Source organism: Anabrus simplex, chromosome 4, assembly GCF_040414725.1.
Source record: "Anabrus simplex isolate iqAnaSimp1 chromosome 4, ASM4041472v1, whole genome shotgun sequence".
NCBI lineage: Eukaryota > Metazoa > Arthropoda > Insecta > Orthoptera > Tettigoniidae > Anabrus > Anabrus simplex.
This window is the reverse complement of record NC_090268.1, coordinates 68,899,183-68,971,271: the sequence shown is the minus strand read 5'-3', so window position 1 is coordinate 68,971,271 and position 72,089 is coordinate 68,899,183. Positions and strand designations below refer to the sequence as shown.

General features: G+C 43.0%; 1 protein-coding gene across 1 annotated transcript; it reads left to right on the top strand.

The window, feature by feature from the left end:
• Positions 1-25,317: 25,317 nt before the first annotated feature.
• LOC136872166 (uncharacterized) lies at positions 25,318-64,765 on the top strand. The gene is made up of 5 exons (XM_067146004.2): positions 25,318-25,451; positions 25,542-25,619; positions 28,382-28,534; positions 50,637-50,729; positions 63,655-64,765. The coding sequence occupies exons 1-5, from the start codon at positions 25,355-25,357 to the stop codon at positions 63,906-63,908; spliced, it is 675 nt and encodes a 224-aa protein (XP_067002105.2). The 5' UTR covers positions 25,318-25,354; the 3' UTR covers positions 63,909-64,765.
• The last annotated feature ends 7,324 nt before the right edge of the window (positions 64,766-72,089 follow it).

Genomic DNA, 72,089 nt, shown 5'->3' with positions numbered 1-72,089 from the left:
TAAGATAGTCTACTATATCTCCTTCGTGTGTTAACAGAATCTGGATAGAGGGCGAGTGGCGAGTGGACATAGTTATAGTTATTCCTATTCTCAAGCCTGACAAAATCCTAAGTATGCAGTTACAGACCGATTTGTCTTACAAACTGCCTTTGTATGCTATTTGAGAGGATGGTAAATCGCCGACTTGTGTGGTGTCTGGAGAAACAAGGACTCTTGTCCGAGTACCAGTGTGGTTTTCGAGCTGCTCGCTCGACCACTGTCCATTTGGTACGCCTTAAGACCTCTGTCCAGGATGCGTTTCTCCTAAAACAGCACTATTTCCACAGGGATCAGTCCTTAGCGTCACTCTGTTCGCGATTGCCATAAACGGTATTGTCGCTGCTGCTGGTTCAGCAGTAGTACGTCGCTATATGTGAACGATTTTCCTCTGCACGATAGCTCGCGTAATTTGGCAGTCGCAGAGCGACAATATTATTACAGGAAAATTAGGAGAGTGGAGCAGTGGACCGTAGAACATGCCTTTCTGTATTCCACCACAAAGATTTCTGTTGTCCACTTTTGTGGGCAACGTACTCTTCACCCACATCCTGAGCTTTATTTAGGAAATGACGCTATTCCTGTAGTTGACACCGATTTCTTGGGCTCCTTCTCGATAATACATTATCGTGGGTGCACGGTGCTCCTACGCTTCAATAGGGCACATATTTTATCCAGGTTCCACGAACCTACTACGCTGGCGTAGCGGGGGGTGAGGTGATACTCCCACGTGGCGCGTCCCAGGTGGCAGATAGGGGGGTCCTAACCGGCTTGCTGGCGAACTTGATGTAAATAATATACCTCTCGCGCACCAAAAACACTACCACCCGCGGGTGGGGGACGCACATGTAGAATACACCCTCAGTATCCCCTGCCTGTCGTAAGAGGCGATCAAAAGGGGCGACCAAGGGATATAATCTTGGAACCATGGAAATACTTGTGATTAGTACCACTACGCGGAGAGCATCATGGGTCGCTTTTCCTTGCGGGTAGTACCACTCTGTTAGGTACTCAATAGTTTTGTGATTCGTAGCACTCAAGCGGGGTTCCGTGTAGGTTTCCAGTACTCGTGCGTCGTACCCAGGTGAGCAACACCACGGGTCTGGGCGTTGCCTGTGAGTTGAACCACAATATGAGCGACACCGTAAGTCTGCGTTGCCAGTGATTAGTACCCACTATGTGAGGAACACCACGGGAATGCCGGCGCCCGTGATTAGTACACCTAGGCGAGGAACCTCATCGGTATTCGTTGGCTATGAGCGGTGCCATTGTGTGAGAAACACCATAGGTCTGCGTTACCTTTACGACGTACAATACTTGTGAGTAGTACCTTAATGTTTGGAACACCGTGAGTTTACGCTACCTTTGATTAGTACCGCAGCTTGAGAAATATCATGTTTCTACTTTACTCGCCACATGTACCATACTGAGGGGCCTTAGACCTGGTTTTTGGACCCCTTTAAACATCAAGCATAATCGATTCAGGACTGTGCTTTATAAGTGGTTCCTTGGTCAGTAATACGATTATTTATGACCGTTTTTGAGTGGGATCCACTGTTTTTTGTTTGTTTCTTGTTTTTTGGTGTTCATGTTCAACCATTCATTTTTCATGACATTTTTATTTATTTTGGTCAGTGGATTTTTTGAACTTTTTGTTGTCATTTCATTTCGTACCATTAGGGGCCTGTGACCTCGATGTTAGCCCCCTCTAAACAACATGCATCATCATCATCATCATCATCATCATCATCATCATCAAATGTGATTGTAAATAAAGGGTAGAGATCTCTGCACATGGTTATGAAGGTGTTTAGGGGTTGTAGTAAGGGTGTAAAGGAGAGAGCATATAAGTCTCTGGTAAGACCCCAACTAGAGTATGGTTCTAACGTATGGGACCTTCACCAGGATTACTTGATTCATGAACCGGAAAAAATCCAACGAAAAGCAGCTCGATTTGTTCTGGGTGATTTCTGACAAAACAGTAGCGTTACAAAAATATTGCTAAGTTTGGGCTGAGAAGAACTAGGAGTAAGAAGACGAGCTGCTCGACTAAGTGGTATGTTCCGAGCTGTCAGCGGAGAAATGATGATGATGATGATGCTTGTTGTTTAGAGGGGCCTAACATCGAAGGTCATCGGCCCCTAATGGAATGAGATAAACGACATGAGAGATGATGTTAAAATTTTAAAAAACATATCCACTGACTAGAGTTTTAAAAAAAATGATGGAGAAAAATGAGGGTGAGATTAAAACAATCAGTGGATCTAATACGCAATGCCTTATTTTCGAATAAATTAAGAGAATCTACAGGAAACCAAAAGAATAAGGCATTGCCTGGTAGTACATAATTTACGAGAGACGTTAAAATAACACATTAAAATACGCAACACAAACTAAAATTAAGTCAATAGGATAAAAGCGAAAGTGACACAAAACACACTAGGACAAAGGACAGCATCACACACGAGAAAACAGTCCACTATCCCTCATAAAGCGGACGACGAGGTCTGCTGACTGCTCGTCATCACGCAAGATAAGGGAGATAGTACTCGGAAGGTTAAGACTACGGCGCAGATCGACCAGGTCCACACACTCCGTAAGGATGTGTACCACGGTAAGATGGTCGCCGCAGGTACACACCGGAGGGGGTTCTCCTTTCAAAAGATGCGAGTGAGTCAAGATACCATGGCCGATCCGAAGACGACATAATACCACGGCTTCCCTCCGCGAAGCCCGAAGGGAAGTCCTCCATACCTTCGTTGTTCCTTTTATCGCTCTCAGCTTATTGGGAAGTGGAATGGCCTGCCACTCCATCTCCCAATGGGACATAACAATATGTCGCAGCTGGGAGCGAATATCACTTACTGGAACCTGGAAAGGCAACGGGGGCAGTGTAACTGCCTCCTTGGCAGCCTGATCTACTAACTCGTTTCCCTCTATGCCCATGTGGCTTGGGAGCCACAGAAACGTGATTCTGGTGCCAGCATCCCAACACCCGGCCAGCAGGTCCTGGATTAGCTGCACCAGAGGGTGCCGAGGGAAACAGGTATCTATAGACTGGAGCGAACTCAAGGAGTCGGTACACAGAAGAAAGTGTCGGCGCTCATTGTACAGTGCGTACCGCAGAGCTTCATAGATAGCATAGAGCTCTGCTGTGTACACACTACAGGTTGCCGGAAGAGCAAAAAGGAACCTATCATTGTTAACAACGAACGCACAGCCCACCTTCGTATCTGTCCTTGAACCATCCGTGTAGACGACGACTGAACCTGGATAGCGGCCAACAACGGACAGGAAGAGCCTCCGATAAATCGAAGGGTCCGTGTTTTCCTTTGGGCCAGTGTGCAGATCCAGGATTACTTCAGGTCGTCGTACGACCCACGGAGGTACCCCACTTGGTTGTCTGACAAGGCAAGGAACCGAAGGTACGTCAAACAATTCGGAAATGCTATCCAAGCGTATCCCAACCGGCCGCGTCGCTCGAGGACGAGCAGCGTACAGCAAACGGTTGCCATTGTTCAACACGCAAGGATAGCTTGGATGAAGTGGCATCTGTCGCAAATTTGCAGCATATGTAAGTAGAAGTTGCTGGCGCCTCAGGTGTAAAGGCGGCATACCAGACTCAGCGAGCAGGCTAGCGATAGGGCTTGTACGAAAAGCTCCCGTCGCCAACCTAACCCCGCTGTGGTGGATACTGTTCAGCTTCGCAAGAACGCTTGGTCTTGCGGAGCCATATGCTGCACTGCCGTAGTCTAACCGGGATAAAATGTGTGCCCGATAGAATCGCAGGAGCACCGTGCGGTCAGCCCCCCAAGAAGTGCTGCTAAGAAACTTAAGGATATTAAGCTTCCTAGTGCATCGCACTTTTAACTGCCGCACGTGTGGCTCCCACGATAATTTACTGTCAAAAAGGAGCCCAAGAAATCGGTAAGTGTCAACAACTGGAAGAACGACGTTGTCTAAATAAAGCTCAGGATGGGGGTGAAGAGTACGTTGACGACAAAAGTGGACAACGGAGGTCTTTGCGGCAGAAAACCGAAAGCCATGTTCTAAGGTCCACTGCTCCACCCTCCTAATAGCGTGTTGTAATTGTCGCTCTGCGACTGCCATATTACGCGAGCTATAGTGCAGAGCAAAATCGTCCACATATAGCGACGGTATAACTGCTGGACCAGCAGCAGCAACAATACCGTTGATGGCAATTGCGAACAGAGTGACACTAAGGACCGATCCCTGTGGGACTCCATTTTCTTGTACGTGGTATTGCGAATATGTCCTCCCTACTCGGACACGGAATAGACGGAGGGACAAGAAATTCGCAATAAACGCTGGCAAGTTACCTCGGAATCTCCATTGATGCAGGGCTGAAAGGATACCATATCGCCATGTGGTGTCATAAGCCTTCTCTAAGTCAAAGAAAACAGCCACCAAATGCTGTTTGCGGAGAAACGCATCCTGGATAGAGCTTTCCAGCCGTACCAAGTGGTCAGTGGTGGATCGAGCGGCTCGAAATCCACATTGGTACTCGGACAAGAGTCCTTGTTTCTCCAGACACCACACAAGCCGGCGATTAACCATCCTCTCAAACAGCTTACACAGGCAGTTTGTAAGGCAAATCGGTCGGTAACTTCCTGCATATTTAGGATCTTTGTCAGGCTTGAGGACAGGAATAACTATGCCCTCTCGCCACTGAGACGGAAAATCACCCTCCATCCAGATTCGGTTGAACACACGAAGGAGATAGAGTAGACTATCATCACTAAGGTGTTTCAACATCTGGTTATGGATGTTGTCCGGTCCAGGAGACGTGTCCTTGCAAAGCGCTAGGGCGCTGCGGAGTTCCCACTCCGTAAAGGGCACGTTGTAGTCCTCTGAAGCTTGAGAGGCAAAACTAAGGTGAGAACGTTCCGCCTCCCGCTTCAGAGCGAGGAAATCAGGATGGTAATTCCCGGAGCCAGACACATCCGCGAAATGACTAGCGAGGTGGTCAGCAATCAGGAGGGGTTCAGTGACGATATTGCCTGCAATGGAAATTCCCGGTACAGAAGATGATCCTTGGATACCCGAAATACGTCGAAGCTTAGTCCACACCTGAGATGATGGAGTATGTGACGTCATAGACGACACATATCTCTCCCATGAAGCCTTCTTACTTTGGCGAATAAGAACTCGCGCCTTAGCGCGGAGTTTCTTAAATGTTACCAAGTTGGCCGCAGTGGGCTGTCTACGGTAACGTTTGTGAGCGCGACGGCGTTCTTTGATAGCTGCTGCGATGTCTTCGTTCCACCAAGGAACGAGCTTTCGGCGAGGAGTCCCCGAGTAGAACGGAATGGACTCCTCAGCAGCAGCAAGAATAACCTGGGTGATGTAAGTTATTTCCTCGCCTACGGTCCGCCTGATTTTGTCGTTAAAGACAGCTAGTGATGTGTACTTTGGCCAATCAGCATGTTTAAAAATCCATCGAGGGGGAGCCTCGACGGATTTGTGGTTCAGCAAAGTAAGAATTATGGGAAAATGGTCACTGTCACAAAGATCGTCATGTGTGTTCCACCGAAACAGCGGAACCAACGTTCGGCTGCACAGACTTACGTCTATGCGAGAATAAGTGCCGTAACGTAGACTGAAGTGTGTTGGTTCCCCTGTGTTCAAAATACATAAATCCAGCTCTGTTACTAATGTTTCCAGCTCTCTTCCCCGGGGGCAAGGTGACTCAGAGCCCCAGATGGGGTGATGGGCGTTGAAATCGCCCAACAAGAGGAAGGGAGGTGGAAGCTGATCTAGAAGATCAGTGACATCATTGATGTTAAGAGCCTCACCTGGTGGAAAATAAACATTACACACTGTAGTTATGACAGGCAGCGGTACGCGAACAGCTACTGCTTCCAGCGGGGTTCGTAGTGGAACCTCCTCGCTGTAGGTATCAGAACGGACAAAAATGCCAACGCCACCGGAAGCCCGGTGAGCATAATGTCGTTCTGTCGAGTATAGTCGAAAATTTCTCAGTACCGTATGATGACCAGGTCGGAAATTTGTTTCCTGGATACAGACTATACTCGCCGAATACTCGCTAATGAGCTGGCGCAACTCGGCAAGATGCCTATCATAACCGTTACAATTCCATTGTAACAGTGCCATAATGTAAGTGTGGACTATTGTGGTTTAGGTTAGGAGCAGCGTAATGCCACCTAACCTAACCTACACTCACCTCCCCATCCGAGGATGGAGATTCATGCTCCACGTGCATCTCCCCGTCACTAGACGAGGTGAAGCATGCCTTCAATTTCTTCGACGTTGTTTTGGGGTGGGGTTTCCTCTTACGAGTGGAGCGCGCAGGTCTTCTAGGAGGAAGACCCGCTGGCGTGGAATCAGGCCCTCCGGGTGGAGGGCGTGAAGCCCCATTCGTAGGAGAAGTGGAAGAACGCCTGCTAAGGTCGCTCTTCTTCCCCACAGTCGATTCTTGTTGAGACGGGCTGGGAGATGGTTTCCCAGCCCTGGTCGACGATGCCGCCTCCGCCGGCTTGGGCTCGGCTGTCGCCGACCGCGTGAGGGAAGGAGACGTTGTCTTCTTCCCCTGTTGTGCCGGCGTAGGTTTCCTAGCCGGCACAGGTATGTTGGTGGTCGAAGGCCGGGACGGACCCACCTTCGAGCTTGTTCTCTTTGGCTTGGGCGCAGCGATCTTCTGGGCAGGTGTTCCAGTTGAAAATGAGGAACCTGGCAGGGACTGTGCTATCAAGCTGAAGTCAAGTGTCTTGGCCGGTGCATTCAGAGAATTAAACTTACGGCGCGCTTCCTGGTAGGAAAGACCATCCAGGGTCTTGATCTCCTGGATCTTCTTCTCGCTCAGATAGGTCGGACAATTCCGATCCCGAGGAGAATGAAGACCAGAGCAGTTAGTGCACTTGAACGGAGGTGTACACTCCTCCGCGCCGTGAGCTACTTTCCCACATGTACCACACACTGACGGATTCGAACAACGAGATACCATGTGTCCGAATCTCTGGCATTGATAGCATCGCATAGGAGGCGGGATGTACGGCCTCACATCGCAACGATAGGTTGTTACCTTGACTTTTTCGGGCAACACTGACAATTTGAAGGAGACTATGAACGCACCCGTGGCAACGTCTTCACCGTTGACTTTGCGTGTGATACGCCGGACGTGGGTCACGCCACGGTGCTTCATGTCTTCCATCAATTCATCGTCAGTGTTCAGGACGAGATCACGGTGGAAAATAACTCCACGAACCAGATTCAATGTTTTGTGCTCTTCCACTTTGACGGGGATGTCGCCAAAATGGTCGCACTTAAGCAATTGATCGGCCTGGAGCGCAGTGCTCGTCTTCAGTAGCAAACCACCATTGCGCATTTTCTTCAGGTCCGCAAGTTCGCCATATACACCTTCGATGTATCTACTGAATAGAATGGATTTAACCAGCTTGAAGTCCTGCCCATCGGTTCTGGTAGCAACCAGGAACCTAGGGAAGCTGGATCCCAAATTCAATCGCTGCGCCTGTTCCCAAGGGGTTGCCCCCCTTAGAGAATCCAAAGTTAAAGACTTGGGTAGCGAACTACCCGAGGTTGCTGGCGGAAGTTGTTTCGACGCCATCCCGAAAGTATCCTCCCCGAATGCCACCCACTCCGATCAGGGGTCTCTGTAGCCGAACCAAGCAGCCAAGGCAATACCCACCTGGTCATAGCAGCTATTGCCCGGGGTCCGATGTTGAACGATGCCTAATACGGGATGACTGAGGCAATGAGCACTAGGACTCCCTTCCTCCAGTCACCCGCAATAGCATGTACCCCATAGCGTATACAGAGCACTAAATATAGAAAAAATAAATAAAAATAATTAATAATAATATGTCCTTCTGGCATTCGGCTGTGCGGGGACCTGCGTTGTCAGGCGGATACCACTGCCCGGGTACATGACACTCCCACCCGCCGCGTCCTGGGTGGTTGCTGGCACGGGCTTTTGAGCGTAGTCGCACACATAGGAGCTCCATCGCCGAGCAGCACGCACATCAAAATTTTGAGTGGTCTACATCTGACCCTCAGAAAAATAATAAAAAATAAAGAGGGGACCACGGCCACATAACCCTTTAAGTCGCCTTCTACGACAGGCAGGGATTACCTATGGATGTATTCAACCTCTCCCATCCACAGGAGGTCCAACACATTATACCAAACCACAATCCATGTCCGCGCCAAGGTCGCCCCTTTTTGTCGCCTCTTACGACAGGCAGGGGATACCGCGGGTGTATTCTACATGTGCGTCCCCCACCCGCAGGGGGTAGCGTGTTTGGTCCGCGAGAGGTATTTCATTTCCCTCAAGTCCGCCGGCAAGCCGGTTAGGACCCCCCTATCCGCCACCTGGGACGCGCCACGTGGGAGTATCACCTCTCCCCCTGCTACGCCCGCGTAGCAGGTTCGTGGGCGGAGAAATGGCGTGGAATGACATTAGTAGACGAATAAGTTTGAGTGGCGTCTTTAAACGTAGGAAAGATCACAATATGAAGGTAATGTTAGAATTCAAGAGAACAAATTGGGGCAAATATTCATTTATAGGAAGGGGAGTTAGGGATTGGAATAACTTACCAAGGGAGATGTTCAATAAATTTCGAATGTCTTTGAAATTATTTAAGAAAAGGCTACGAAAACAACAGAAACGGAATCTGCCACCTGGGCGACTGCCCTAAATACAGATCAGTATTGACTGAATGAACATGTGGCATGTCTCCTCGATGTACACCGTGTTTTATAGATTTGTTTCATATTGATTTAAGCTGAAATTTGTAAGCTACGTTCGTGTGACGATCTAAATTAATAAGCTGATTATGTTTATTCACAAGTCTAAGGGTAATGTTACTGATGTGTTTTACAGTCACTGGATGATAAAGCAAACTGAGGTTTCTCACGAATACCGTAACCACCTTCTTCTTTAATGATAAAGTCTTTTAGGACGTGCGAAATTTGTTGATTACTATACAAGTCTGTAATAATATTACAAGTAATTCTTACGTGATGGTCACCGAAAAGTGTTATAGGTTGATCAGACTCATGACGTACCGTACGTTTGGTGTTAGTTCTCTTGATGAAAATCCGAGCAACGGTCCAATCGAATCAGGTTGTGATTTGAAGTCAATCTTGAAAGAAGCTTAAATAACCCATTTATGTGCAATGCTGCTTACTGAAAGAGAGAACTTGTAATTATTGTTACTAAAACTCTCATCACAAAACTGTTCAATCAACACACTTTCAATGCATTCATGAATATCGTTTGCAGAATAAGTGGCTGACGGCAGGGTTAGGACATACTCATCGTAGTAGAAGTTGTTTATGCCATCTCGCACGTTATAGATTTTATTATAGCTTTCAAATGATACTAGCCCAAGACTATGTAGCCGATGATTGATTTCGACCGGTCGATAAAAGAAGGCAGTTGTTTCAGCTCCTTCTCCGGGTACAGTAAACGTACTTGCAAGGCTCATAATCACGTGCACAGTAATGCTTTTTGTCTGCAGTCTGGTTTTGATATAAGAACATTAGACGTAATCACCCAAATATGCGTGTATTGAATATTTGCACACGGTTTTTGTGTAAACAATGTCTGCACTGCTTCCGAAATATTATATGAGCTCAGATCGAGGGGGTAGGACTCCATAACTATCGAAATACCATACTTTAGAGTTAGGTTTTACGTAGGCAACGTAATTAGTTCCAGGTCCACGACTGCCGTCTAAGTTGACTACAGTACTCTCAAGTTTCCGTGGGCATGCTGGTAGGTGATCTCGTGTATACACACCGCGAATATCGTGAATTCCTAGTTGTTTAGCACACGTGGCAACTTCTTCATGGGTTAGAGCTCGATGTGGCAGTGCATTCAGTTGACGTTTTTTGGCGATATGTAGGTACCAAGCCCATTTTGTACGGCGCTAGCTTCATGTGCACACCTTGACCTCGCAATGCAATTGCTTCCATCATCTTATTATGACGCTCACTTTCTTTTAATTACTGCTTCGCCTCTTCTACAGCCTTAACAGTTCTTGCTACTGCACTGGCACCACCTAGCAGAGATCTTAAAGCCACTAGTCCTGCAAACAGCGCTGGAAGGAATCCGCCTCGTTTCGGTAAAGGAATATTTCCAGCACGATTGCTAAACATTGCTTTACTCTTAGCAGAAATTCTAGCTCTAGCTAGGATACCGCTGTTTCACAATTCTCCACAAACCTACTACGCTGGCGTAGCAGGGGGAGAGGTGATACTCCCACGTGACGCGTCCCAGGTGGCGGATAGGGGTGTCCTAACCGGCTTGCCGGCGGACTTGAGGGAAATAAAATACTTCTTGCGGACCAAACACACAACCCCCTGTGGGTGGGGGACGCAGACGAAGACTACACCCACGGTATACCCTGCCTGTCGCAAGAGGCGACTAAAAGGGGCGACCAAGGGATGATTGGATTAGAACCATGAAACTATTTGTGGTTAGTACCACCAAGCGGGGAACACCATGGGTCGTTATTACTTGCGCGTAGTACCACTATGTTAGGTACGCAATAGGTTTGTGATTAGTAGCGACAGTGTGTGAATCTGGATGGGGGTCCTGCAGTACCTGTAATTCGTACCCCTATATGAGCGACACCATGGGATGAGCGACACCATGGTTCTGCCTTACCTATGTTCAGTTCCCACTATGTGAGGAATTCCACGGGATAGTACGGGTCCCTGTGGTTGGTCCACTTATGTGAAGAACGCCATAGGTTTGCGTTGCCTTTATAGATTTGCGTTGCCTACAAATAGCGCCGCAATGTGCGAAACACCATAGGTCTGTGGTACATGTGTGCATTACACTATCTGTGATTAGTAACATAATATGTGGAATACCGCGAGTTTCCGCTACTTTTGATTAGTACCGCAACATTACACATAGCATGGTTCTACCTTCCTAGCGATGAATACCATTATAAGTGGCGGATGACCTAGATTTTGTACCCGTTTCGACTATACGCACAATCGATTCATTATCGTACTATAGAAGCAGTCCCTTGGTCGGTAATACGATTGTTTTGTGCCGGCTTCTGTGCATGTAAGGCACTGTGCGTCGGATCCACTGATCGTTTTAAATTCATCTCCATTCATTCATTGTCCTCATGATTTGAATTCTGGTCAGTGGAGGATTTTGGAATTTTAAGTTGTCATTTCATTTCGTCTCATTTCGTACCATTAGGGGCCGATGACCTCGATGTTAGGCCCCTTTAAAAAACAAACATCAATCATCAACCTCAATCGTGATGAAAACCATAGGTTCGCGTTGCCTGTAAATGGCGCCACTATGTGTGAAACACCAGAGGTCTGTATTACATGTGCGAATTTCATTACCTGTGAGTAGTACCATAACGTGTGGAATACCGCGAGTCTACGATACTTTTGCCACGAACCTATTACGCAGGCGTAGCAGGGGGAGAGGTGATACTCCCACGTGGTGCGTCCAGGTGGCGGATAGGGGGGGGGGGCCTAACCGGCTTGCCGGCGGACTTGAGGGAAATAAAATACCTCTCGCGGACCAAACACACAACCCCCTGTGGGTGGAGGACGCAGACGAAGAATACACCCACGGTATCCCCTGCCTGTCGAAAGAGGCGACTAAAAGGAGCGACCAAGGGATGATTGTCTTGGAACCATGAAACTACTTGTGATTAGTACCACCACGCAAAGAACATCATGGGTCGCTTTTACTTGCGGGTAGTACCACTATATTAGGTACCAAATAGGTTTGTGATTAGTAGCACACAGGAGCACCGTGCGGTCGGCTTTTGCAGTACCTGTGATTAGTACCACCGTATGAGGAGGACCATGGGATGATAGCTCATGGTTCCACGATCCTGCTACACAGGCGTAGCAAGCGGAGAGGTGATACTCCCTCGTGGCTCGTCCCAGGTGGCGGATAGGCGGGTCCTAACCGTCTTGCCGGCGGACTTGAGGGAAATAAAATTCCTCTCGCGGACCAAACACACAACCCCTGTGGGTGGGGGAGGCTGACGAATAATACACCCTCGGTATCCCCTGCCTGTCATGAGAGGCGGTTAAAAGGGGCAACCAAGGAATGATTGTATTAGAACCATGAAACTACTTTTGATTAGTACCATCACGCGCGGAACACCATCGGTCGCTTTTACTTGCGAGTAGTACCACTCTGTTAGGTACTCTATAGTTTTGTGATTCGTAGCACTCGAGTGGGGTTCAGTGTGGTTTTCCAGTACCCGTGAATCGTGGCCATGTGTGCAACACCACAGGTCTGGCGTTGCCTGTGAGTTGTACCCGTGTGAGCGACACAACGCGTCTGGGCGTAGCCTGTGAGTTGTACCACTATACGAGCGACACCTTAGGGTGCGTTGCCAGTGATTAGTACCCACTCTGTAGGAACACCACGGGAATACCGGCGCCCTTGATTAGTATACCTAGGTGAGGAACCTCATCGGTTTGCGTTGGCTATAGGCACCGTGCAGATAGATCGAAATGCTACTACTAGCGCTACATAGTGGCCCGTTCTGAAACAAGAGGTGAGGTGCAGTGCGAGAGTCTCAGTACAACGTGGGTTACATTCGAACAAGTTGCGGGTTTAAAGCGATTCAATTCGGGGATCTAAGTGAATCATCATGCAATAAAGGAAGAAACCTTGTTTTCAGTGGCCTCGTGAACGGCGATGAAGAGTTAATTTCGAATGGTTTCGGATACATCACAGGAAAAGTCACCCGATAAACGTCTGGCAATTTGCCGCCTTATATCGTGAAACATGAGGTAGGCAAGGTGTAGTTAGGTAAAAATTTATATAGTTTATTTAGTAAGGATTAATTGATGCATGTTTGCTAAGTTGTACGCATTTTTATTTTGTGTTCAGGTTGACCAGAGTCGTAATGTCTAGCAGTGAATGTTCCTGTCCTGCTGGCGCCAGAAGAACTTGCAAACGCGTAGCTGCGGTAGTGTATTATATAAATAATGAAAGTGTTGTCTCCAAAACAGAGCCCGAAAACAATTTCAACAGAAAAACATAGAAAAGTCAAACGCGTAGAAGAACTGTTCGGTAAAAAGACTTTGAGGACATCTCTTCCCCTCTTCGAATTAACTGAGGATGTTTTAAAACACATCCCTTGCAGTCTTCGTAAAAAGCATCGAGCAGAAGCAAGTACTGAAATCGAACAATCGTGCAGGGCCGTAGTCACCTTATTGATAGACAGGGTAGTGAATGATGTGGAGAGAGAAGAATGTGAGGAAATTGTGACACAGCTATTATATTTACAAGTCTCTAACGACGTGCGCTTGCCAGACAAATACACCTTTCGCACTGTGAGTGACGAAATGTTTTTTTACCAGCAAAGTGCAGGTTGATAAATATCGTATAATTAAAAGCTCCCTGGACACTCTATCTCAATCAGGAAGCCCTCGATGGTTTCAAGAAAAAAAAGATAAGAATATCTGCTAGCATGAAAGCAAATCGGATCCAAACTAGGCGACATAACTTTGATACATTAGCTCTCGCATTTGTAAATGAATCTCCAATTGGGGGAGCTGCTTTGAACATTCTTATGGAAGTGAAATGGAAAGTGAAGCAATAGAATGCTATGGAAGTTTATTTGTTGTTCGTGTTATTCGATGAGGTTGCAAATTCGTTCATACGCAACACGTAGACGATGTCATCCATGTGTGGAAAAAGTTCTGTTGGCAATTTCTGTAATATATTGTATATTTTGATTCTTTGAATACACCTTTCTACGTGAATTCTAACACTCGCAATATTGTAAGTACTCTCAACTTCCTCAGCTGTTAATCTCCCGTCATGTGAGAACGGTGGTGTCACGATTATGATACCGCGGCCAGATAAGTTAGTTCTGATGCCTAAATCCTTTATCAGCCATGACCTCATCGCCAGGTTGAAGGAAAGTAAACCACTGACGGTTGTTATGAATGAGTCGCTAGCTCTTCCACCGTAACATTTAGATTTAAAGCGATCATACCATTAGGCGTGATTGCAATTAAAACTTTTGCAGTGTAGCAACCCTTGTATTGAGAATATAAAATACAATCTCTTGATCTACTTGGGGAGGCTCTTCAACCCTAAATTCCTTGCAGTCAATAATGACTCGACAATTACCGTAATTTCTTTTAAATGCTGGAGACATTGTTTCTTGAACACTTTCCTTACTAGGCCAGAATATGAAATGTTTCGTAAGCAGTGCCAGTTGCATATGCACTGTCGTAAAAGTACGTGAAATTGTTGTCCTGTGAACACTCTCAAAGCAGAATAGGACAGTCCGATTTTCATTTTCATTAGGAAAATGAATAATCTGGTTTCTTTACATAATTTCGAAACATTACAGTTTGGTAATAACGCAAGGCAAAGACGTTGAAGTTCACACCTGTTAAATCATGCATTTCTGTATTTTTCGTTAAGGAACTGTAGCCTTGGAAACCTGGAACCTTGATGTCTGCATGATCGTCTTCCGTTCCACACATTTTATCATGTTTCGTAATGTCCCTTCCCAGACCGAAATTAAGTGGAATACATGCTTGTGTATTTACGTCGTTTTCATTTATTGAACAAGAAAACATGAAGTCTGAACAATGAAATTCAGATGCATCTGTTCCCACGGATACATCTTTAGTTATGTTGCTTGGGCAAACTGTACTTGAAAAATTTCCGTCTGATTCTTCCTTTTTTAATCGCTTGAGTTGTCAGTGAAAGCGCTGTAAGCTGGATCCCGGCGACATATTCCTCTTCTTGGATTCATCCGGAAATATTGTCGGAACATAGGATGGACTTAGTGGGTGTCCAGATCTTTTGTTTCCGATGAAATGTGCACTACATATCCTTGAGTAAGTCGTAGGTTGCCAAAGTGATCCATCAGTGCTAAAAATTAAATTAAATCGGATCAACTGAACTTATTTCAAACACTTGCAGTACGTATGTGTAGGCCTACTTACTTCGTTCGGTTAACTCCTTGTATTATCCATCGCCTACTTCGGTCCACATCTATCGCTCGTTTTGAAAAACAATAAATTTTTACTTCACTTCCCGTATTTGCGTAAGTATTGGAACATCTGACAACACAACAATTGTGTTTACTTGATCTCCTTTTCTCTGCCATTATCATCTGAGTGACTACACGCTCAGTCATAACAGAACAGCTACTGCGAGTCTGGAGTCTGCCTCACGTGTTGTTCTCCGCCCGGCCGCTAGAGCGACGCGCACGGTGCCTATGAGTGGCGCCATTGTGTGAGAAACACCATAGGCCTGCGTTACGTTTACGACGTACAATACTTGTGGGTAGTACCTTAATGGTTGGAACACCGTGAGTTTACGCTACCTTTGATTAGTACCGCAGCTTGAGAAATATCATGGTTCTCCTTTACTACCCATAAGTGCCATTAGCATCATTGTGCTTTATAAGTGGTCCCTTGGTCACTAATACTATTATTTACAATCTTTTTCGAGTCTGATCCACTGCTTTTTTGTTGTGTTCATGTCCATCCATTCATTCTTCATGACATTTTTTATTTTTTATTTTTTCATTTTTTATTTTGGTCAGTGGATGCTTTTCATTTTTTGTTGTTATCCCATTTCGTGCCATTAGGGGCCGATGACCTCGATGTTAGGCCCCTCTAAACAACAAGCATCATCAAGCATCATAGCTCATGGTTCTGCCTTGCCTATGATTAGTACCCACTATATGAGGAACACCACGGGATAGTGCTTGTCCTGTGGTTAGTACTCTTATGTGATGAGTACCATAGGGTTGCGTTTCCTGTAAATGGCGCCGCAATGTGAGAAAAACCATAGGTCTGTATAATATGTCGTATTTCATAACCTGTGAGTAGTACCATAATATGTGCAATACCGCGAGTTCCGCAACATGACAAATACCATGGTTCTACTTTCCTAGCGATAAGTACCGTTATGAGGAGCCGATAACTTGGATTTTGGACCCCCTTTAGACTGCAAGCATTAACGATTCAGTGCTATGCTATAGCAGCAGTCCCTTGGTCAGTAATGCTATTGTTTTATGACAGTTTCGGTGAATGTAAGGCATTGCGGGTCGCATCCACTGATTGTTTTTAATTCATGTCCATCCATTCATTCTTCGTCCTCACGTTTTGAATTCTGGTCAGTGGAGACTTTTGGACTTTTAATTTGTCATTCCATTTCGTCTCATTTCGTACCATCACGCGGGGAACACCATGGGTTGCCTGTACTTTTGTGTTGTACCACTATATTCGGTACGAAATGGGTTTTAGTAGCAGCCTGACCGGGGGGTTTCCAGTACCCGCGCGTCGTAGCCATGTGAGCAACACCGCGGGTCTGGGCGTTGCCTGTGAGTTGTACCACTGACGATGCTAAAGCTTTCACCTTCAATCTCTTCCGAAAATTCTGTTTTGACCTGTCCATATCACACGTAACTACTTCAGCGTATTATCCTCAACCATCTCTGGCTAGCGGGTCAATCGTAATCTGAGATCGGCTCTTATTACCTATCGATGTTAGGCCCCTTTAAACAACAAGCATCATCATCATCATCGATACTGGAGTGTGTTACTGGAATGAAAGATGACAGGAGAAACTGGAGCACCCCGAGAAAAACCTGTTCACCTCCGCTTTGTCCAGTACAAATGTCACATGGGGTGGCCAGGATTTGATCCACGAAATCCTGCGGTGAGAGGCCGGCGGGCTGCTGCCTGAGCCACGGAGGATTACGTGGTATTTCCTATTAGTCTTTATACTATTTGTTACCGTGTTTTGGTGGATCAGCATAGGTGAAAGAAGGTGCGGGCTGGAATGGGTCGAACTACAAGTCCGAAAGATGAATTTAAAATTTAAATAAAGGTTATATTTTCAACTGATAACAAGATTTAACAATTTTCACTAGGTGAAATAACAAAGAAAAATCAGGTACAATGCAACTTTACAAACGAAAGCACAAGTTAAGGGGTCTTTACAAATTCTGGGCTACGAGCCCCAAAGTTTAACAATTTCTGAGCTCTCAGGTCACAACCACATATTTTAGAAAAGGGCAGAAATACCCTCAATATAATGGAGCACTTGCTCCCAGCAATCAAATTGTCACGCCTCCCTGAGGCACCTTTCAAAATACCAGAAAGAGCTGACCCGCTCTCAATCTTTCAAGCCTATTCACGGCCATTCCATACATTACAATCGCTTGCCGTCACGGCACAACTTACAAGAATTAAACAGGGGTATCTTGTACCCAATCTACTGGGCCTTCTCAGGACGGAAAACAAAAACGGGTTAAATTAATGGCTCAAAATACAAGATTGAATGGGGGCGAGTACTTGCACTGCTACATGAAAGCTTGTTAAAACCTAAGTGGCGCTAAGCCGATACACAGGGGCTATTCCCACACTATATAGGTGACTTGTATAAGAAAATTGTAACACATTAGGGAAGATTAGAAAATCAGTTACGAAAACAGTCACCTCAAGTCAAAATGAAGGGAGCTCGAGAGGGTAAAGCACTCTCTATCTCCGATTTACATTTAAATATATATGAAGTTTTACAAAGATGGAAAAAGATTTACATGTTTTAAGTTAAAGGTTACATATTAAAGGTCTCGGACCTGCCCCGCGGGTTAAACTGCTGAGCTAGCAAGGAAAAATAAATATGTTAAACGGCCATTACCTTGTTGAAGAGCTGCTGCCCGAAGAAAGAGGCGCTACCCGCCCCCTGCTATACTTCCATACACTAAACTAGAGGTTGTTGAAGTGGCCGGGAGACAAGAAAATCAGCAGTTTTTATACCCTCGTGGAAGATTCGAGACCTTTCATGAATAATTAAGACACACCCACACACGTTTATTGGTCGGCTAAAAGTTACAAGTCAAAAATGAATAAGTAACCTGTGATTGGAGGGAAATTAATTACAGAAATTTCTGATTGGGTAAATTCAAAACAGGCGGAAAGAAAGGATTAATATCGCCAACCCACAAACGAAAGAATGAAATTTAGTAAAGACAACAACTTATGAATACAAAATATCTTCAAGAAAAGTTCCTTCACTTCGCACCAGGGTGCATGATCATAGTTTTCGGTAGAGACATCTGTGAGAGAATGTCCACACTTCTTGATAATTAGTAAACTAAAACAATTCGATGATGATTGATTGATGATTGTTGTTTAAAGGGGCCTAACATCTAGGTCATCGGCCCCTAATGGTACGAAATGAGACGAAATGGAATGACATATTAAAAGTCTAAAATTCTCCACTGACCAGAATTCAAAAACGTGAGAACGAAGAATGAATGGATGGACATGAATATAAAACAATCAGTGGTTGCGACCCGCAATGTCTCACATTCACATAAACAGACGTGACAATATAGTATTTCTGACCAAGGGTCTACTGCTATAGCATAACACGGAATCGATTATGCGTGCAGTCAAAAGGGGGTCCTAAATCGCAGTTATCCGCCCCTCACAACGGTACTGATCGCTATCAGAATAGAACCATGGTAGTTGTTCTGTTGCGGTACTAATCAAAAGTAGCAGACACTTGCGGCATTCCACACATTATTGTACTACTCAGAGCTTATGAAATTCGACATAATACAGACCTATGCTTTTCTCACTTTGCGGCGCCATTTACAGGCAACGCAAACCTATGGTGTTCATCACATAAGAGTACTAACCACAGGGACCTCTCCCTATCCCGTGGTGTTCCTCATATAGTGGGTACTAATCATAGGCAAGGCAGAACCATGGTAGCTATCATCCCATGGTCCTGCTCATATGGTGGTACTAATCACAGGTACTGCAAAAGCCGACCGCGCGGTGCTCCTGTGTGCTACTAATCACAAACCAATTTCGTACCTAATGTAGTGGTACTACGCACAAGTAAAAGCAACCCTTGGTGTTCTCCGCGTGGTGGTACTAATCACAAGTAGTTTCATGGTTCTAATACAATCAACCCTTGGTCGCCCCTTTTAGTCGCCTCTCACGACAGGCAGGGGATACCGTGGGTGTATTATTCGTCAGCCTCCCCCACCCACAGGGGGTGTGTGTTTGGTCCGCGAGAGGTATTTTATTTCCCTCAAGTCCGCCGGCAAGCCGGTTAGGACCCCCCTATCCGCCACCTGGGACGCGCCACGTGGGAGTATCACCTCTCCCCCTGCTACGCCTGCGTAGCAGGTTCGTGGAAAACAATTCGAAATTAACACAGTGACATCTTCAGATAAATGGTTGAATTAATTCAGTTTATAAGGTTCAGAGTTTCTCCAGTAGAGGAGTACTTTAAGGCGGAAAATTCAAATGTGCGGCATATGGGTGTACCAACCGGTACACTATTGTTTACTACGTTTTATTCTATTGACTCTGTTTTAGTTTGTGTTTGTACATTTTAAAGTGTTTTTTAAATATTCATTTGAATGACATATGTTACTGCATTTCAAGGCAATCCCTTATTCTACCGTAATCTATATTTTCTACCATTTTATCGGAAAATAATTCATTGCGAATTAGATCCACTGATTATTTTAAATTCATAATTATTTGTTTTAAATTCTTGTAATTGGACACATTAAAAAAATTTTATTATCATGTCATCTCATACCATTAGGGGCCGATGGCGTAGATATTAGGCCCCATTAAACAACAAGCATTATCATCATCATCATGAAACGTGACACTTTCTGAAGGACATGCACTGTTGACTTTATATGTGGTCTCAGACACTATACTTGTCTGCTGAGTCATTAAAGATGCTCTCAGCTCAACCGGAAGGATGTGGTTTTATTTTTTCTCGAAGGAAGTCGTTAAATTTTAAAACGGGGATTCCATTTTTGCAGCTATATGAGGAATAAGTATCCCGCCAGATGGCCATATTTCACCATCAGAATGTTGGTTGACAGGGGTGAGGAGAGGTCGTGGTGTACAATTTACAATCCCTTACTCCTTGTCCTATAAATGGATATTTGCCCCAATTTGTCCCCTTTAATTCCAAATTTATCTTCATGTTATGATCTTTCCTCATTTCTAATCTCCGCTCAAGCTTGTTCGTCCACTAACGTCATTTCACGCCAACATACCACTGACAACACGGAACATAGCACTTACTCCTAAGTTTGCAACATTTTTGTAACATAACTCTTGTCGGAAATCACAGAGAACAAATCCTGCTGTTTTCCTTTGGATCTTTTAGAGTTCTCGTATCAAGTAGACCTGGTGAGGGTTCCATACACTGAAACTGTACTCTAATTGGGATCTTACCAGAGACTTATTCCACGAACCTACTACGCTGGTGTAGCAGGGGGAGAGGTGATACTCCCACGTGGCGCGTTCCAGGTGGCGGATAGGGGGGTCCTAACCGGCTTGCCGGCGGACTTGAGGGAAATAAAATACCTCTCGCGGAACAAACACACTACCCCCTGTGGGTGGGGGAGGCTGACGAATAATACACCCAAGGTATCCCCTGCCTGTCGTGAGAGGCGACTAAAAGGGGCGACCAAGGGATGATTGAATTAGAACCATGAAACTACTTTTGATTCGTACCATCACGCGGGGAACACCATGGGTTGCCTGTACTTGCGAGTTGTACCACTATGTTCGGTACGAAATGGGTTTGTGTTTAGTAGTAGTCATGAGCGTGGCCTAGGGGTTTCCAGTACCCGTGCGTCGTACCCATGTGAGCACCACCGCGGGTCTGGGAGTAGCCTGTGAGTTGTACCACTATATGAGCGACACCGTGGGTCTGCGTTGCCTTTGATTAGTATCCACTCTGTGAGGAACACCACGGGGCCCGTGGGACCGGCATCCGTGCCTAGTACACCTAGGTGAGGAAACTCATTGGTTTGCGTTGGCTACGAGTGGCGCCATTGTGTGAGAAACACCATAGGTCTGTGTTACCTGTACGAAGTACAATACTTGTGAGTAGTACCCTCATGTGTGGAACACCGTGAGTTTCGCTACTTTTGATTAGTACCCCAACATGCCAATACCATGGTTCTGCTTTACTCGCGACATGTACCATTCTGTGAGGCTTTAGACATGGATTTTGCACCCCTTTCGACATCAAGCATCATCGTGCTTTATGAGTGGTCCCTTGGTCAGTAATCAATTATGTATGATCTTTGAGTCTGATCCACTGTATTTTGGTTGTTTGTTTCTATTTTTTTTTGTTGGGTTCATGTCCATCCATTCATTCTTCATGACGACATTATTATTTTTTTGGTCAGTGGATGAATTTCACATTTTTGTTCTTTCATTTCGTACCATTAGGGGCCGATGACCTCGATGTTAGGCCCCCTTAAACAACAAGCATCATCATCATTACTTGTGCCAGGCTCCTCACTTTCGTCTATCCTGTCCGACCTGCCTTGGTCAACTCTTGTTCTTTTCCGACCCCGACGGTATTAGAGCATTCGAGGCCTAGGGAGTCTTTCATTTTCACGCCCTTCGTGGCCCTTGCCTTTCTTCGTCCGTTACTTCATCCTTCGAAGCCCAAGGGGCTCTCAACTTGGGAGTGTGGATTGGCGACCACGGGGCCCTTAGCTCAGTCTTGGTATTGCTTCCCATTACTTGTGCCACCACGAACCTGCTACGCAGGCGTAGCAGGGGGAGAGGTGATACTCCCACGTGGCGCGTCCCAGGTGGCGGATAGGGGGGTCCTAATCGGCTTGCCGACGGACTTGAGGGAAATAAAATACCACTCGCGGACCAAACACACTACCCCCTGTGGGTGGGGGAGGCTGACGAATAATACACCCAAGGTATCCCCTGCCTGTCGTGAGAGGCGACTAAAAGGGGCGACCAAGGGATGATTGAATTAGAACCATGTAACTACTTTTGATTCGTACCATCACGCGGGGAACACCATGGGTTGCCTATACTTGCGAGTAGTACCACTATGTTAGTACGAAATAGGTTTGTGATTAGTAGCATCAATGGCCTGGTCGGGGGTATTCCAGTACTCGTGCGTCGTACCCATGTGAGCAACACCGCGGGTCTGGGCATTGCCTGTGCGTTGTACCACTATATGAGAGACACCGTGGGTCAGCGTTGCCTGTGATTGGTACCCACTATGTTGAGGAACACCACGGGATATGGCGCGGGATATGGCGCGTCCCTGTGGTTAGTACACTCGGTGAGGAGCCTTCTCGGTTTGCGTTGGCTCTGAGCGGCGCCGTGGGTCAGCGCTGCCTGTGATTGGTCCCCACTATGTTGAGGAACACCACGGGATATGGCGCGGGATATGGCGCGTCCCTGTGGTTAGTACACTCGGTGAGGAACCTTATCAGTTTTCGTTGGCTATGAGTGGCGCCATTGTGTTAGGAACAACATAGGTCTGCGTTACCTGTACGAAGTACAGTACTTGTGAGTAATACCATCTTGTGTGGAACACCGTGAATCTTCGCTACTTTTGACTAGTACCCCACAATGACAAATACCATGGTTCTACTTTACTCGGGACATGTACCATTCTGTGGGGCCTTAGCCATGGATTTTGGACCCCTTCAGACATCCAGCATCCTCGATTCAAGATTACGCTTTATATGTGGTCCCTTGGTCAGTAATGCTATTTTTTCTGATCCTTTTTGCGTTGGATCCACTGTTTTTTGTTTGTGTATTTATTGTTTTTTGGTTTTCCTTTTGGGTTCACGTCCATCCATTCATTCTCCATGCCATTTTCTTATTTTGGTCAGTGGATGATTTTTATTTTTTTATTTTTTGTTGCCATTTCATTTCGTGCCATTAGGGGCCGATGACCTCGATGTTAGGCCCCTTTAAACTACAAGCATCATCATCATCAGGGGGGTCCTAACCGGCTTGCCGGTGGACTTGAGGGAAATAAAATACCTCTCGCGGACCAAACACACTACCCCTGCGGGTGGGGGACGCACGTGTAGAATACACCCGCAGTATCCCCTGCCTGCCGTAAGAGGCGACTAAAAGGGGCGACCAAGGGCTGACTGAATTAGAACCATGAAACTAATTTTGAATCGTACCATCACACAGGGAACACCATCGGTTGCCTGTACTTGCGAGTAGTACCACTAAATTCGGTACGAAATAGGTTTGTGATTAGTAGCAGTAAAAGCCTGGCCTGGTGGATTCCAGTACCCGTGCGTCGTACCCATGTGAGCAACACCGTGGATCTGGGCGTAGCCTGTGAGTTGTACCACTATATGAGCAGCACCGTGGGTCTGCGTTGCCTGTGATTAGTACCCACTATGTGAGGAACACCACGGGAATACCGGCGCCCGTGTTTAGTACACCTAGGTGGGGAACCTTCTCGGTTTGCTTTGGCTATGAGTTGCGCCATTGTGTGAGACACAGCATAGGTCTGCGTTACTTGTACGTATTGCAATACTCGTGAGTAGTACCATCTTTTGTGGAACACCGTGAGTCTTCGCTACTTCTGATTAATACCCCAACATGACACATACCATGGTTCTATTTTACTCGCGACATGTACCATTCTGTGGGGCCTTACACGTGGATTTTGCACCCTTTTAGACACCAAGCATCATTGTGCTTTATAAGTGGTTCCTTGGTCGGTAATAATGTTATTTTCGATCTGTATTGTGTATGATCCAATGTTTTTTTTTGGGGTGGGGGGTCCTGTCCATCCATCCATTCATTCTTCATGACATATTTTATTTTTATTTTGGTCAGTGGATGCCTTTGAAATTTTTGTTATTTCATTTCGTACCATTAGGGGCCGATGACCTTCGATGTTAGGCCCCTTAAAACAACAAGCATCATCATCATTTAATTAGTACCGCAACATGACAAATACCAAGGTTCTACGTTGCTAGCGATAAGTAGCATTATGAGGGGCCGTTGACCTGGATGTTGGACCCCTATAGACATGTAGCTTCATCGTTTCAAAATGCGCTTTAGAAGTAGTCCCTTGGTTAGTAATACTCTTCTTTTCAGATAGTTTCTGGGAAGGTGGGGTATTGCGGGTCGGGTCCACTGGTTGTTTCAAATTCATATTATCCATGCATTCTTCATCATCACGTTCTGAATTCTCTTCAGTGGATGATTTTGGACTTTTAAATTGTCATTACATTTCGTCTCATTTCGTTCCATTCATCATCATCATCATCATCATCATCTGTTTACCCTCCAGGTTCGGTTTTTCGCTCGGACGTGGGGAGGGATCCCACCTCTACCGCCTCAAGGGCAGTGTCCTCGAGCTTCAGACTCTTGGTCGGGGGATACAACTGGGGAGTATGACCAGTACCTCGCCCAGGCGGCCTCACCTTCTATGCTGAACGGGGGCCTTGTGGAGGGATGGGAAGATTGGAAGGGATAGGCAAGGAAGAGGGAAGGAAGCGGCCGTGGCCTTAAGTTAGGTACCATCCCGGCATTCGCCTGGAGGAGAAGTGGGAAACCATGGAAAACCCACCTCTACTCAGTTGACCTCCCGAGGCTGAGTGGACCCCGTTCCAGCCCTCGTACCACTTTTCAAATTTCGTGGCAGAGCCGGGAATCGAACCCGGACCTACTGGGGGTGGCAGCTAATCACGCTAACCACTACACCATAGAGGCGGACCTCATTTCGTTCCATTAGGGGACGATATCCTAGATTTTAGGCCATTTAAACAACAAGCATCATCATCATCAGGATTTGATATTTTCTCATACACTATTGATTTTTCGTACAATCTGTAGACTATATGTGGAACGTCCTTTCATTTTAAGTAATATCTCTTATCTACAAGCCAACGGCCGTAGCCGTGTTGAAACATCGGATCCCGCGGGATCTCCGAAGTTAAGCAACATTGGGCGTGGTCAGGATTTGGATGGGTTGCCACGCGCTGTTGGTGGGGGGTAAGGGAATGGTGGAGCGGAAAGGAACTGGCCACCCTACCGTACGTAGACTCCGGCTCAGGAACACCTCTGCGGAGGTTCGGATCTGCCTTCCGGCAGAATAAACCTTACCTTACCTCTTATCTACATAATTTCGCTTACTTTTAAAATTTCTATTTTCTACGAGTATCTTGAAGTTTAATAAAATCTTACTACTCATTGCGTGAACAGTAATTTACGTAGACATCCGTATACAATGTAGAATATCGTAGCGAATCTCGGATACATGCACTGGACATATTTATGACCCTATGACTTTCCCATAAGGAAAATTAACATCAGTATTACTACCGACTCCATGGCCATTGGCTGCTATAAATACGTACTCCGCGGGAAGTGGTTTTTAGTTTGTATCTTAACCGGATACCGTCCTTCTAAATAAATGTCTCGTGTTACCATGAACTAGGCAGACGAACCTTTTTTTTTACTATAGAGTAACAAGATGAGGCAGTTTACGTATGTAGAAAATATTGTTGTAGTGGCTGTATTTTTTATTGTTATTGCTGCTAGAAATTTGCACGTTGAGGGGGCATGTTTAGGTAAGTTTTGAGGATGATTCTATTATCAGCACGATACCCCGGTACAGTTATTAGTTTTGAATGCTTGTCTACTTCGTTATTGTATTGCAGATCCTCTGTGCGCAACATTCACGAGAACTGAAGATAAGATTGAACATGATTCAGAGGAAATCGGCGAAGAAATAAGAGGTAGGCTGCCTACGTAGTGGTGAGTGCCGTTTATTTGACGCATTTCAAAATAAACTAGTTGTCTACATAGGTTTTTATAGTCTTCAAATGCATTTCTCCTTTAATAGTTAAAAGTATTTCTAATTAACGCTAACATACACATTAGATTTCTATGTCTGTTGGGTTGAGTGGCTCAAACAGTTGAGGAGCTGGCCCTCTGACCCCAACTTGGTAAGCTCGATCCTGTCTCAGTCCGGCGGTATTTCAAGGTGCTCAAATACGTCACCCTCGTGCGGGTAGAAAAACTCCTGCCACGAACCTACTACGCTGGCGTAGCAGGGGGAGAGGTGATACTCCCACGTGGCGCGTCCCAGGTGGCGGATAAGGGGGGGGGGGAGTCCTAACCGGCTTACCGGCGGAATTGAGCGAAGTAAAATACCTCTCGCGGATCTAACACACAACCCCCTGCGGGTGGGGGACGCAGATGAAGAATACACCCACTGTATCCCCTGCCTGTCGTGAGAGGCGACTAAAAGGGGCGACCAAGGGAAGATGATTAGTACCATCAATCGGGGAACACCATGGGTCGCCTTTACTTGCGAGTAGTACCACTATATTAGGTACACCAGAGGTTTGTGATAGTAGCAACAGAGAGTGGGTCACTGTGAGTTTCCAGTGGCCGTAATTAGTACCATTGTGAGAAACACTACGGGTTTGCGCGTTGCCTGTGATTAGTACCACTATATGAGTGACACCGTGGGTCTGCGTTGCCTGTGATTAGTACCCACTATGTGAGGAACACCACGGGAATATCGGCGCCCTAGTACACCTAGGTGAGGAACCCTATCGGTTTGCGTTGGCAATGAGTGGCGCCATTGTGTGAGAAACACCATAGGTCTTCGTTACCCGTACGAAGTACAATACTTGTGAGTAGTACCATCTTGTGTGGAACACGGTGAGTCTTCGCTACTTTTAATTAGTACCCCAACGTGACAAATACCATGGTCCTTTTTTACTAGCGTCAAGTACCATTATGAGGGATTTTGACCTGGATTTTGGACCCCTTTAGACAACAATCATCCTCGATTCAGGATTGTGCTTTAGAAGTGGACCCTTGGTCAATAATACTATTATTTACGATAGTTTTTGAGTCGGATCCACTGATTGTTTTGAGTTCATGTCCATCCATTCATTCTTCATGACATTTTTTATTTTGGTCAGTGGATGATTTTTAACTTTTGGCTTGTCATTTCATTTCGTACCATCAGGGGCTGATAACCTCGATGTTAGGCCCCTTTAAACAACAAGCATCATCATCATCACCATTGCTTCCACTTACTTGTGCCAGGCTCTTCACTTTCATCTATCCTCTCCGACCTCCCTTGGTCAACTCTTGTTCTTTTCCGACCCCGACGGTATTAGAGCAGTCGAGGCCTAGAGAGTCTTTCATATTCGCGTCCTTCGCGGCCCTTGCCTTTCTTCGTCCGTTACTTCATGTTTCGAAGTGACGTATACCTTCTTTTCCCCTCTCTCTACCCCTGTGGGTGGGGGACGCAGAAGGAATATACACCCACGGTATCCCCTGCCTGTAGTGAGAGTCGACTAAAAGGGGCGACCAAGGGAAGATTGTCTTAGAACCATGAAACTACTTTTGATTAGTACCATCACTCGGGGAACACCAGGGATCACCTTTACTTGCAAGTCCACGAACCTGCTACGCAGGTGTAGCAGGGGGAGAGGAGATACTCTCACGTGGCGCGTCCCAGGTGGCGGATAGGGGGGTCCTAACCGGCTTGCCGGCGGACTTGAGGGAAATAAAATACCTCTCGCGGACCAAACACACACCCCCTGTGGGCGAGGGAGGCAGACGAATAATACACCCACGGTATCCCCTGCCTGTCGTGAGAGGCGACTAAAAGGGGCAACCAAGGGATAATGAATTAGAACCATGAAACTGCTTTTGATTCTTAACACCGTGGGTTGCCTGTACTTGCGAGTAGTACCACTATATTAGGTACGAAATAGGTTTGTGATTGGTAGCAGCAAAGAGGCTGGTCTGTGGATTTCCAGTACTCGTGCATCGTACCCATGTGAGCAACAGCGCGGGTCTGGGCGTTGCCTGTGATTTGTACCACTGTATGAGTAACACTGTGGCTCTGCGTTGCCTGTGATTAGGCCACTATGTGAGGAGCACCACGGGAATACTGGCACCCGTGACTAGTACACCTAGGTGAGGAACCTCTTCGCTTTACGTTGGCTATGAATGACGCCATTGTGTGAGGAAACACCATAGGTCTGCGTTACTTGTATAACGTACAATACTTGTGAGTACTACCATCATGCGTGGAACACTGTGAGTCTTTGATACTTTTGATTAGTACCCCAACATGACAAATACCATGGTTCTACTTCACTTGAGGTAAGTACCACTCTGAGGGGCCTTGACCTGGATTTTGGACCCCTTGAGACATCAAGCATCCTCGATTCAGGATTATCTTTATAAGTGGTCCCTTGGTCAGTAAAAGTCCCTACTATTTTTAATGATCTTTTTTTTTTTTGAGTCGGTTCCACTGTTTCTTTGTTTGTCTATTATTTTATTTTTGGGTTCATGTCCATCCATTCTTCATGATATTTTCTTATTTTGGTCAGTGGATGATTTTGAATTTTTTGTTGCCATTTCATTTCGTACCATTAGGGGCCGATGACCTCGATGTTAGGCCTTTTTAAACTACAAGCATCATCATCATTCTTATGAGATTGTTAATTAAATTGTGTTCTTGCAGAAGCAGATGCAGTGTTGAAGAGAGGAGTAGAGGAACTATTCCTTCATTCTAAAAACCGCTTCAGAGAAAATAGTGGGAAGTGCGCATGCATACATTATAATTGTGGCTGTTGTGCCCACATAGAAGAATCATTCATTGATCTGAATAGTACAAGTGAGTACCTTATGTGACAGTACCAGCCATAGTTGATAATAACATTATATTTCACCAAATTATAATGCATGCAATTTGGTCGGTTATCCGTGTCTTTGTCAGAATGCAGAATGGGAGTGAGGATGTGGTGAATGAATGTAAAATTAGTGCTGTTTGTGGATGCACTGGTGGATGGTTGGCTGTTGAAGCTGCTCTCTCTTATCATAGTGATAATGTACTTAATACCTTCTAAAAGTTTGTTAGGGAAAACACGGACTCCTCCATTTATCAGAGACTCTTCCTCTCCGTTGTCGTCAGTATCCTGATTCGGGCATTGTATTCAAGGATGGTTCATGGGCAGAAGCAGGAATATGCTGTGCATTCATTGTTGACAATAACAGGTTTCTTTTTCCTCTACTAAAAATCTGTAGTGTGTACACAGAAGAGCTCTATGCCATCCGTGAAGCTCTGTTGTACACACTGTCTGAAGAGCGTTGGCAATTTCTGCTGTGTACCGACTCCTTGAGCTCACTACAAATAAATGTTTCCCTCGGCACCTTCTGGTGCAAAGGATTCAGGACCTGCTGGCCAGGTGTTCATATGCCAGCACCGGAATTAAGTTTATGTGTCTCCCAAGCCACATGGGTGCAGAGAGAAACGAGTTAGCTGATAAGGCTGCCAAGGAGGGTGTTACCTCGCCCTCGTTGCCTTATCGGGTTCCAGCCAGTGACATTCACTCTCAGCAGAGGCATCTGTTATGTCCCATTGTGAGATAGAATAGCAGGCCACCCCTCTCCCAAATAAGCTGAGAGTGGTTAAAGGAACTACGAAGGTATGGAAGACTTCACTTCGGGTTTTTCAGAGAGAAGAAGTGGTATTATGTCATCTTCGGATTGGCCGTGGAATAGTAATGCACTCCTACTTCCTGATGGGTGAACCCCCCCCCCCCAGTGTGTACTTGCAGCGGTCATCTAACTATGGTACGCATCCTTACGGAGTGTGTGGACGTGGCCAATGTGCGCCGTAGTCAAACTCCCCAGTGCGATTTCCCTCATCCTATGAGATGGCGAGTGGTCAGATGACCTCGTCATCCCTTTTATGAGTGATAGTGGCCTTTTTATCGTGTGTGAAGGTGTATTTTCTATTAGTGTATTTTTTTAAACTATGCTTTTATATCTTTGACTGTATTTTAGTTTATGTTTGTGTATTTTAAGGTGTTATTTAAACTTCCAACTTGAATGAAATATATCTCTGTACTTCAAGGCAATGCCTTATTCCATTGTAACCTATATTTTCTATAATTTTATTACTAAACTAGCTGTAGTACCCGGCGTTGCCCGGATATTTTTTTTTGAATGTTTACCTTAAAGATTTGTATTACCAGTTAGTTATGTGTGAAGTGAAATTTTACAGAATTCCTTTTTGAAATGTTGGTTGATACTTTATGATCTCTGATTTTATTGAAATGTGTTTGATTTTTAGTTTTAGATTATTTAATTTTTGAGTAAAATGTTATTGTTATGGAAGCTTGAATTGTCTGGGAAATATCTGACCCTGTCAGCAATATAATAAGTGATAATTATATGTATTTACCCGTCGCATTGTAGATACGATGTACACGATTTCACCTGTCATTTGGACTGCCACCAATCATCCTTGTGCCCCCAAAAGCAGTGGATTCATCACTAATTTCAGTTATTTTAGACTATTTACTTTTAAGCCCATCTCAGACCCCCGTCTCAATGGAGACTGAACGTAGACTTTTAACAGTATCTAGAGCATAACAATAATTTATCTCAGCAACACATAAACAATGGATTCACATTTATATAGGTTTTTCTACCACTTTTCCCACATCTGTGGTTTTGAGGGAATGAACTGCATCGTACTAGTGGATTTGGCCCTATTTTACGACCGGATGCTTTTCCTGACACCAATCCTATATGGAGGAATATAAGCACTATTGCATGTTCCTGTCATGGTTGTTATCCTGATTATGAAGAAGTGTTGGGACAAACACAAAATCCCAGTCCCTGAGCCAGAATAATTAATCACAACCGATTAAAACCCTGCTACCCAGCCAGGGATCAAGCCCAGGACCCACTGAACCGAAGACTGCTAGGCTAACCATTCAGCCAAATAGTCGGACGACATTAATATAGCTTATTTTCCATTATTTTTACATATCATCCCCTCCCATTCCCCAACCTAAGCATGGTTTGGAATGTTCCATTTGAACAGGTTTTCCTTTTCTCCTGATGGTCACATGTATACCAAGTTGCGGTGAGAGCTATTCTGGAACATTCATAATCTTAGTTATTTTTACATTAATTTTCACCCCTTCTCAACCTCCATTCTGATTGTGGCTGAAGTATGACTTAACCAGCATCCAGAGTGTCACAGTTAAACTCAGTGACCTCGTAAACAATGGATTCAATTTTGATACTGTATCAGTCGTTTTCGTTTATTTTATATTTCACCTACACCCCTAGGAGTGCTAGGGATGTTTTCCTCCAACAGTATTTATTTCAGTTAGTAAGTCATATGTGTAACAACACTGTATGAGGGCTATGCTGGAAGAATCATACATACATGCATAATTTCCGTAAGATTGGATATTTTCCTTCTCTCCCCTTCTCATCCTCATGCCAATGCTGGCCGAACATGGACTTCAAAGACATCCAGAGTGTCATTATTCACCTTAGGGACCCCAAAAACTATCGACTGCACATTAATATTTGTCGTTGTTTATTATTTTAATATTTCACCCCTCTTCCATATTTTTTTATAATTCAACTCTGCTGCTAGCGGTGCTAGCTGAATCGTACCTGTCTAGTAATTTCTTCTAGGTAATTCATATATGTACCATGTTTGGTTGAGAGGTATGCTAGAACATATACACATACGTCTGTAAACTCGGTCACTTTCGAAATTTTCTTTTCTTCAGTCGTTCTCACCCCCTCTGGTGACTGGGACTGAACTTTGTCTTAAACGATATCCAGAGTGTCACAATTCATCTCAGTGACCCCGTAAACTATGCATTTGAATCTATTATTGGTTGTTTTCGATTATTTTTACATTTCATCCCTACCTTAGGGGGCTAGGGGTCTGTTACCCCTACATTATTTTTTTCCAGATAGTAAGTGGAGAGACAGATAGAAGATAAGGGAGATCTAAATGCACAAGTTGGAATGGAAAGACATGGAAAGGAAGATGTTGTAGGGCCCTTTGGATATGGAAATGTAAATCCAGAAGGCGAGTTGTTGGTGGATTTTTGCATGAGGAATCAAATGATTGTTGGAAACACCTGGTTTAGGAAGAAGAACAGTCAGAAGATTACAAGGTATGGCTGGGGAGACAGACGAACAAAGACCATGATTGATTATATAATCATAGAGAAAGAACACCGGAAGAACCTTGTGGATGTAACAGCCATGCCTGAAGAAGCCTTTGGTGGAGATCATAGAGTTGTGATAGGAAAATTGAAAGTTGGAAAGATTGAAAAACCCCAATTAAGAAGAGAGAAAAGAATTAAAGTATGGAAGTTGAAGGAGAAAAGCATACAAGAAGAATTTCAAAGGGAAATAATACCCTTGGTACCCAGGACAGAGGTGGGGAATGTTGAAGAGGAATGGAAAAAGATTTAAGGAAGCACTGGTTGGGTGTGCAGAAAAGGTGTGTGGTAGAACATCAGGAAATGTGCGAGACAAAGAAACACACTGGTGGAATGATAGGGTAAAGATTAAAGTGAAGGAAAAGAAAATGGCAAGGAAAGCATGGAAAACATCTAAGACTGAAGAAAGTAGAAAAAAATATGTGGAGGCAAAGAATTTGGCCAAGAAAGTAGTGCAGGAAGAAGAGAGGAAAAGCTGGGCCTTATTTACACAGACATTGAGAGATGATACGCAGGGCAGCAAGAAATTACTGTATGGTATCTTAAGAAACAAAAAGAGAGATCAAGTAAACACCAGATTTGTGAAGGATGAAGGTGGCATAATTTTAACAAAGCCAGAAGAAATAAGAAATAGATGGAGAGAGTATTTTCAGAAGCTGCTGAACATAAGAACGGATGACAGTCATTCAATGGACGACCAGGAAAGGCAATTAGTTGACGAAGAAATGGATAAAGAAATTACAATGAATGAAATTGAAATGGCAGTAAGAAAGATGAAGAATGGAAAAACTGCTGGAATAGATGAAATTTCAGTGGAGATGATAAAGGCAGCTGGAGCTGTAGGCCTGCAGTGGACATATCGGGTTCTCAGGAGTGTATGGGAGAATAAGGAGGTCCCTGAGGATTGGCAAAAAGGAATAATCATCCCAACTTTCAAGAAAGGTGATAAGAAAGTTTTGAAGAACTACAGGAGAATTACTGTAATATCCCATGTTGCTAAGATAATGGAAAGGATACTGGAAAGTAGAATAAGGTTGAGGGTTGAGAAGCAGATACAGGAAAATCAGTTTGGTTTCAGAAGTGGAAGGTCAACAATAGAACCCATTTTCATTATGAGACAACTAATGGAAAAGCATTGGGAGTACGGGAATGATATGGTGATGACATTTATTGATATTGAAAAGGCATATGACAGTGTCCCTAGGACGAAAGTTTGGGACAGTCTGGTGCAAAAAGAAATTGGACAGGGATTAATAAAAATGATCATGGCATTGTATAAGGAATGTTGTAGTTGCGTGCAAACACAAGTTGGCAGGACAAGTTGGTTCAAAATAACTAGTGGGCTGAGACAGGGAAGTGTTCTATCACCAATCCTGTTTACAATAGTAATGGATGACATCATGAGAACAGCAAAAGCAGCATATGGAGAAAGAGAAATGAACATGATGTTATTTGCAGATGATATTGTGATTTGGGGAGAAGACAACAGAAAAGTTCAAGAACAGTTGAATGTGGTGAATGGGAAGATTGAAGAATGTGGATTGAAAATAAGTGTAGAAAAGAGTAAAACTCTTGTTATGACTAGAGGGGAGAAAGAAGGGAAAGGTCAGATTAGACTTGCAGACAAGCCCCTGGAAGTAGTGGAAACGTTTAAATACCTGGGGAGTGAATTAATGGAGAATGCTCGACTGGATGCTGAGATTAGTAAAAGGATTCAAGCTGGAAGTTGTTTCTATCATAGTGTAAGAAATATGTTAAGGGACAAAGACGTGCCAATGGAAGCAAAGGATACTATGTACAAGATGTATTACGTACCCATAACAACTTACGGAGCAGAAACTTGGACAATGACAAAGAAGGATGAGAGTCAAATACAGGCAGCCGAAATGAAATTTTTGAGGACTATGATACAGAAGAGTAGAAGAGACAAAATAAGGAATGAGAAAATCCGGGAAGAAATTGGAGTGGAAAAAATGAATGATAGAATAGAGAAGAGCCGACTAAGATGGTTTGGGTACATAAAATGAATGAGCGACGAAAGAATGCCAAAAAAGGTGATGGAAATGCAAATCCAAGGAAGGAGAGGCCGTGGACGACCACGATTGAGATGGAAGGATACCATCCAACGCAGCATTATAGAAAGAAACCTGGACTGGGACACAGTGTTGGAGGAGAAGTGGTGGAAAGACCGAAGAAAGTGGAGAGGAACCATATTTGCCCCTACCCGGCTACAGCTGGATAAAGGGAAATGATGATGATGAGTAAGTATCAGTATTGATAGAGAACTATGCTGGAACGTACACACATACGTTCATTATGGAAATATTCTTTTTCATCTTTACTCACCCACGATGCCAAAGGAGGTTGAACTTGGACTTTAAACATCTGGAGTTTCACTATTCACCTCAGAGACTCCAAAAACTATGGGTTTGACACTATTTTTGATTACTTTCATATCTCACTCGCCCCTCGCCTCCCACACGAAAAAAAGGGCAGAACTTGGACTTTTAAAAAAAATCTGGAGTGTTACTATTCATCTCATCAACCCCCAAAATTATGGATTTGACACTATTTTCAATAAATTACTTTTATACCTGACCCTCATAACCCCCCAACACAAAGGGGGCAGAACTTGGATTTTAAAAATTTGAAGCGTCACTATTCACTTCAGTGATCGCGAAAACTATGGATTCGACACTATTTTCGATTATTTTTATACCTGACCACTCTAACCACCACCCCTAAGGGGACTAAAGATCGCTTTACCCCCCCCCCACAGTGCTCATCTCCTGATAGCAAATAATAAATGTTCAAAATATGTTTGAAATTACTCGAGTGGTTTAGGAGGAGACTTGTCGTTTATGCACATACATACCTACATCAATTTTTGTGTTCAGTATAGTAAGACAAGGCATTGCAAATTAGATCCACTGATTGTTTTAATCTCGTAATCATTTTTCATCATCATTTATTTTAAATTCTAGTCAGTGGATACATTTTAAAATATTAATTATCATGTACTTTTGTTCCATCCCATACCATTATGGGCCAATGACCTAGCTGTTAGGCCCCTTTAAATAACAATCATCATCATCAACATCATGTGTCTGGGTTGGGAGCAAGAGAAAAACATATTACTTCCTTTTGTTGTTGTTGTTGTTGTTGTTGTTGTTGTTGTTGTTGTTGTTGTTGTTGTTGTTGTTGTTGTTGTTGTTGTTGTTGTTGTTGTTGTTGTTGTTGTTGTTGTTGTTGTTGTTGTTGTTGTTGTTGTTGTTGTTGTTGTTGTTGTTGTTGTTGTTGTTGTTGTTGCTGCTGTTGTTGTTGTTGTTGTTGCTGTTGCTGTTGTTGTTGTTGTTGTTGTTGTTGTTGTTGTTGTTGAAATGTCGGGTATATAATACTCATATAGACTGTTTAATACACGGAGTTGTAACTTCTGCAGTTTTTATATTCATGTAGGTCTAGGTACAACACAGTATTTTGTAAACAGTACCTAGAACTGTAAGATCTGTAGCACCTGTAATGAAGGTGATAGCTTTTTGATATAAATAATATTGATCATCATCATCATCATCATCATCATCATCATCATCAATGTCCCACTCCAATCACCTGGCTGTGATTAACAAGCCTCCTTCAGTCCTTTCTGTCCTTCCACTTTTCCTGCTCCATTACTTCTGCCACATCCAATTCAGCTTCTCTAATGCCCTTCCAAATAGCCTTGTAAATATTGTTAGTAAAAAGTTCAAGAGAATGTACAGTATTTCACTGACAAGATACTTAATGGTCCTTGTATTGTTGGTGATTATTGCTGCACTTCTCATCCTAATAAACCATTGCTAGCATATGACTGAGTAAAATAGTAATAATCCAGTTCTTATATCCTGATATCTCTCTGGCATAGTTAAGAGAGAAAAAAATTGAGAAATTGTTTTTAACATCCTCCTTTTTCCTTTCTTTCAGCATTTGACGGCAGTTTTAATTTCTGCCTCAAATAGTAGTAAAAGAAGTATTTAGTTTTAACCACATTTCTATTATATCCCTTAATTTGTTGAAGTTTAAATACTCTCAAAAGCCCTGGCAACTTCTTTTGGAGTTTTATTTTCTTAACTCACTGAATGCAAGATTACATTTTCCACGAACCTGCTACGCAGGCGTAGCAGGGGGAGAGGTGATACTCCCACATGGCGCGTCCCAGGTGGCAGATAGGGGGATCCTAACCGGCTGACTGGCGGACGTGAGGGAGATCAAATGCCTCTTGTGGACCAAACACACACCCCCTGTGGGTGGGGGAGGCAGACGAATAATACACTCACGGTATCCCCTGCCTGTCGTGAGAGCCGACTAAAAGGGACGACCAAGGGATGATTGTATTAGAACCTTGAAACTACTTGTGATTAGTACCACCACGTGGAGAACACATAGTGTCGCTTTTACTTGTGCGTAGTACCACTATATTAGGTACAAAATAGGTTGTGATTAGTAGCACACAGGAGCACCGTGCGGTCTGCTTTTGCAGTACCTGTGATTAATACTACCATATGAGCAGGACCATGGGATGATAGCTACCATGGTTCTGCCTTGCCTATGATTAGTACCCACTATATTAGGAACACCACAGGATAGTGGAAGGTCCCTGTGGTTAGTACTCTTATGCGATGAACACCATAGGTTTGCGTTGCCTGTAAATGGCGCCGCAAAGAGAGAAAAACGTAGGTCTGTATTATATGTCGAATTTCATAACCTGTGAGTAGTACCATAATGTGTGGAATACTGCAAGTCTCTGCTACTTTTGATTAGTACCGCAACATGACAAATAACCATGGTTCTACTTTCCTAGCACTCAGTACCATTATGAGGGGCCAATAAATTCGATTTTGGACCCCCTTTAGACTGCAAGCATCATCGTTTCAGTTTTATGCCATAGCAGCAGTCCCTTGGTCAGTAATCCTATTTTTTACGTCAGTTTGTATGAATGTAAAGCATTGCGGGTCGCATCCACGCTGATTGTTTTAAATTCATGTCATTCCCTTCATTCTTCGTTCTCACGCTTTGAATTCTGGTCAGTGGAGAATTTTAGACTTTTATTTTGTCATTCCATTTCGTCTCATTTCGTACCGTTATGGGGTCGTTGACCAAGATCTTAGGCCCCTTTAAACAACAATCATCATAATCATCAGATTACATTTTATTCAATGCGCTGAAAGCCCTATTGCATTATTTTATATTGTTCCGGAGATGTAAAGGTAGGAAACACGGAGATCAGCACTCAGTGTAATAGACAAGAAAAATGTTCCACCGATCAATACTATTTATTGTGAGTGAATTATTGCACTAGTACCGGTTTCCTCCTTTCTTGGCCATCATCAGCTAGCACACAATATTTACAGTCATTAGACAAAATTACAAAGATGTTACATTAGAGCATCCGGATGTCTAATGAAAAATGGAAGTAAAATATATTGCAATATGTTGCGTTAAAATATCTCTGATTAAAAGTGGTGATGGTTAGAATAAACTAAAACCTATTGAGTGAGCATGGACATGAGTACATAAACACATTAAAATATATAGGCCACATCATAAGACACTAAAAATATAGCACATTAAACACATTAAAACACGGTATATTTTAAAAACGTCTATTAAAATTTGAGTTCATGTTGCGTAGCATTCATTCTTCAATCCTCTTGTACGTCTAAAATCAAACCCTGTCTCACTATATATATATAAATCTTACCTGACCACATCAACAGTTGAATTTCACAGTACTCAATTTTCAAATTTTAATGACAAGAGTTCTTATAACATACCAATACAAAGTATATCAGCCATAGAACATTCTCGTTGATCACTTAATACAACTTAATCAACACAAGAACTACAAGAGGATTGAAGAATGAATGCTACGCAACATGAACTCAAATTTTAATAGACGTTTTTAAAATATACCGTGTTTTAATGTGTTTAATGTGCTATATTTTTAGTGTCTTATGATGTGGCCTATATATTTTAATGTGTTTATGTACTCATATCCATGCTCACTCAATAGGTTTTAGTTTATTCTAACCATCACCACTTTTCATCAGAGATATTTTAACGCAACATATTGCAATATATTTTACTTCCATTTTTCATTAGACATCCAGATGCTCTAACGTAACATCTTTGTAATTTTGTCTAATGACTGTAAATATTGTGTGCTAGCTGATGATGGCCAAGAAAGGCCGAAACCGGTACTAGTGCAATAATTCACTCACAATAAATAGTATTGATCGGTGGAACATTTTTCTTGTCTATTACATTGAATACAATCAATACGGAGTATGAAACTTATAAATAATAATGATCAGCACTCAGACAGCTTTTACTTGTGTTGGCCAAGAGTTAGCACCCCTTAAAGTTTTCTCTCCCTTATGTTGCCACTTCCTGTTGCCTCTGCACCCAATCATCGAACAGTCAGCTGTAATAAAAAAAATTCACAGTTTCCTGAGAAACATCTTCTTCTGATCATGAACAGATGTAGGTGCCAAAAAATCTGTAATATTTATGTAAATGAAACACAAGTGTGGACCCTCTTTTCCCTTTTTGACCTTTTGTTTTGTGACTTGCTCCCTGTGGGTGGCGGACGCAGATGAAGAATACACCCACGGTATCCCCTGCCTGTCAGAAGAGGCGACTAAAAAGGGCCCAAGGGGCTCACAACTTGGGAACGTGGGTTGGTGACCATGGGGCCCTTAGCTGAGTCCCAACATTCCTTGCACTTACTTGTGCCAGGCTCCTCACTTTCATCTATCCTGTCCACCCTACCTTGGTCAATTCTTGTTCTTTTCCCACCCCGACGGTGTTAGAGCATTCATGGTCTAGGGAGTCTTTCATTTTCATGCCCTTCGTGGCCCTTGCCTTTCTTCATCTGTTACTTCATTTTCCAAAGTGACAGATTGTTTCTTTTTCTTCTTTTCCTCTCTCTACCCCCTGTGGGTGAGGGTGCAGATGAATACACCCATGGTATCCCCTGCCTGTCGTAAGAGGTGACTAAAACGGACAAAGAAGGGACGATTGAATTAGAACCATGAAACTTGTGATTAGCACCATCACGTGGGAAAAGACATGGGTCACCTTAAGTTGGGAGTAGTACCACTATGTTGGGTACATAATAGGTTTCTGATTAGTAGCAGCAGAGAGCAGTTCATTGTGGGTTTCCAGTACCTGTGATTAGTACCACTATATGAGCAAAACTGTTGGTCTGCGTTGCCTGTGATTTGTATCCACTATGTGAGGAACACCATGGGATAGTACGAGTCCCTTTGATTAGTACACCTATGTGAAGAACACCATGGGTTTGCGTTGCCTTTGTGTCACCATTATGTGAGAAACACCATAGGTCTACGTTACCTGTACGACGTACAATACTTGTGAGTAGTACTATAATGTTTGGAACACCGTGAGTTTACGCTATCTTTGATTGGTACTGCAACTTGAGAAATACCACAGTTCTACTTTACTAGCGATAAGTGCCATTATGAGGGACCATTGACCTGGGTATTGAACACCTTTAGACCTCAAGCATCATCAATTTAGGACTGTGCTTTGGAAGCAGTCCCTTGGGCAGTAATATTGTTGCTGGGAAGGTATAGCATGCGGGTTGGATCCACTGATTGTTTTAAATTCATATTCATCCATTCATTCTTCATCATTACGTTTTGAATTCTGGTCAGTGGATGAATTTTGTACTTCCAAATTGTCATTGCATTTCGTCTCATTTCGTACCGTTAGGGGGTCATTGACCTAGTGGTTAGGCCCCTTTAAACAACAAACATCATCACCATCATCATCATCATCATCATCATCATCATCATCATCATCATCATCATCATCATCACCACCACCTTTTGTGACTGGAACATTTTTAAATTTAACCTTCTATTTTTAGCTGCAGTTTCCTCTTGTTTCCAGTGACTGAGTAGCAATGGGTTATTCCCTGCTTCTTTGGTTCTATTACCCCTTTAGGTCTTGTTGAAATGTTATGTTTGAGCAACCCTTTAATTTTTTTGTACTGCCCCTTTTCCTAAATTGATTCCTTTCTCTTTTTGGAATTTAGGTATGTCACCACCTGTCAGTAATATGAGCTTTGCTCCTGTTTGGCCTCAGGATTGTCGTCCCTTTGAATGTTCAGTTGCTCTTGCCTTTATTTTACTGTTAAATGGGCAGTAAGTGTTTTGGCTGTACTTACCCAATGTCTGAAGGCATCTAGGCCTTGTTTCACCTGAATAAAATAGGGATCCAAATTGTTCCTTATTATTAATTCAGCTCTGACTGTTAAGAAATTCTTATGCTTTATAAATGTTGTTATTAATAAGGTTGTGGATTGCAAAGTGAAACACGACGTGTTGTATGTCCTCCACTCTCTTCGCTCAGCGCCAGCCAGCCGCATGCACGCAAGCGTGGATCATTCGAGACTCGACGCGCAGTCTTCAGTGCGCGTGTCTGTTACGTCGTGTGCAGTATATAAGGAGCTCCCTGTCTGTCATTTATCAGGATTCTCCCCAGTGTCCTACTCCAGAATACACTGAACGTCGAACACGGAGGCTACTCCTCTTAAAAATGTGTCTCGACTAGGTGGACGGAATTCTGGTAGTATGAGGTTTCACCTCAGGTCACTACTCCACTTTCCCGTTCCTTCATCCATGTCGAGCCCCGATGTTGTATGCCGCACATCCCCAAGCTCACTAAAGCTCCGACACACACGTTAGATTCTCTAATTGTGAACATAGCTTTCATTTAGTACAAGCTTATGAACTCAGACACTTCAAGTTAGAAAGAACTCTCTTAGCTAATCCATGCTAGTGCAAATGATAGTTTTCAACTATCACGAACTATATCTTTCCCAAGAACTATCTTTTCAAGATAGCAGTGAGTGTAAATACATTCAGAGTGTACATAGTGTATAGAAACAGAAACTCTCTCAAGATTAATCATCTACTTTGCTTCAAGACAATTTTATGTTTTATTCCTGTACATACTGTAGAATTCTGTGTGAAGCAAATAAATAAGTTGTGTTGTTGTAAACCTTATCTTGTTTACAACATGACATCCGTTAATCTAAAGTGCAGGTTAATGGACACACAAGAAGAACAAGATCAACACAATGGATACATTTGAACAGTTCAAGTGACCAGCACGAAGTGAACTGTGTAAATATGGCTGCACATAGTCAAGTACAAAACACCAAATACTCGAACACCAGATGACAGCACTAGAGGGCAGCTCAGTTTGAATTTATTATTTTGTTCAGAAACCAAGAAAAATAAACCTAAGGTAAAGGGAAGAAAGAAAAGGTAAGATCTAAATCTAAAATACTAAATAAACTATTACAGACTCTTGTATTTCATTCATTCAGCCCTATGGCCCTGTCGTATTTTCCCTGCCCACTGTGGACCACTGTAACAAATCCACTGTGGTGTGTTCCTTAGGTTTGCAACATGTTCATGAAAGGGGAAAGAAATAACAAACCATCCACTTCATGGTCCATATCGATAAATTAATCTATAAATCAAGCAGAGAAATTGTTCCACCTAAGCGATACTTTTTATTTTGCCGTTGGCAAATTTGATTTACAAGTAGTACATGTTTCATTTAGACTGACTGAACATCATCAGCTACACTTTTCTTGGCTTAGGTACAAATTCATAAAAGTATAGAGACATATTATTCCATGTGAATCTTAAAATAATCACTAACATATTAAAAAATTAAGGTTCAACTTTTGAAAACGTGGGCGGGTGCAAGTGGGGGAGGGGAGGTTAAGAACATAGCTATGTCTATTATGGTTTAAACTTATGGCTAATAAACATTTCTAAAACCATGTTATAATGGATGACTAGAAATGTCTTTGTTCTTTTTGGGTTCATGTACACGGGATGTAGAAATGCAAACTGTCTTCTTATAACACCGTTTTTGAACAAGAAATTGCTAGTTGTGTCATGTTTGTTGAGGCTAATGATATTTGTGGTGGAATTTAATGTTACACCAAGAATAATTGACTTTTTCAACACCTGTTTGTGCATTGAATGGTTAGTTGGTTTGCGACATGACCCGGAATATAGGAGTGTTGACCCATGTTCCTACTACCTTGGGAGTACATCACAGCATGTACTTCAACATGCATTACAGAGTTTGAGGGAGGAGTTAGAGAGTTTGAGGGAGATAATTAGGATTCTCTCAGAGGAGAGGAAGGAAAGTAGGCCTCCCTCAAACAATGCACAGGATACAGTAGGTGTAATAGAAGGGTGGGAAGGAATGAGGGGAAGTGTAGAAGACAGGTGGTCTAATGTTTTAAGGGTAAGGAGATTGCAGGCTAAGGGCTCCATTCAGGATCAGAATTCAGGACAGGTGTCGGTGAGAAATTGGTACGAGTCACTGCAGGTAGAAAAACTGAGGGAAGATGAGGAACAGGGGACTGTTGCCGAGAAGTGTGGAAGTAGGAGAAAGGGAGGAGGTAGGAAAGGGAAATGTAGAGTAGTGGATAGGAAAAGGTAGAACAGGGTCATGGGATGGAGAAAAGGGAGGAGGAAGTAGCTTCTGCAGCTGTCAGGAAAGATAGGACTGATCAAGAGAGGAGGGGATCAAATGAGGTGGGTAGGGTTGAGGCTCTGGTCATGGGGGATTCCATCATTAGACATGTCGGGAAAGTGTGTGGAGGAAAGGGTACCAGGGTAGAGTGCTATCCAGGAATTAGGTTAAGGCAGATGTTGAGGAAAGTAGAAGAGGAGGATGGAAAGCAGAAGGTGATAGTGTTTCACGTTGGTACAAACAACATAAGACAAGCAGATATAAGTACCAACATAGTTGGGGATGTGTGGGACCTGGTAAACGCAGCACGGATAAAGTTTAAGGAACCGGAGATTGTTATCAGTGGAATACTGTCTAGGAGGGATACTGACTGGAAGGTGATTGGGGATTTAAATGAAAATATGGAGTGGGTATGTGGGAAACTGGGAGTGAGATTTCTAGATACTAATAGGTTGGTAGGAGATAAGGATCTGTGCTCAGATGGCCTTCACTTAAACCGCAGTGGTACATATAAATTAGGAAATTTGTTTAGAAGGGTTGTAAGGAGATACATTCAGAGAAATGGGGTGGCCTAGGGAGCGGTGTTAAGGGAACAGGGAACTGGAAATCAAGTAGGGATGACATAAAAATGTTAGTGCTCAACTGTACAAGTATTGTAAAGACAGGAATAGAATTAAGTAATTTTAGTAGATATTGTAATAGGAGTTGAATCATGGCTGAGAAATGATATAATGGATGCAGAAAATTTCTCACGGAACTGGAGGGTGTATTGTAGAGATAGGATAGGAATGGTAGGAGGGGGAGTATTCATTCTGGTGAAAGAAGAATTTGTAAGCTATGAAAAAGTTAAAGATGACAAACATGAAATTCTAGGGGTAAGGCTCATCTCTAAAGATAATAGGCAACTTGATGTGTTTGGAATGTACAGACCAGGAAAGGGTAGTGCAGATGTTGATTCAGAATTAATTGATAAGATAATCAGCTATGTGGGAAATGATAAGGAAAGGAACGTGATTGTAGCAGGTGATCTCAATTTACCAAATGTCAATTGGGAAGGTAATGCGAATGACAGGAAGCATGACCAACAAATGGCAAATTTAATATGGGAAGGTCACCTGATTCAGAAAGTGATGGAACCAACTAGAGGGAAGAATATTCTGAATGTGGTGCTGGTAAAACCAGACGAGCTCTATAGAGAAACTGAAGTAATAAATGGTATTAGTGATCACAAAGCTGTTTTTGTGGTAATTAAAAATAAATGTGAAAGAAAAGAAGATATAAAAATTAGGATAATTAGGCAGTACCATATGGCTGATAAAACAGGCATGAGGGAGTTTTTAATAAGTAACTATGCATGAACCTACGTGGCGCGTCCAATGTGGCGGGTAGGGAGGTCCTAACCGGCTTGCCGGCAGACTTGAGGGAAATAAAATACCTCTCGCAGACCAAACACACTACCTCCTGTGGGTGGAGGACACACATGTAGAATACACCCGCAGTATACCCTGCCTGTCGTAAGAGGCGACTAAAAGGGGCCCAAAGGGCTCTCAACTTGGGAGTGTGGATTGGCAACCACGGGGCCCTTAGCTGATTCTTTGCATTGCTTCCACTTACTTGTGCCAGGCTCCTCACTTTCATCTATCCTATCCGACCTCCCTTGGTCAACTTTTGTTCTTTTCTGACCCCGACGGTATTAGAGCATTTGAGGCCTAGGGAGTCTTTCATTTTCACGCCCTTCGTGGCCCTTGCCTTTCTTTATCCGTTACTTCATTTTTCGAAGTGACTGATCCCTTCTTCTTCTTTTTCCTCTCTCTCTCGCTCTCTCTCTCTCTCTACCCCCTGTGGGTGGATGATGCAGATGAAAAATACATCCACGGTGTCACCTGCCTGTCATGAGAGGCGAACAAGGGATGTTTGTCTTAGAACCATGAAACAACTTTTGATTAGTACCAACACATGGGGAACACCATGAGTTACCTTTACCTGCGAGTAGTACCACCATATTAGGTACGAAATAGGTTTGTGATTAGTATAAGCAGTGAGTAGGTTCTCTGTTGGGTTTCCAGTACCCGTGAGTCGTACCCATGTGAGCAACACCGTGAGTCTGGGCGTTGGCTGCGAGTTGTACCACTATATGAGCGACACCGTGGGTCTGTGTTGCCTGTGATTAGTACCCACTGTGTGGGGAACACCACGGAATAGTATGGGTCCCTGTGGTTAATACACCAAGGTGAGGAACCATATCGGTTTGCGTTGGCTATGAGTGGCGCCATTGTGCGAGAAACACCATAGGTCTGCGTTACCTGTACGATGTACAATACTTGTGAGTAGTACCATCATATGTGAAACACCGTGAGTCTTCGCTACTTTTGATTAGTACCCCAACATGACAAATACCATGGTTCTACTTTACTAGCGATAAGTACCACTCTGAGGGGCCTTGACCTAGATTTTGGACCCCTGTAGACATCAAGCATCCTCGATTCAGGATTGTCTTTATAAGTGGTCCCTCGGTCAATAATACTATTATTTATGATCTTTTTTTTTGAGTCGCATCCATTGTTTTTTGTTGTTTTTTGGGGTTCATGTCCATTCATTCAATCTTCATGACATTTTTTTAATATTTTATTTTTTAAATTATTTTATTTTATTTTGGTCAGTGGATGATTTTGAACCTTTTGTTGTCATTTCATTTTATACCATTAGGGGCCGATGACCTCAATGTTAGGCCCCTTTAAACAACAAGCATCACATCATCATCATCAATAAATAACTATGATCGGTGGAAAACTGTAAATAAAAATGTAAACAGACTCTCCGATGGGTTTAAAGCATTTGCTGAGGAATGTGAAAATAGGTTTGTACCTTTAAAGGTGGTAAGGAATGGTAAAGTTCCACTATATTATAACAGGGAATAAAGAGACTAAGAAGGAGGTGCAGGTTGGAAAGAAATAGAGTTAGAAATGGCTGTGGAAGTAAGGAGAAATTAAAGGAACTTACTAGGAAATTGAATCTAGCAAAGAAGTCAGCTAAGGATAACATGATGGCAAGCATAATTGGTGACCATACAAATTTTAGTGAAAAACAGAAGAGTATGTATAGGTAATTTAAGGCAGAAACAGGTTCCAAGAAGGACATCCCAGGAATCATTAATGAACAAGGGGAGTGTGTATGCGAGGATCTTCAAAAAGCAGAAGTATTCAGTCAGCAGTATGTAAAGATTGTTGGTTACAAGGACAATGTCCAGACAGAGGAGGTGACTAATACTAAAGAAGTATTAAAATTTACCTATGACAGCAATGACATTTACAGCAAGATACAAAAGTTGAAAACTAGAAAAGCAGCTGGAATTGATAAGGTTTCGGGGGATATACTAACGACAATGGGTTGGGATGTAGTACCATATCTGAAGTACTTGTTTGATTATTGTTTGTATGAAGGAACTTTACCAAATGAATGGAGAGTTGCTATAGTAGCCCCTGTATATAAAGGAAAGGGTGATAGACATAAAGCTGAAAATTACAGGCCAGTCAGTTTAACATGCTTTGTATGTAAGCTTTGGGAAAGCATTCTTTCTGATTATATAAGACATGTTTTCAAAATTAATAACTGCTTTGATATAAGGCAGTTTGGGTTTAGGAAAGGTTATTCCACTGAAGTCCAACTTGTAGGATTCCAGCAAGATATACCAGATATCCTGGATTCAGGAGGTCAATTGGACTATATCGCGATTGACCTGTCTAAGGCATTTGATAGGGTAGATCATGGGAGAAGACTGGCAAAAATGAGTACAATTGGACTTGACAAAAGAGTGACTGAATGGGTGGCTCTGTTTCTATAAAATAGAACTCAGAGAATTAGAGTAGGTGAAGTTTTATCTGTCCCTGTAATAATTAAGAGGGAAATTCCTCAAGGCAATATTATTGGACCTTTATGTTTTCTTACATATATCAGTGATGTGTGTAAAGAAGTGGGATCAGAGATAAGGCTTTTCTCAGATGATGTTATTCTGTACAGAGTAATAAATAAGTTATAATATATAATAATAATGTTGTGAGATGGACAGGCATTAGTATGTTGATAAACGGTGATAAAAGTCAGGTTGTGAGTTTGAGAAATAGGAAAAGTCCTCTCAGTTTTAATTACTGCATTGTTGGGGTTAAAGTTCCCTTTGGGGATCATTGTAAATACCTAGGTATTAATTTAACCCTCTTTGAGCCAAGAGCCGATCTGGTCGGCCGCTCCCCATCAGCTGGAAGAGGCCAGAGCTCCGCCTCCACTCTACTGCTGTAAAGTGCCAGGCCATTTTCTGTGGAAATACATGTATTTTAAAATTCGCGGATATCTGCCAGTGTATAGCAAATACCGGCATGAAATTTTCTACATATCGACTACGTAGAATAAGAAACTGGTTTGGAGAGATATAAAGAGTCAAAGACGTTTTATCGTTGATTTATAGTTGTCAATAACGTTTATTTTTATGAAGAGAAAAATATTTTCGCACTTTCTCTCTCAATATCTACTTTGGAAAAATAATTTACGATACAAAAGAATATACATAATTATGTATAATGTATTTCTAAATACAATTCTATAGAATAACTAATTTGAACGAGAAAAATAAAAATGTAAAAAATAAAAATTCAAACATGTCACTAGTAAAAACAAGACAATTTTACTCATCGATAAAATTCGCGTGTATGAATCGATGTTTGGCAAATACTGACAACAAATTTTCTACGTGCGGTCAACACAATATTAAAATAATTCTGCATTATTAAATAAGTAAAAAATAGTAGTTGATATTACAGTTTTTTGTTTTCAGAAAAGAAAGTTTCTCGTTTTCGGTTGTAGTATATATATGAAAAATAATTTTACAATACAACAGAATTTACAAAATTAAGAAATGTATGGCACTAAAGCCGTGATTTGCTTTGACCTACTAAGCGACCGCTTCTCAGTTCGGTACCTGCAGTTTACGAGGTGAATCATGGTCAGTGGACGGATCCTCTCAGTAATTATTCTTGGTTTTCCAGACTGGGGTCGCCCTCTCACCCTCAGATATCTCCTCAATTGCAATCACTTAGGGTCACTTAGATTGAGTGAACCTCGAACCAACCCTCAAGACCAGGCGAAAATTCCTGACCTGGGCAGGAATCGAACCCATGACCTCTGGGTGAGAGGCAGGCACGCTACACTTGGCCCGCGGAGGCCGGCATTTAGGTAATGATAGAGGACTATATGTGACTATAAGGTTTAGCAGAGAGTAAGTGAAAAGTAAACTGAAGTATGATTTGGGCGGAGAATCAGACTGTAGGACACGTTTAGGTCCAAGAACTTCCTTGAAGGAGACAGGAGGTTGAGGAAGGTTGTCGGGTTCATTGGGACAAATTTCCACAAAATGTTCTCCAGAGACATTATTATATTTGTTATCACTAGTTTCATCTACCACTATATTCAGAGTAGTGCTGTTAGACACAATTAAACGTCTCTTCTTTAGCTGCGGTGATTCCGCGGACGTGTCCGGTATAATTTCGTCACTACTCTCTGAACTAAATTCCCCATCGCTATCCGATAAATCATCCGCGTTAACTTTGCACTGTTCCAAATACTGCATTAATTTATTGTCATCAATACCTGCTGAAAAAATATCACGTGAACAACATGCCATTTTCCTGTCACAAATCCACTCACTGCAAGGAGCAATCTCTTACTGACTGGTTAGCGGTATTTGTAAACACAGGAAACGACTCTTGTGAAAGGTATAACACCCTCTTAGAACTGCCAAAGCAAGGCCAGGCACACAATAACATGTAGCCCCTTTAGTACAGGTTGTAAGAAAAGTATACGCGTCACTATAGGTTGCCTCAAAATTATGTATATCACAGAATTTTAAGCCGGCCGATGTAATCGGCTCTGGCAACTTCCAACTGGATTGTCAAAGGCCGACCCGATCAGCTCTGGCAATTTAAAGGGCAGATGCTCGCACTACCACCTGGCACCAAGATACTTAAGGAAAGATCTTCGTTGGGGTAATCACATAAATATGATTGTAAATAAAGGGTACAGATCTCTGCACATGGTTGTGAGGGTATTTAGGGGTTGTAGTAAGGATGTATAGGAGAGAGCATATTTGTCTCTGGTGAGACCCCAACTAGAGTATGGTTCCAGTGTATGGGACCCTCACCAGGATTACTTGATTCAGGAACTGGAAAAAATCCAAAGAAAAGCAGCTTGATTTGTTCTGGGCGATTTCCGACAAAAGAGTGCTCGACTAAGTGGTATGTGTGATACAAATTCTTATAATTTTGTTAATTACCACCTATTCAACTTACATATTTATTAAGTTGTTGATATGGTACATGTTTCACTCCTTTTTCGTGAGCATCATCAGCCAATTATTATTTACTTAAGGTTATATAAGATCATGAATCTATTCTTTTGGATTAAGATTATGCTTGTAAACCTGATTGACAAATCTTATAATATTTTACAAGTCATTTAACAAGAAAATTATGTCTTTAAGTTAAAACATATTTGTCTAAAATCTATTTAAGTCTAACATTTTATTGACAAAACTCTTCTGGTGAACATCCTTTAAAATTATTTTTAAAAACTTTTTGAGATCTGGCTAATTGTACTGATTCAATGTTGCTTGACTTGTATGATTGTCGTTGAAACTTCATTAACTATATTAACAATTTTCTACAGTTGATAATTGCCTATGTTATGAACATTTAACTTGTTCTCGATGTTGCTGGAGTAACATTTGTACAAAATATATTGGCATTAATTTTATGTTGTCAATATGAGAATATTGTTCATGAACAAACTTGTTGGTGAATAAACATTCTCTAATGTGATGTAGAATTTGAATTGTTCTCGTATATTCCAAATTAGGCTTGTTGGTATATTTTTCATTCTGCTGCATAATTGTCTAGTGTTACTCCCAGCCTCTTGAGACTGGAGCGATCTCAAAAGACAACATGTGCCCGCTTTTATAGCAGAGAGAAAGGTTACAGATTTCTCTGGGTTGAAACCCTGACACACCCACCATTACAATTGGTTAACTTAATAAATGTCAATTTATGATTGGTTACTTAAATAAATGTACAAATTTTTTAATTGGCCAACAAATTAAATTGGCACGAAGAGATAGAAGTGTTGATAACTTTTGAACACCAAAAACATCAATAAACAATTCAGTTTAGAAACCTTGGAACACAAAATTACTGCAAAATTTAATTGCTCATTCTCGCACCAGAGGGCGCATCTAAGTAGATAGTAGAGACAACTGTAGAGAAACGTTCCAATTATTTCCAAAATAGTTTCAGATTTCCTGATCTAGATGGCCTTCTACAAGGTGCTAGTTTTAAATGCACAGGGCGGATGTACCTCCGGTGCAAGTACCACCATGCGAGAAACACCATGAGTCTACGTTACCTGTGCTTAGTACCACTATAATATGAAGGCTATGGTTCTGCTTTACCAGAGATTAGTAGCATTATGAGGTGCCGGTGACCTGCATCTGTAGCGAACAAGCATCATCAATTTAGGATTTTGCTTTGTAAGCAGTCCCATGTTCAGTTCTTTTATGGGAAGTTGTGGTATTGTTGGTCGCATCCATTTCTTGTTTTACGTTCATAATCATTATTCATCTTCATATTTTTGAATTTGTCACTGGATGGATTTTGGAATTATTCTAACTTTCAATATTGTGAATTAGATCTGCTGATTATTTTAAATTCATATTCATTTCCATCATTTTTAAAAAATACCAGCCAACAGACAAATCTTGGAATTTTAGGTGATATTACATTTTGTTTCATCTTGTGCCATTAGGGGCCGATGACCTAGATGTTAGGCCCCTTTAAACAAAAATCATCATCATCATCATCATCATCATCATCATCATCATCATCATCATCATCATCATCTCTTCTAGAAATAATCATATTATGTATTTATATCAGTATTGTTCAATTGTGTTTGTACATATAAGGAAAAGGAACATTACAATCATCAGACTACTTCCTCATTAATGTGGGGTCAAAGAGGTAGTTCTCCAAAATTAGCAAAATCATGTTATTTATCATTGTTATAATGTATAACCCTTCATTATATCGCCATTTAAAGGTGTTTACTTTTTCTTCTTTTCAGTTTGTGCAAATGCAAGCTACCTTGTTAAAGATCGTGGATTTTCTCTGACTGTTACTGTCAATCACTACACCATATATAATGAAACTGTATCAGGTAAGTTAGTTTCCTTGTTGTAAATCATTATATTTTCTTGTTATAATACCAATATTTAATGAATTATTGGACCTTCATAAATTTCAAAATATCATCGAAGAAAGAATCATATTAATAAAATTTTTTGAGGATCACTCAGAAATTATATGTTCTAAACATGCTGGAGAATTTTGATGTAACAGTGTATGCATTAGAGAGAGAAGATGGATCCATAGTACATGACAAAAACAGTCTTCAGAAGGTGATGGCAAAGTATTTTGAAAAACTTTATAATGAGGATGACTGTACAGAGGAAGAAGGAAATAAGAAAATGGAAATAACAGATGAAGAAAAAGAAGAGAACCCAATAGTATGGTTGGCACTTGAAAGGGCAGTGAAAGCAATGGCCAAAGGTAAGCAGTGGAAAAGACAAATCCAATGCTGATATGATTAAGGCAGCATTGGACTACAGTGGCTATACCGAGCCCTCAATGCCATATGGATGAAAGGATACCTGAAGATTGGTAACACGGAAGCATTGTACCATTGTTCAAAAAAAAGAAATAGGAAGAAATGTGAAAATTATAGAGGTATAACCCTACTATCACATGGGCTAAAAATAATGGAGGAAGTCATAGACAAAAGACTGAGGGATATAATAGAAATAGATAAAAATGTTGTATCATGACAGCAGAAACAGTGTACAAGTGGGGAGTAGTGACTGAAATATTTTATATTAAAAAAAAAAAAAAAAAAAGCAAAAACGACTCAAGCAAGGAAGTGCACTGTCGCCATTATTGTTTATTATATTGATGGATGAAATCATAAAACATGTGAAACGGAGTATCAGTAGTGATGAAGTGAATGCCTTGGTATTTGCAGATGATATGGTGATTTGGGGAAAGGGAGAAAAGAAAGTACAAAGGAGACTTGACATTTGGAAAGAAAATCTGAAGGAGTTTGGACTGGTAATTAGTAAAAAGAAAACTGTAGTCATGCACTGTGAAAAAGAGAAAAAGAGAAGTAAAGTGAACATAGACTGAGCATGATTAGAGACTGTAGAACAGTTTACATATCTGGGTAGCATTATTGATGGAAGTAATGAAATCAACTCTGAAATTAATAACAGACTAAGTAATGGTACAACATTTTATCATCAAGTCAGAGAGCTTTTATGGGATGACAAAGTATCCAAGAGAACAAATTTAACTTTAAACACTGGACATTATAAGAGACAAGATAGTAAGATCCAAGCAGTAGAAATGAAATTTTTAAGAACATCAGTTAAAAAGACAAGAAAAGATAGAATCAGAGAAGAGCTAAATATAGAACCGTTAATACAGAAGATACAGAAAGCAAGACTGAGATGGTTCAGACATGAAAAAAAGAATAGGAAAGGAACGGGTAGCAAGAAGGAATTGGAAAGAGAAGTAAACGGAAAGAGACCAGTTGGAAGACCAAGAAGAAGGTGGATGGATCAGATTTGGAAAGACATTAGAGAAGCGGATTGGATGTGGCGGAAGTAATGGTGCAGAAAAGTGGGAGGACAGAAAGGAGTGGGAGGAGGCTTGTTAACCACACCCGGGCAACTGGAGTGGGACATTGATGATGATGATGATGATGGTAATGATGATGATGATGATGATGATGAGTGTATGCTGTATTGTGTTAGCCATTGGCATACCTGATGGAAGGAAGAAAGTGAGTACATATGTATGTTATTTAAAAAAGTGTGTATTCAAAAATATTGTTGTATTTTGTTTATCAATATAGTTCTTCAACTCTTCAATTTGGAAGAAGTAAGTATTCTTACATAAGATGAAAAGTGTGAATGTAAGTTTTTTTGAAATGAAAAATTGTCTTCCAGTCCGCACATTTAGAATTTTTGTTTTATACAGTAGAGGCCTGCAATCTTAGCCTAATGAGGACTTGAGAGGATGTTTATCTAGTTTCCAAAATGTCAAGTTTTACGGAACAAGGGGTGGATTATTCGCAAGCCCATCTGGTGGGGGATTTTTAAGGCTGGATACCGTTCCTGATGCCAAGTGATTTTTCAGATGAAAATTCTAACCTGGGATCAACCAGGAATCAAAATTACGCCATCCAGGTGGAAAGGCAGCAGATAAACCAATTTTCTGATCATAATCTTTTATTTTTGGACTGCACAAACACCCAGTCCTCAAGCCAGGGTTAAAATCACCAACCCAGACCTCTGAACCGAAGGTGACTATGCTGGCCATTCAGCCAAGGAGTACCCCTAGGGGCTCATAACTTGGGAGCATGAGTTGGTAACCACGGGCCTCTTAGCTTAGTTCTGGCATTTCTTCCACTTGCTTGTGCCAGGCTCCATACTTTTATCTGTCCTGTCCAACCTACTTTTGGTCAACTCTTGCTCTTTTTTAACCCCGACGGTATTAGAGCATTCAAGGCCTAGGGAGTCTTTCATTTTCATGCCCTCGGTGGCCTTGCCTTTTTTCATTTTTTTCTTCATTTTTCAAAGTGACGGATCCCTTCTTTTTTTTTATCTCTCTCTCTGTCTCTCACTCTACTCTCCCATGGGTGGGGGATGCAGACAACACACCCATGGTATCCTCTGCCTGTTGTAAGAAGCAACTAAAAGGGGCGACCAAGGGATGATTGAATTAGAACCATGAAACTACTTGTGATTAGTAGCATCACATGGGGAATACCATGGGTCACTTATACTTGTGAGTAGTACCACTATATTAGGTACACAATAGGTTTGTGATTAGTAGCAGCAGAGAGTGATACACTGTGAGTTTACAGTACCTGTGATAAGTACCACAATATGCAGGACAGCATGGGCTTATGTTGTCCGTGATTAGTACCATAATGTCTTAAACACCACGGGTCTAGGGGTTGCCTGTGATTAGTACCACTATATGAACGAAACCATTGGTTTGCGTTACCTGTGCAACGTACAATACTTGTGAGTAGTACCATAATGTGCGGAAAACTTTGAGTCTACGCTACTTTTGATTAGTACCAAACCATGAGAAATACCATGGTTCTACTTTACAAGCAATAATAATCCCTGCGGGTGGGGGATGCACATGTACAATACACCCGCAGTAGCCCCTGCCTGTCGTAAGAGGCGACTAAATGGGGCCCAAGGGGCTCTCAACTTGGGAGTGGATTGGCGACCACGGGGCCTTTAGCTGAGTCCTGGCATTGCTTCCACTTACTTGTACCAGGCTACTCACTTTCGTCTATCCTGTCTGACCTCCCTTGGTCAACTCTTGTTCTTTTCCGAACCCGACGGTATTAGAGCATTCGAGGCCTAGGGAGTCTTTCATTTTCACGCCCTTTGTGGTCCTTGCCTTTCTTCGTCGGTTACTTCATTTTTCGAAGTGATGGATCCCTTCTTTCTTCTTCTTTTTTCTCTCTCTCTCTACCCCCTGTTGTTCGGGGACGCAGATGGAAAATACACCCACGGTATCCCCTTCCTGTCGTGAGAGGCAACTAAAAGGGGGACCAAGGGATGAGTGGCTTAGAACCACGAAACTACTTTTGATTAGTATAATCACGCGGGGAACACCAAGGGTTGCCTTTACTTGCGGGGAGTACCACTATATTAGGTACATAATTGGTTTGTGCTTAGTAGCAGCAGAGAGGGGGTCACTGTGGGTTTCCAGTACCCGTGATTCATACCCATGTGAGAAACACCATGGGTCTGGGCGTTGCCTGTGATTAGTACTCACTATGTGAGGAACACCACGGAAATACCGGCACCCGTGATTAGTACACCTAGGTGAGGAACCCCATCGGTTTGCATTGGCAATGAGTGGCGCCATTGTGTAAGAAACGTCTTAAGTCTGCATTACCTGTACAACGTTCAATACTTATGAATAGTACCCCAACATGACAAATACCATGGTTCTACTTTACTAGCGATAGATACCATTCTGAGGGGCCTTTGACATGGATTTTGGACCCCTTTAGGCATTAAGCATCCTCAGTTCAGGATTGCACTTTAGAAGTGGTCCCTTGGTCAGTAATACTATTATTTATGATAGTTTTTGAGTTGGATCCACTGATTGTTTTAAATTCATATCCATCCATTCATTTTTCATGACATCTTTTATTTTGGTCAGTGGATGACTTTGAACTTTTAATTTTTATTTCATTTCATACCATTAGGGGACGATGACCTTGATGTTAGGCCACTTTAAACAACAAGCATCATCATCATTTACAAGCAATAAGTACCATTTTGAGAGGCCAATGACCTGAATTTTGGGCCCCTTTAGACAACAAGTTTCATTGATTCAGAATTGTGTTTTCGAAGCAATCCCTTCGTCAGTCATACTATTTTTAAGATAGTTTCTGGGAAGGTGGGGCATTGCCAGTTGGGTCCACTCATTGTTGTAAGTTCATAATCACTGTCCATCGTCATGTTTTTAAATTCCAGTCAGTGGATCGATTTTGGAATGATTTTAAATTTCATTAGTGTGAGTTGGGTCTGTTGATTATTAAATTCATTTTCATGAATTCATTCATCATAAACACGTTTTGAGTTTTGGTCTATGGATGAATTTTGGACTTTTAAATTGTCATTATATTTCGCCTCATTTTGTACCATTACTGGTTGATAACCTTGATGCTGGGCCGCTTTAAACAAGCATCATCATCATCATCAGCCAAGGAGCCAGACATGGTTCGATGAATCATATTATGTTCGGAGGTAAGGTTGCTAGGTTGTACTCTTTTCCCGTATTCTTATGTGTTTTAACTGTTAATTAAGCCTTACTTTTTTGTTTCCCCACACAACATTTTCTTCCATTTTTTAATATTTGGAGCTGGCTTATCATAGATCCCAACACAATACTGCCCCTTAATATGCATATAACAAAAATGCACATTAATTTGATTATATTTGTTATTATTACCGTTCGGAAATAGATTTTACTGTAGTCTATGTTCAGGTTGGTATTTCTGGAGGTCACTCAATCACACAATCGATAGTGTTCTCGATATGCTTCATTTCCGATTAACTGTTTTCATTTTCACGCCCGTCGTGCCCCTTGTCTTTCTTCGTCCGTTGCTTCATTTTTCGAAGTGACGGATCCCTACTTCCTTCTTCTTTTTTCTCTTTGTCTAGCCCCTGTGGGTGGGGGACGCAGTGAAGAATTCACCCACTGTAATCTCTGCCTGTCGTAAGAGACGACTAAAAGGGGCGACCAAGGGATGATCAAATTACAACCATGAAACTACTTGTGATCAGTACCACCATGTGGGGAACACCATGGGTCGCTTTTACTTCCGCATAGTACCACTATGTTGGGTACCAAATGGGTTTGTGATTAGTAGCAAATGAAGGCTCGACAGCTTTTACAGTACCTGTGATTAGTAGCACTATATGAGCGACACCGTGGGATGAAGGAACTCATGGTTCTGGCTTGCCTATGATTAGTACCCACTATATGAGGAACACCACAGGATAGTACGAGTCCCTGTGGTTACTACACTTAGGTGATGAACATCAAAGTACTGCGTTGCCTGTCAATGGCACCGCAATGTGCAAAACAGAGTAGGTCTGTAATACATGTGTAAATTTCATTACCTGTGAGTAGTACCATAATATGTGGAATACTGCGAGCCTACGCTACTCTTGATTAGTACCGCAACATGACAAATACCGTACCATGGTTCTACTTTTCTAGCGATTATTGGACCCGTTTCGACAACAAGCATGTTCGATTCAGCACCGTGCCACAGAAGCAGTCGCTTGGTCTGTAATAATATTGTTTGTGCCAGCTTCTGTGCATGTGATGCATTGTGAGTCAGATCCCCTGATCGTTTTAAATTCATATTCATCCATTCATTCATTCTTCGTCCTCGCACTTTGAATTCTGGTCAGTGGAGGATTTGGGATTTTTAAGTTTTCATCTCATTTCATTTCATTTCGGACCATTAGGGGCTGATGACCTCGATGTTAGGCCTCTTTAAACAACAAACATCAAACAATCAGGACCACTATGTTAGGTACCAAATAGGTTTATGATTTGTAGCAAGCAGGAGCACTGTGCGGTCAGCCCCTACTTAAGAGTGCACGGTCAGCTTTTACAGTACCTGTGATTAGTACCACTATATGAGCGACTATGATTAGTACCCACTACATGAGAAACACCATGGGATATTACGGGTCCCTGTGGTGAGTACACTAACGTGATGAACACCATAGGTTTACATAGCCTGTAAATTGTGCTGCAATGTGCAAAAGACCATAGGTCTGCACTATATGTTAGTTGTTAGTTGTACCATAATGTGTGGAATACCGTGAGTCTACGCTACATTTGATTAGTACTGCACCATGACAAATACCATGATTCTACTTTCCTAGCCATGAGTACCATTATGAGGGAATGATGACTTGGATTTTGGACCCCTTTAGATTGCAAGCATCATGGATTCAGAATTGTGCTTTAATGATGATGATGATGCTTGTTGTTTAAAGGGGCCTAACATCAAGGTCATCGGCCCCTAATGGTACGAAATGAAACGACAAAGTAAAAGTTCAAAATCATCCACCGACCAAAATAAAAAATGTCATGAAGAACGAATGAATGAACATGAATTTAAAACAATCAGTGGATCCTTCTCAAAAAACTACCATAGTTAATAGTATTACTGACCAAGGGACCACTTCCAAAGCACAATCCTGAATCAAGGATGCTTGGTGTCTAAATGGGTCCAAAATACAGATCAAAGGCCCCTCAGAATGATACTTATCACTTGTAATGTAGAACCATGGTATCCGCCCTGTTGCGGTACTAATCAAAAGTAGCAGAGACTTGCGGTATTCCACGCATTATGGTACTACTCAGAGGTTATGAAATTTGACGTATAATACAGACCTATGTTTTTCTCACTTTGCGGCGCCATCTACAGGCAAATTCACAATGAAGTATTTATTTATTTTCCACCTAGTCGATACAATGATTGCCTAAGGCAATTTTTATTGGTCAAAAGTGGTACATGTTTCGTATATTATCAACATCTTCAGCCACATAACACAGTTTAGATGAAAAATATAAAATTGACAAAGTAATGCTTTAGAGGAAGTGTCCTTGAATTGAATTTCAAGGACACTTCCTCTAAAGCATTACTTTGTCAATTTTATATTTTTCATCTAAACTGTGTTATGTGGCTGAAGATGTTGATAATATACGAAACATGTACCACTTTTGACCAATAAAAATTGCCTTAGGCAATCATTGTATCGACTAGGTGGAAAATAAATAAATACTTCATTGTGAATCTATTGAAGTGCGATACGGACCATGAAGCCGATTTTATGTAATCTACAGGCAACGCAAACCTATGGTGTTCATCACATAAGAGTACTAACCACAGAGACCTTCCCCTATTCCGTGGTGTACCTCATGTAGTGGGTACTAATCACAGGCAAGGCAGAACCACGGTAGCTATCATCCCATGGTCCCATTCATATAGTGGTACTAATCACAGGTACTGCAAAAGCCGACCGCGTGGTGTTCCGGTGTGCTACTAATCATAAACCTATTTCGTACCTAATATAGTGGTACAACGCACAAGTAAAAGCGACTCTTGGTGTTCTCCGCGTGGTGGTACTAATCACATGTAGTTTCATGGTTCGAATACAATCATCCCTTGGTCGCCCCTTTTAGTCGCCTCTCACTACAGGTAAGGGATACCATGGGTGTATTATTCGTCTACCTCCCCCACCCACCGGGGGGTGTGCATAAGGTATGTAAGAGGTATTCAATTCCTTCAAGTCCGCTGGCAAGCCGGTTAGGCCCCCCCATCTGCACCTGGGACGCGCCACGTGGGAGTATCACCTCTCCCCCTGCTACGTCTGCGTAGCAGGTTCGTGGGGATTGTGCTTTAGAAGCAGTCCCTTGGTCAGTAATCCTATTGCTTTACGTCAGTTTCTGTGAGTGTGAGGCATTGTGGGTCAGATCCACTGATTGTTTTAAATTCATACCCATCCATTCATTCTTCGTCCTCATGTTTTGAATTCTGGTCAGTGGAAGATTTTGGACTTTTGTCATTTAATTTTGTCTCATGCCTTACCCGCTGGCGTAGTAGGAGGAGACGTGATACTCCCCATGTGGTGCGACCCAGGTGGCAGATGGGGGGAGGCCTAACCGGCTTGCCGGCGGACTTGAAGGAATTGAATACCTCTTACGTACCAAACGCACACCCCCTGTGGGTGGGGGAGGCAGATGAAGAATTCACCCATAGTATATCGTGCCTGTCGTAAGAGGCGACTAAAAGGGGCGACCAAGAGATGATCCAATTAGAACCATGAAACTACTTGTAATTAGTACCATCATGCAGGGAACCCCATGGGTCGGATTTACTTGCGCGTAGTACCACTATGTTAGGTAAGCAATAGGTTTGTGATTAGTAGCGACAGTGTGTGAATCAGGATGTGCGTCCTACAGTACCTGTGATTCGTATCCCTATATGAGCGACACCATGGGATGAGCGACACCATGATTCTGCCTTGCCTATGCTCAGTTCCCACTGTGTGAGAAATTTCACGGGATAGTATGAGTCCCTGTGGTTAGTCCACTTATGTGAGGAACATCATAGGTTTGAGTTGCCTTTATAGGTTTGTGTTGCTTGCAAATAGCGCCGCAATGTGAAGAAACAACATATGTCTGTGTTACACATGCACATTACACTACCTGTGACTAGTACCATGTTATGTGGAATACCGCGAGTCTCCGGCACTTTTGATTAGTACCGCAACATTACACATAGCATGGTTCTACTTTCCTAGCCATAAATACCATTATGAGGGGCTGTTGACCTGGATTTTGGAACCATTTTGACTATAAGCATAATCAGTTCAGCATCGTGCTATAGAAGCAGTCCCTAGGTCAGTAATACTATTGTTTTGTTACATCTTCTGTGCACGTGAGGCACTGTGGGTCGGATCTACTGATTGTTCATGATTCATTCTTCGTACTCGCGTTTTGAATTCTGGTCAGTGGAGGATTTTGGACTTTTAAGTTGTCATATCATTTCCTCTTCTTTCGTACCATTAGGGGCCGATGACCTAGATGTTAGGCCCCTTTAAACAACAAACATCAATCATCATCAATCATTTCTTACCATTAGGGGTTGTAGATGTTGAAACACCTTAGTGATGATAGTCTACTCTGTCTCCTTCGTGTGTTCAACCGTATCTGGATGGAGGGTGATTTTCCGTCTCAGTGGCGAGAGGGCATAGTCATTCCTGTCCTCAAGCCTGATAAGGATCCTAAGTATGCAGGAAGCTACAGACCGATTTGTCTTACAAACTGCCTGTGTAAGCTATTTGAGAGGATGGTAAATCGCCGACTCGTGTGGTGGCTGGAGAAACAAGGACTCTTGTCCGAGTACCAATGTGGTTTTCGAGCCGCTCGATCCACCACTGACCACTTGGTACACCTGGAGAGCTCTATCCAGGATGCGTTTCTCCGCAAACAGCACTTGGTAGTTGTTTTCTTTGACTTTGAGAAGGCCTACGACACCACATGGCAATATGGTATCCTTTCAGTCCTGCATCAATGGAGATTCCGAGGTCACTTGCCGGTATTTATTGCGAAGTTTTTGTCTCTCTGTTTGCGATTGCCATAAACGGTATTGTTTCTGCTGCTGGTCCAGCAGTAATACCGTTCCTATATGTGGATGACTTCACTCTGCACTATAGCTCGTGCAGTATGGCAGTCGCAGAGCGACAGTTACAACAGGCTATTAGGAGGGTTGAGCAGTGGACCTTAAAACATGGCTTTCGGTTTTCTGCCACAAAGACCTCTGTTGTCCACTTTTGTCGTCAACGTACTCTTCACCCTCATCCCGAGCTCTATTTAGGAAATGTCATTCTGCCAGTTGTTAACACTTACCAATTTCTTGGGCTCCTTTTCGATAGTAAATTATCGTGGGTGCCACATGTGCGGTAGATGAAAGTGCAATGTGCTAAGAAGCTTAATATCAAGAAGTTTCTTAGCAGTACTTCCTGGGGGGCTGACCGCACGGTGCTCCTACGATTCTATAGGGCACATATTTTATCTCGGCTAGACTACGGCAGTGCAGCATATGGCTCAGCAAGACCAAGCGTTCTTGCGAAGCTAAACAGCATTCACCACAGCGGGGTTCGGTTTGCGACGGGAGCCTTTTGTACAAGCCCCATAGCCAGCCTGCTCGCTGAGTCTGGTGTGCAGCCTTTATACCTGAGGCGCCAGCAACTACTTCTTACCTATGCTGCTAATTTGCGACAGATGCCACTTCATCCGAGCTATCCTAGCGTTTTCAACAATGGCTACCGTTTGCTGTACGCCGCTCATCCCCGAGCAACGCGGCCGGTTGGAATACGTTTAGATAGCAGTTACAGATTGTTTGACATACCTTCGGTTCCTTGCCTTGTCAGACAACCAAGTGGGGTACCTCCGTGGGTAGTACGACGACCTGAAATAATCCTATACCTACACACTGGCCCGAAGGAGAACACGGACCCTTCGATTTTTTCGGAGGATCTTCCTGTCCGTTGTTGTTGATGATGATGATGATGATGATGATGATGATGATGATGATGATGCTTGTTGTTTTAAGGGGCCTAACATCGAGGTCATCGGCCCCTAATGGTACAAAATGAAATAACAAAAAGTTCAAGAAATCCACTGGACAAAATAAATAAAAATGTCATGAAAAATGAATGGATGGACATGAACCCAAAAAATAACAAAAAAAAAAACAAGAAACAAACAAAATAACAGTGGATCCGACTCAAAAACAGTCATAAATAATAGTATTACTGACCAAGGGACCATTTATAAAGCATAGTCCTGAATCGATAATGCTTGATGTCTGAAGGGGTCCAAAAACCCGGTCTACGGCCCCTCAGTATGGTACAAGTCGTGAGAAGTAGAACCATGATATTTCTCGAGCTACGGTACTAATCAAAGGTAGCGTAAACTCACGGTGTTCCAAGCAGTAAGGCACTACTCACAAGTATTGTACGTCGTAAAGGTAACGCAGACCTATGGTGTTTCTCACACAATGGCGCCACTCATAGCCAACGCAAACCGATGAGGTTCCTCACCTAGGTGTACTAAGCACGAGCGCCGGCATTCCCGTGGTGTTCCTCACATAGTGGATACTAATCACTGGCAACGCAGACCCACGGTGTCGCTCATATAGTGGTACAACTCACAGGCTACGCCCAGACGCGTGGTGTCGCTCACACAGGTACAACTCACAGGCAACTCCCAGACCTGTGGTGTTGCACACACGGGCACGACTCACGGGTACTGGAAACCCACACTGAACCCCCCTCGAATGCTACGAATCACAAAAATATTGTGTACCTAACAGAGTGGTACTACTCGCAAGTAAAAGCGACCGATGGTGTTCCGCGCGTGATGGTACTAATCAAAAGTAGTTTCATGGTTCTAATCCAAGCATCCCTTGGTCGCCCCTTTTTGTCGCCTCTCACGACAGGCAGGGGATACCGTGGGTGTATTATTCGTCAGCCTCCCCCACCCACAGGGGGTGTGTGTTTGGTCCGCGAGAGGTATTTTATTTCCCTCAAGTCTGCCGGCAAGCCAGTTAGGACCCCCCTATCCGCCACCTGGGACGTGCCACGTGGGAGTATCACCTCTCCCCCTGCTATGCTTGCGTAGAAGGTTCGTGGCCTGTCCGTTGTTGGCCGCTATCCAGGTTCAGTCGTCGTCTACACGGGTGGTTCAAGGACGGACACGAATATGGGCCTTGCGTTCGTTGTCGACAATAATAGGTTTCTTTTTACGGTCTCCCGGAAACCTGTAGTGTGTACATAGCAGAGCTCTATGCTATCTGTAGAGCTTTGCGGTACGCACTGTACAATGAACGCCGACACTTTCTTGTGTGTACTGACTCCTTGAGTTCATTCCAGTCTATTGATACCTGTTTTCCTCGGCACCCTGTGGTGCAGCGGATCCAGGACCTGCTGGCCGGGTGTTCGGATGCCGGCACCAGAATTACGTTTCTGTGGCTCCCAAGCCACATGGGCATCGAGGGAAACGAGTTAGCAGATCAGGCTGCCAAGGAGGCAGTTACACTGCCCCCGTTGCCTTTCATGGTTCCAGCAAGTGATATTCGCTCTCAGCTGAGACATCTGGTCATGTCTGATTGGGAGATGGACTGACAGGCTATTTCCACTTCCCAATAAGCTGAGAGCGAAAAAAGGAACAACGAAGGTATGGAGGACAATCCTTCAGGCTTCGCGAAGGGAAGCCTTGGTATTATGTCGTCTTCGGATCGGCCATGGTATCGTAACGCACTCGCATCTTTTGAAAGGAGAACCCCCTCCGGTGTGTACCTGCGGCGACCATCTTACCGTGGTACACATCCTTACGGAGTGTATGGACCTGGTCGATCTTCGCCGTAGTCTTAACCTTCCGGGTACCATCTCCCTTATCTCGCGCGATGACGAACAGTCAGCCGACCTCATCATCCGCTTTATGAGGGATAGTGGTCAGTTTTATCGTGTCTAGTGATATCCTTTGTCTTCGTGTATTTGTTTCAATTGCGCTTTTATCCCATTGACTTCATTTTAGTTTGCGTTGCATATTTTAATGTGTTATTTTAACATCTAATGTAAATGAAGTATATATATGCTCCACCAGGCAATGCCTTATTCCTCTTCTCCCTGTATTTTCTCTTATTAGAATGTAAGGCATTGCGAATTAGATCCACTGCTGTTTTAATCTCATACTCATTTTTCATCACCATATTTTTTAACTCTTGTGAGTGGATACGTTTTAAAAATTTTAAATATCATGTATCATGTCGTCCATCACGTTCCATTAGGGGCCGATGACCTTTGATGTTAGGCCGCTTAAAACAACAAGCATCATCATCATCAATCTTTCCTTTGATAAGTATAAAATATGTGTTGACATTTTCTTTCCAGTACGAAATCCACCACCTGTGTGTCTTGGATGGCCTTTTTTGAAGTCATTGGCTGCAGCCTGTGTACATTTGTATGATATTCAAAGAAGAGGAGGTCATCTTCATGCTTGTGTGGCTGTGGAGGCCAGGATGAAGGGAATTGTTGTATTCAAGCATGAAATTGGTTGTTTTGACCTAGTAGGTCTTCCTGAGCCTATCAGCAATGACCTTTATGACAATGCTCAAAAGATATATGCCTCTGTCATAATGGTCTAGAATTAAGTCTGAATTCATTAACACAAAGTATTTGCTGGGATCAATCATGAGGTGTGCTGTGCAGACTCTGTACTACTTTTATTGTTTATTCTCTGCTGTGTTTAGATGTAACATCTTTTCATTTCTGTTGACTGATCCCTGTTAGCATTTATAGATTTTATTTTGGAAAATATGAATAAATGAGTAGAAAGTACTACTTGCACACCTTTTAGTGATCGATTTTTGTCCGGGGTTGAGGAGTAAGGAGAGAGCTCTCCCAGTTATGGTAATACTGCCAACTTAATGGAAATGAAATCTGAATTGAATTGATGATAATGATCGATCCATATGAATTTTCTAAACCTTTATTATCTTAAGCCAACAACTTTATCACACACACATTATATAATATTATATAACATTTGTCGATGCAAATATTGTTTCTGGCATGAATTCTGTAGTTTGGCTTTGCTGTGTAGACAACTTCAGTACCAGTTCGTAAATAGTACGCCAGATGTCTCACGGCGATGCATAATCGATTCAAAGTTTGTGTTCAAAGGTTGCCAATATGAATCTCGAAGTTTGCCTAGGTTTAACGATACAACACGAGGGGCCATCTATCACTAAAAGGTGTGCGAGTAGTAATTTACCATGGCATGAACATTCCAGCAATACACGTGAAAGAAGGACATTTCAAAAGAAGAAAATAATGTCAAATCTTCATCAGTTTCATCAGGAGACTAGAGTGATATAGAATCTGTTTCCAGGCTTCCTGTTAAGCAATGTGTATGTCCTCGCTTTGGCAAATAACTTGGTGGTCTAAAACCATGTTGTTCCATTTACTTCATTTTACAGTAGAAGCAATCAGTAGCGGCGATTGGGAGTTAGAAGTGGGGGGTTGGGTGGGATGGGGCACAAAAATATATAGACACCAAAATGTACCCGGGTTTAAGGGCTGGAGCAGAGAAGGGGAGCGAGGTGTATGGAATAAAAATTTTTAAAAATCATAGCCTTTATAATACTCTCTGGGCGAATTTTGATAGAGACATAAAGGTTGGATCTACAACGATGCTGCACTGTATGAATCGGTTATCCGCAACGACATTGTATTTCCGCTAAGTATTTGTCTTAATAATTAAAGAGATTAAGGGAAGGAATTAGCGGAAACAACAATGGGGATTATACAAACTGCTTTTTTTATAATTTTTAGTTTCAGCTGATTTTTTAAAATAACCCTTAATTTCTTCAGTCTGTAGAAACATTAAAAATAGTCAGGTGGCTAAAATTGAATTTGAATATTTTTTTTTAAATCTCCACAAAGTGGAGGGGTGAACACCCCCCCCCCCCCCCCCACCTAATCACCATTACTGGAAGGAATTTAATTTTAGGGCAGTCAGTTTATACCTGATTAATTACCCTAGGCTGACATTGTGATTTTGTTACCGTAGATTCCTATGTAATTATAATGTATTAATGAACACACCATTCAAAATATTGGAAATTAGTAGGTGACAGGGATGTGGTTGTGATGGACATAGGACAAAATGGCTAACAGAAATAGATTTTTAATATTACCATTGATGCTTTCACAGCCTGTACTTAATAGACAAGATAAGCCTCTATCATGTCTAGAAATAAATTTATTTGAGAGATGAAGAACATAGAACATTATGATTCATATTAGTTATATTCATTTTAACAAATAATTGTAATACACTGTCATTTTCACTTTTTTTTCTGACATCATTGAACAGGTTTCACTTCAGGAAACAGTTCCATACCTCTTTGTCTGATATTGAGAAATACTTGTAAAGTGACTTTATGTTCTTCATGTCTTTTTGTTTTTTTTATTTTTTGCATTAACTTTACAGCTTGTAGTGCTAATTACTTTTGGATTGAATTAGACTTGGTCCTAACTGTGCACCAGTATGTTCACTTCCTTAAAATCACTATCTCAAAATGGGCATTTGTATTTCACTAAAGTACTGTACTAACAATTTTTTATATTGTATAGGCTTTAATTTTGAGTATGGCACTTTGTTTAGATTTGATTTAAGAGCAACTGATTTAAAATAAAATCGTTTGTTACAATTTGGCTAACTTTGAATTTCTTATTTGACCTACAGTTTTATAGCTGCACACATTGAATTAACATCTTGAACAGCACTATGATGAAGTTCTTGGTATTTATGTTCTATAATGTTTACGTTATAGTTCTAACGCTCCAAACAATTAAGGCAATAAGTATGTGAACCCATTTGGGTGGGGGACGCAGATGAAGAATACACCCATAGTCCACGAACCTACTACACTGGCGTAGCAGGGGAAAGGTGATACTCCCACGTTGCACGTACCAGGGTGCGGATAGGGGGGGTACTAACTGGCTTGCCGGAGGACTTGAGGGAAATAAAATACCCCTCGCGGACCAAACACACAATCCCCTGTGGGTGGAGGACGCAGACGAAGAATACACCCACGGTATCCCCTGCCTGTCGTAACAGGCGACTAAAAGGGGCGACCAAGGGATGATTGTCTTGGGACCATGAAACTACTTGTGATTAGTACCACCACGCAGAGAAGACCATGGGTCGCATTTAGTTGCGTGCAGTACCACCATATTAGGTACCAAATAGGTTTGTGATTAGTAGCACACAGGAGCACCGTGTGGTCGGCTTTTGCAGTACCTGTGATTAGCACCACCATATAAGCGGGACCATGGGATGATAGCTACCATGGTCCTGCCTTGCCTATGATTAGTACCCACTATATGAGGAACACTATGGGATAGTGCAGGTCTCTGTGGTTAGTACTCTTATGTGATGAACACCATAGGCTTGCGTTGCCTGTAAATGGTGCTGCAATGTGAGAAAAACCATAGGTTTTTATAATATGTCCAATTTCATAACCTGTGAGTAGTACCATAATGTGTGGAATACCACGAGTCCCTGCTACTTTTGATTAGTACCACAATATGACAAATACCATGGTACTACATTCCTAGCGATAAATACCATTATGAGGGGCTGATGACCTGGATTTTGGACCCGTTTCAACTATACACGCAATCGATTCAGCATCGTACTATAGAAGCAGTCCCTTGGTCGGTAATACGATTATTTTGTGCCAGCTTCTGTGTACGTGAGGCACTGTGGGTCGGATCCACTGATCATTATAAATTCATCTCCGTCCATCCATTCATTCTTCATCCTCGTGCTTTGAATTCTGGTCAGTAGAGGAATTTGGAATTTTAAGTTGTAATTTCATTTCGTCTCATTTCGTACCATTAGGGGCCGATGACCTCGATGTTAGGCTCCTTTAAACAACAAACATCATCATCATCCATCTGCATGATAGCACAGTCTCTCCCAGGTTCCTCATTTTCAACCGGAACACCTTCCCAGAAGATCGCTGCGCCCAAGGCGGCAATTGCTCCTGTGAGCAACGCCGCAAAGAGAACGAGCTCGAAGGCGGGTCCATCCCGGCCTTCGACCACCACGAAGCGTGTGCCGGCTAAGAAACCTACGTCGGCACAGAAGGGGAAGAAGAAGTGTATTTCTTCCACGAGGTCGGCGAAAGCCGCTCCTAAGCCGGCGGAGGCTGCATCGTCGACCGGGGCTGGGAAATTTTCTCCCAGCCCGTCTAAACATGAATCGATGACGAGGAAGAAGACCTCTCTTACCAGGCGTTCTTCCACTTCTCTTACAAGTGGGGCCTCACGCCCTCAACATGGAGGGCCTGATTCTGCACCAGCAGGCCTTCCTGCAGGAAAACCTGCGCGCTCCCCTCGTAGGAAGAAACACCGCCCACGGACTACGTCGAAGAAATTCAAGTCATGCATCACCTCGTCTGGTGAAGGGGTGATGCACATGGAGCATTTATCTCCATCTTCGGATGGGGATGTGAGTGTAGATTAGGTTAGGTATCATAACGCTGCTCCCAATTTAAACTTTCAGAAGTCCACACCAACAATATGGCACTGTTACAATGAAATTGTAACGGTTATGATACGCATCTTTCTGAGCTGCGCCAGCTCATTAGCGAGTGTCAGGCGAGTATAGTCTGTATTCAGGAAACAAATTTCGGACCAGATCATCATACGGTCTTGAAAAATTTTCGACTATACTCGACAGAATGACATTATGCTCAACGGGCTTCTGGTGGCGTTGGCTTTTTGTCCGTTCTGAAACCTACAGCGAGGAGGTTCCAATAAGAACCCCGCTGGAGGCTGTAGCTGTTCGCGTTCCACTGCTTGTCATAACAACAGTGTGTAATGTTTATTTTCCACCAGGCAAGCCACTTAATGTCAATGATGTCACTGATCTTCTAGTCAGCTTCCACCTCCCTTCCTCTTGTTGGCTGATTTTAACACCCATCATCCCATCTGGGGCTCTGAGACGCCTTGCCCCCGAGGAAGAGAGCTGGAAACATTAGTAACAGAGCTGGATTTATGTATTTTGAACAGAGGGGAACCAACTTACTTTCGTGTACTTTACGGCACATATTCTCGCATAGACGTATGTCTATGCAACCGAACGTTGGTTTCGCTGTTTCGGTGGAACACACACGACGATCTTTGTGACAGTGACAATTTTCCCATCGCCCTTACTTTGATGAAACAAAAATCCGTCGAGGCTTTTCCTCGATGGATTCTTAATCATGCTGATTGGCCAAAGTACACATCCCTAGCTGTCTTTAACACCGATACCACGTGGACCGTAGACGGCGAAGTAACTTACATAACGCAAGTTATCCTTGCTTCTGCTGAGAAGTCCATTCCTTCCTTCTCAGAACCTCCTCGCTGAAAACTCATTCCTTGCTGGAACGAAGAAATAGCAGCAGCTATCAGAGAACGTTGTCGCGCTCACAAACGTTACCATAGACAGCCTACTGTGGCCAACTTGGTAACATTTAAACAACTCCGCGCTAAGGCGCGTGTCCTTATTCGCCAAAGTAACAAGGCATCATTGGAGAGATGTGTGTCGTTTAAAACGTCACATACTTCTTCATCTCAAGTGTGGACTAAGCTTCGACGTATTTCGGGTATCCAAGGATCATCTTCGTTACCGAGAATCTCCATTGCAAGCAATATCGTCACTGACACACTCTCGATTGCTAACCACCTAGCTAGTCATTTCCCAGATATATCTGGCTCCGGGAAATACCATCGTGATTTCCTCGCTCTGAAGCGGGAGGCAGAACGCAATCACCTTAGTTTTGCCACTCAAGCTTCAGAGGACTATAACGTGGCCTTTACGGAGTGGGAACTCCGCAACGCCTTAGCATTTTGCAAAGACACGTCTCCTGGACCAGACAACATCCATAACCAGATGTTGCCACACCTTCGTGAGAACAGTCTTCTATATCTCCCTCGTGTGTTCAACCGAATCTGGATTGAGGGTGATTTTCCGTCCCAGTGGCGAGAGGGCATAGTCATTTCTGTCCTCAAACCTGACAAAGATCCTAAATATGCAGGAAGTTACAGACCGATTTGTCTTACAAACTGCCTGTGTAAGCTATTTGAGAGGATGGTGAATCGCCGACTTGTGTGGTGTCTGGAGAAACAAGGACTTTTGTCCGAGTACCAGTGTGGTTTTCGAGCCGCTCGTTCGACCACTGACCACCTGGTACGCCTGAAGAGCTCTATCCAGGATGCGCTTCTCCGCAAACAGCATTTGGTAGGTATTTTCTTTGAGTTAGTGAAGGCATACGACACTACATGGCGACATGATATCCTCTCAGTCCTGCATCAATGGAGATTCCAAGGTTACTTGCGGTATTTATTGCGAATTTTTTGTCCCTCCGTCTATTCCGTGTCCGAGTAGGGTGCACACATTCGCAATACCACGTTCAAGAATATGGAATCCCACAGGTATCGGTTCTTAGTGTCACTCTGTTCGCGATTGCCATAAACGGTATTTTCGCTGCTGCTGGTTCAGTAATAATACCATCGCTATATGTGGACGATTTTGTTCTGCACTATAGCTCGCGTAATATGGCAGTCGCAGAGTGACAATTACAGCAAGCTATTAGGAGAGTGGAACAGTGGGCCTTAGAACATGGCTTTCGGTTTTTCACCGCGAAGTCCTCTGTTGGCCGCTTTTGTCGGTTCCGTTCTCTTCATCCACAACCTGAGCTTTATTTAGGAAATCTCGTTCTTCCAGTTGTTGACACTTACAGATTGCTTGGGCTACTTTTCGCTAACAAATTACTGTGGGAGCCACACGTGCGGCAGTTAAAAGTGCAATGCACTAAGAAGTTAAATATCATGAAGTTTCTTAGCAGCACTACTTGGGGTGCTGACCGCACGGTGCTCCTACGATTCTATAGGGCACATATTTTATCCCGGTTAGATTACGGCAGTGCAGCATATGACTCAGCAAGACCCAGCGTTCTTGCGAAGCTGAACAGCATCCAGCACAGAGGGGTTAGGTTGGCGACGGGAGCTTTTCGTACAAGCCCAATTGCCAGCCTGCTCGCTGAGTCTGGTTTGCCGACTTTGCACCTGCGGCGCCAGCAGCTCCTACTTTTGTATGCTGCAAATTTGCGACAGATGCCACTTCATCCAAGCTATCCTTGCGTGTTCAAAAATGCCAACCGTTTGCTGTTCGTTTCTAGTCCTCGAGCAACGCGGCCGGTTGGAATAAACTTGAATAGCAGTTCCAGGTTGTTTTACGTACCTCCGGTTTTTTGCCTTGTCCACGAACCTACTACGCTGGCGTAGCCGGGAGAGAGGTGATACTCCCACGTGGCGCGTCTCAGGGGACGGATAGGGGCGCCCTAACCGGCTTGGCGGCGGACTTGTGGGAAATAAAGTACCTCTCGCGGACCAAACACACAACCCCCTGTGGGCGGTGGACGCAGATGAAGAATACACCCAGGTTATCCCCTGCCTGTCGTGAGAGGTGACTGAAAGGGGCGACCAAGGGATGATTGAATTAGAACCATGAAACTACTTTTGATTCGTACCATCACGCGGGAAACACCATGGGTTGCCTGTACTTGCAAGTAGTACCACTATAGCCTATTAGGTACGAAATAAGTTTGTGATTAGTAGCAGCAAAGAGGCTGGACTGTGGGTTTCCAGTATCCGTGCGTCGTACCAACGTGAGCAACACCGCAGGTCTGGGCGTTGCCTATGCGTTGTACCACTATATGAGCGACCGACACCGTGGGTCTGCGTTGCCTGTGATTAGTACTCACTATGTGAGGAACAATCACGGGAATACCGGCACCCATTACTAGTACACCTAGGTGAGTAGCCTCATCGGTTTGCGTTGGCTATGAGTGGCGCCATTGTGTGAGAAACACCATAAGTCTGCGTTACCTGTACAGCCGGGTATCGACAGCGCGCGGCTGTCGCGCGTATCTGTTCGAGCGCGGCAAACTCTTTCGTTTGTGTTACGCGTAACACCATGTTTGTGATGCCAGAGCCTCGCGCGGCAGATGATCGACACTGGTTCCTCAGTTCTCGCGCGAACACTGTGGGTACTGCACGTATTGTTATGTATAGTATTAAATTTTCGATCATTTATGTTTTATACCTGCCTGCTGTCATTTCTTGATGGATACAGTACTATTGCATCCATCTCTTGGCACAGGCCAGAGTAGAGTGTAACTTCCACCGAAGTCCCAGTCAACATCCACGGCTGTGACAATATGGAAGTTGCTAGGGTATGGGTAGTGCTGAGTAATGACATTCGGAGCATGACTAGTGCATCTGATTGTTATGAAAGGTGCTGCTCACAGGGTCAGTCGTGCTGCAATAGTACTTTCTGACCCAGTGAAGAAAGCAATGGCAAACTACCTCACTCCTCATCTTGTCTAGTACGCCTCATTTTGGTGCTGCCATTGGTTTCTGGGGTTTCCTTATAACCGCATAACCTTTGGTGGTGCTATTTGAGGATCCAACCAGCCTCTGGGCTGATGGCCTAACAGACAGACAGACAGACAGACAGACAGACAGACAGACAGACAGACAGACAGACAGACAGACAGACAGACAGACAGACAGACAGACAGACAGACAGACAGACAGACAGACAGACAGACAGACAGACAGACATGTCTTATACATTTTTACCGCACAGGCTATGATAACAGAGATATTCATGAATGTGGATTTTTGTTGGTACGTCCATATCAGCGCCGAGTCACAAGAAAATGGGTAAACAGAATTTAATGAAAATCGGTAGGTAAAGTCGG

Bases quoted from the DNA above. Each gene is read 5' to 3' on its own strand.
- LOC136872166 (XM_067146004.2), top strand. From the start codon at position 25,355: ATGAGGCAGTTTACGTATGTAGAAAATATTGTTGTAGTGGCTGTATTT. The intron at 25,620-28,381 runs GTAGGCTGCCTA...GTGTTCTTGCAG, and splicing joins AATCGGCGAAGAAATAAGAG to AAGCAGATGCAGTGTTGAAG. The intron at 28,535-50,636 runs GTGAGTACCTTA...TCTTCTTTTCAG, and splicing joins CATTGATCTGAATAGTACAA to TTTGTGCAAATGCAAGCTAC.